The sequence below is a fragment of the Oncorhynchus clarkii genome, chromosome 9 (assembly GCF_045791955.1).
Source record: "Oncorhynchus clarkii lewisi isolate Uvic-CL-2024 chromosome 9, UVic_Ocla_1.0, whole genome shotgun sequence".
NCBI lineage: Eukaryota > Metazoa > Chordata > Actinopteri > Salmoniformes > Salmonidae > Oncorhynchus > Oncorhynchus clarkii.
In genome coordinates this window covers 53,979,990-54,040,937 of record NC_092155.1, presented here as the reverse complement: position 1 = coordinate 54,040,937, position 60,948 = coordinate 53,979,990, and the positions used below count along the sequence as shown (strand labels likewise).

The following is a 60,948-nucleotide window of genomic DNA, read 5'->3' as shown; positions in this document are numbered from 1 at the left end:
ACTTGCAGTTTCATTAAATAGCACCCGCAAAACACCAGTCTCAAAGTCAACAGTGAAGTGGCGACTCCGGGATGCTGGCATTCTAGTTAAAAAGGTTAAATACTTGTTTTGGTTTTTAATCTAACGATGACCTATTGTTGCTCTCTATTGATAGAGAAGATGGAGAGGAACTTAGCATGTGAACTTACTCTTATGTGCACCTTGGTGAATATATGGGTAAAATTCCAAATTATTTTGAAGAACAATACAGTATTTGTTTTGATTTAATTAAAGATATTTAATGATAATTCACAATAGACTAGCTTGGGAATAGGACACACAGCATTCTACAAGTAACAGAATGTCCTAACCATGAAAGGAACAATACAATGTTTAGTATAACCAGAAAAATGTCAACAAACCTTTAAAATACTAAATATCATTAATTAATTTAAATTAAATCCATTAATTGAACATTTCCCAATGTTTTCTGATTTTTGGGGGGAATTGAATTTAGTTCATATACTGATTTGTTAGTTACAGCATGTGAACACTATACAAACCATTTTCAAAACCTTATGCATATTCATCTTACAGGTCATGTGATTGCATTTGAACTGTATTTGAGTTCAAATTCAGAAGGTCTTTGGTGCTTGGCTGGCCTAGGTTGTTTTCACCTTCTCGGTCCTGGAACTGTGACACAAGATCTTCTTGGCATTGTGTCATTATTGATGGCCATTGTGAATGATACATGAGGCAGAATTTGAAATGGTTCCACCCCATTTTCTTGCAGAAAGCAAGAGTCTTATCTGGCTGGAAATGAATTGTTACGGACTATGGTTTACCACACTGTATTTTTAGAAGTGTGTTTAATTTGCACAGCAGCATGTACCAGCTGGAGAGAGTTGACGACAAATAGAATTAGAACGTACATACAGTGTCTATGGTTAACCCTTGATACTCCTAGACTGTACAGATGAGAGATCTATATGCTTTCAGAAACCTCCGGAACCAGAACCTAAAAATAGAAAACAATCAAATATTGAGACATGTGCTATGATTTGTTTCACACAGACTTTTACGCAACATCTAGGTATTTGCTAACACTAACTTTTGGACTGGTTTCTGCTTAAAGCCCCTCACATTTGCTGATGACCTTTTTTTAAAGGATGACTGTTCTGTTGTGTGTATCAGGGGTTGGCATAAGCGTTATGTTCAATTACATTACACTCAATCAATCAAACATTTATTTTAGGGTTGAAGATGGGTTGAAGATGTCAAAAGTTGGATATGAATTGAATCTGACCCACTGGAATGATGAATAAGGATGTAACTTACCCTGGGTCCATGATGAGTTGAATGGCTGGATGCCTCCAGAAGGACCTGTCAGTGTCAATGAACAGAATATTCAGTTACATTTATTGTCTTGGAGTTACAGTGGTGATGTTAGTACTGTTACCAACATAGACAATATCATGATATCTAAACTTCATGTCATTAAACAGTAATCTTACCAGTGCAGGTAACTCCTGCATCTTCATAGTGGACACAGTTATGGTTCCCCAGTCCACTGTGGGGACACTGCAGCAAAGAGTCTTCAGAGCCAGAACAAGCCAGGTCATCCAGAGAGATGGAGTCACTTCCTTCTCCAAACTCTGCAGATCTAAAGGCCTCTTGAGCTTCTCCACAGCCCAACTCTCTGCACACCACCTGGGCATCTCTCAGATCCCACCAATCATCACACACTGTACCCCACTGGCCAAAGTGGAACACCTCCACTCTACCAGAGCAGTTGTTGGTGCCGTTGACCAGACGCACTCTGGAAGTGCTATCTGTAAAATACAAGAAAAGCTGTGAAGATTAACAGATACTGGGATTGTTGTTGAGTTGAAAACTTTGTAGATGGAATATGAAGAGAATACATTACCGTAGGTCCATGTGGAGCTTTGCAGGATGTTCTCTGTGGGACCTGTAAAAAAGATACAGTATTCCTGAACTCCATGTATTACGTTTTCTGATTTATTCAAGTAAAAACTTTTATTTTATTTTTTATTTTACCCCCTTTTTCTCCCCATAGTAGTTACTATCTTGTCTCATCGCTACAACTCTCGTACAGGCTCTCATGTCAGACAAGGTCGAAAGCCACGCATCGGAGCATCCTCCGAAACACAACCCCACCAAGCCGCACTGCTGTGCACAGCACGCATCCAACCCGGAAGCCAGCCGCACCGATGTGTCAGAGGAAACACTGTGCACCTGGCGACCTGGTTAGCATGCACTGCGCCCGGCCCGCCACAGGTGCACGATGAGACAAGGACATCCCTACCGACCAAGCCCTCCCTAACCCGGACGACGCTAGGCCAATTGTGTGTCGCCCCACAGACCTCCCGGTCGCAGCCAGTTACGACAGAGCCTGGGCGCGAACCCAGGGACTCTGATGGCACAGCTGGCGCTGCAGTACAGTGCACTTAACCACTGCGCCACCCGGGAGGCCGACACTAGTACTGTTAACAACTTAGACAATATCATGATGTCTGAACTTCATTCCACCAAACATGTATCTTATCAGTGTAGGTCTTCATAGTGGGAACAGTTTTGGATCCCCAGTCCAATGTGGGGACACTGCAGCAAAGAGTCTTCAGAGCCAGAACAGGCATCTATCTGATCCCAGTCATCATCACACACTGTACCACATTTGCCAGAGTGGAACACCTTCACTCTAGCAGAGTAGTTGTTGGGGCCGTTGACTATATGCACTTCAAAGATGCCATCTTCATGGTAAAGGTAACACATATATTTACTTGTCTTTGACTATGTTTACATGCACACAATACTAAGATTAATATGATAGTTTGATTAAAATGTTTAGATGCTTTGCAAGAATGATCACCCTTACAATCTGGTTTATATGGACACATCTGACGGGACTTTGAAAAATGCAGAAATCGCCAATCAAAATAAAAGTTCCATCACAGTGACCATATTATTTTTGGGAAGCCTATTTGATCTGAGTTTGTACATATAAACTATTTCTAAGATGCATATTTTCATATTTTCCGAACTTACTTTACTCATGCCAAAGAGCGAGTCTGGCACTGCTCGTGATAGCACATGCACAGATTAAATAACCTGCAGGTACCCTGACAACCCTATTTTTCCCAACCTTTCTTACCTGCACAGATGACTCCTGCATCCTCATTATGGTCACAGTTGTGTACCCCTGGTTCACTTCCGATGCAGTCTTGTAATGATCTCTCTGTGCCCTCACACGATACATCATCCAGAGTGATGGGTCCTGAGCCCTGACCAAAACAGGCTCTACCTGGGGCTTCCTGGGCCATCCCACAGCTCAGTGCTTGACACACCACCTGGGCATCCTTCAGATCCCAGTCATCATCACACACTGTACCCCACTGGCCAGAGTGGAACACCTCCACTCTACCAGAGCAGTTGTTGGAGCCACCGGCCAAGCGAATTGAAGGTCCAGCTTTGATAGGTAAATAATCTGTTAACAAATTGATGCATCAGGCTGTGGAGATTATTGTGTAGTGTGCAGACAAATGAATGTACTCACTCTGGTGTGAACCTGCAATCCATAGGGAGGAACATGAAAAACAAAGAGTTGTTGCATATACTGTATGTTACCTTGAAAAGCGTTATTAATAAATAAAGCTAACTGTGCCTTAAATGAGCTGAAATTTGTAGTAGCTGTTTAGATAAAACTCAACCGAAGATTACAGTTTCGCCCATAAACTACTTTCAGGGTCAGGAACCATCTAACAGTAAAATACAGAACTTCCCCTTTAATCTCACCTGAGCAGACCACACTCGCATCCTCAGGATGCATGCAGTTATGCTGACCTATCGCCTCAGAGGGGCAGTCAAAGAGAGTGCCTTCTGTGCCAACACAGGCTATGTTGTCCAGCAGAATGGGAATGCCAACTCCCATACCAAACCAGGCCTGTCCGGGGGCATCCATAGCCCACCCACAGCTGAGCTGTCTGCAGACCACGTCAGCGTCGCTCACGTCCCAGTCATCATCACACACCGTACCCCACTGCCCCGCATAATACACTTCCACCCTCCCTGAACACTGATCAGGACCATCCACCAGCCGGATCAACGGGCCATCATCTGGGACCACTGGAGAGAAGAGTACATTATTTTAGGTAGTCTCAAGGCTTGGTTCCTCAGTGCAGTATATGTTTGCTTTGTAAGGACCATTCATATTGTCAATTTGAATATAGTTTTATGGAATTTATCTGACTGTTTCTATCTGGGTCCTCTTGTTCTTGAATTGAATGTGAGGAAAATATTAAATAATGAAAAGGTGCGTGAGATATTGTGAAAAACAGGTATTCAATTCTCCTTAATTAATCTCAACATTAACTATTTTATTCAATTGAGCTTACTGCATTTGTAGGCTTAGACTTACCCATCATGCAAGTTACACTGGCATCTTCATCATGGCCACAGTTATGGTTTCCTATCCCTCCTGAGTTGCATTCCAGTAAAGATCCCTCACTTCCCATGCATGCCACATCGTCCAATAGGATTGAGCCACTCCCCTCACCAAAGTAAGCCTGGTGAGGAGCCTCTGTGGCTGGTCCACAGCTCAGCTCCCTACATACAACTTGGGCATCTAGGAAACCCCAATTATCATCACAGACTGTCCCCCAACTCCCATCATGGTAGACCTCCACCCTTCCAGAGCAGTGATTGGGACCATCAACTATGCGCACTGTCAAGCCAGCTGTTAAAAGGAAGGGAAAGTGAGAAACACATTACGGCCATTAACGTTTTGTTTTTCAAATACGTATTATGACTCGTTCTGCAACTGAAACATAAAGTAAGGAATACTTTTTTTTTTACTCACAATGGGAGTCTGAAGGGGGTTGACCTGATAGATGGAGAGAGGGGGGGGGGGGGGGGGGGGGGGAGACAGCGACAGAGAGAAATGGTAGCATTAAACAAGCCCCTAGTTAAAGTTGGTAGTTTAGATGCATCTTTATAGCAAATTCAAGCACACTTATAGCAAATTCAACCACTCACCTGACTGACCCTCACATATCACTCCTGCATCCTCAAAGTGTCCACAGTTGTGTGATCCAAGTCCATCTGAGCTGCAGCTAAGCAGTGACTCTTCATTCCCAGAACATTCCACATCATCTAGCCAGATCTCCCCGTTACCCCCGCCAAAGTGGGCCTGGTCCAGGGCCTTCTGGGCTGCCCCACAGCCCAGTGCTCTACACACTACCTTGGCATCCAGCAGGTCCCAGTTGTCATCACACACTGTACCCCACTGGCCTGCATAGTACACCTCCACCCTGCCAGAGCAGTTGTATGGGCCATCCACTAAACGTACTCCTCCAGCACTGACTGAGGCAAATAGAAAATAATTGTTTCGTTAAGTCTCACGTTAAGGGCTCTATTCAATCTGTATCGCTGAAGCATTACAGATTGTGCACTAGAAATGTAAAGATAATTTCTGATTCAGCCGACATATGCAGCGTTTACAGTAAATGCAGTCTCAGCTAACGCGGAAACATTACCTTTAAATTTCAATCACGCTGTAATGCTGAACTACCGCAATACGGATTGAATAGAGCCCTATTTAGACACTTTGAGAATTTATATGATAGTCACACAAAGAGGTACTTTAACTACAGTGTATGACTGACATCATGTAATTAAAAATATTTATGGAGATTAAACTTGCCAACAAACTCAATAACAGAACTTATTAGAAGTCTATGGTCTCAGTGCTTCATTATTATACTTACGTCTGTCTAGAACTCGAGATGCTCCTTCATTGGAGCAAACAACTACATGAGAGGAACATAATGATAAAACATACAATAAGTTAAAGATGTTATATTTTATAGCCTTGTCAAAGGTTATGTGTGTGTGAGAGTTGATAGGAGGTGGACACGGATGTGTTTCAGTCCTTATTTGCTATTAGTTAACAGATTAATTGGAAAACAAATTAGACCAGGATATTAGTAGTCATATACTTCACAGTGCTGTTTCTGAACTTTCACAAATCAATATGGCATTTATACAACGAAAATGTTAGTGAGCAGAGTCATCATTGTGGATTTACTCAATAATATTAAATAAATAATGATTTGCAGAGAACCTTGCACAAAACTACTATATGAAATCCTAGAGCCCTGTGTTGTACACAAAATATGAATTGTGTTTTAAGCATTTTGTAAAACACACTACTTGGGACAACATGGGACAAACATTTTCACATATAGTTAACATAAATATTAATGTATGGTATTGTTAAAATACAATTTGCTCACCTGCAATCACAAATGCTAGGTACCACTTGCACTTGGGTGTAAGATTCATGATCAAAGTTGAGAATGTCATGTATGAGCCTTTTTATAGCCAGGTTTTGTTACCTTTTGTTGTGTGTCACCTGATTTCCTCAAAGAGGAAAACCGATATCTAACAAAAGGTGGCATTTATGTATCACTGAATACATATTACATAACACCAGTGAAGACTACTATTTGAAAAGAAACCACATAAAGGTATCTTTTCTGGGAATAAGAGTAACACACCATTTATCAAAACAGAATACAAGCTTTCTGTGCTGGTTGCTCTATTGATTTTAGGCTCTGATTAAAGGAGAGCTCAACAATGAGGGGACAGATTTTAACAGCTAAATGAAAGTTGTCGGGTTATTTAATAGCACGTGAGAATATCAGGCATGGGCTGACACCAGCTCCATGATAGAAAGTATTTTGAGAAAATAGAATGTATGTATTTGGGTAGTAGTTGTTTCAGAACCATATTAAAATGTTCCAGGTTTTCCTCTTCCCACTTTCAATTCCCTGGGGGGTAGGCCTGTTTCATGATAGGTAGTGGGATGGGGTCAATTTTAACAAGCTAACTTAGAAACAAAACTATTTTATGTAAATGAGAGACTAAAGCAGGAACAATGTGTGTGGATTTGGCCTAGAAGACATGACCACAATACTAGAAATCCCCTTTAGAGGTCATACAACTGCTAACGCTCTTACTATTGGTTTTCAAACAATATTTAGGCCTAATTATAATGAATGAATACAGTGCCTTGCGAAAGTATTCGGCCCCCTTGAACTTTGCGACCTTTTGCCACATTTCAGGCTTCAAACATAAAGATATAAAACTGTATTTTTTTGTGAAGAATCAACAACAAGTGGGACACAATCATGAAGTGGAACGACATTTATTGGATATTTCAAACTTTTTTAACAAATCAAAAACTGAAAAATTGGGCGTGCAAAATTATTCAGCCCCCTTAAGTTAATACTTTGTAGCGCCACCTTTTGCTGCGATTACAGCTGTAAGTCGCTTGGAGTATGCCTCTATCAGTTTTGCACATCGAGAGACTGACATTTTTTCTCATTCCTCCTTGCAAAACAGCTCGAGCTCAGTGAGGTTGGATGGAGAGCATTTGTGAACAGCAGTTTTCAGTTCTTTCCACAGATTCTCGATTGGATTCAGGTCTGGACTTTGACTTGGCCATTCTAACACCTGGATATGTTTATTTTTGAACCATTCCATTGTAGATTTTGCTTTATGTTTTGGATCATTGTCTTGTTGGAAGACAAATCTCCATCCCAGTCTCAGGTCTTTTGCAGACTCCATCAGGTTTTCTTCCAGAATGGTCCTGTATTTGGCTCCATCCATCTTCCCATCAATTTTAACCATCTTCCCTGTCCCTGCTGAAGAAAAGCAGGCCCAAACCATGATGCTGCCACCACCATGTTTGACAGTGGGGATGGTGTGTTCAGCTGTGTTGCTTTTACGCCAAACATAACGTTTTGCATTGTTGCCAAAAAGTTCAATTTTGGTTTCATCTGACCAGAGCACCTTCTTCCACATGTTTGGTGTGTCTCCCAGGTGGCTTGTGGCAAACTTTAAACAACACTTTTTATGGATATCTTTAAGAAATGGCTTTCTTCTTGCCACTCTTCCATAAAGGCCAGATTTGTGCAATATACGACTGATTGTTGTCCTATGGACAGAGTCTCCCACCTCAGCTGTAGATCTCTGCAGTTCATCCAGAGTGATCATGGGCCTCTTGGCTGCATCTCTGATCAGTCTTCTCCTTGTATGAGCTGAAAGTTTAGAGGGACGGCCAGGTCTTGGTAGATTTGCAGTGGTCTGATACTCCTTCCATTTCAATATTATCGCTTCCTTGGGATGTTTAAAGCTTGGGAAATCTTTTTGTATCCAAATCCGGCTTTAAACTTCTTCACAACAGTATCTCGGACCTGCCTGGTGTGTTCCTTGTTCTTCATGATGCTCTCTGAGCTTTTAACGGACCTCTGAGACTATCACAGTGCAGGTGCATTTATACGGAGACTTGATTACACACAGGTGGATTGTATTTATGATCATTAGTCATTTAGGTCAACATTGGATCATTCAGAGATCCTCACTGAACTTCTGGAGAGAGTTTGCTGCACTGAAAGTAAAGAGGCTGAATAATTTTGCACGCCCAATTTTTCAGTTTTTGATTTGTTAAAAAAGTTTGAAATATCCAATAAATGTCGTTCCACTTCATGATTGTGTCCCACTTGTTGTTGATTCTTCACAAAAAAATACAGTTTTATATCTTTATGTTTGAAGCCTGAAATGTGGCAAAAGGTCGCAAAGTTCAAGGGGGCCGAACACTTTCGCAAGGCACTGTATGCTTGTAAATCTCATATCTTGCACTTTTAAAGAGCATTGTCTTTGGGTTATGAGAGGCTCAATCAGTGTGAATGAATTTAGCATAATCCCCTCTGCATAATCTGTTTTTGAAGCAGGCATTGAATTTCAGAACACATGCTTCAGAAGAGGCACCCGTTCTCTCTCTCCCTCTGCTTTATCACAGACCACGTCGGAAATCTAGGTCAAAGTTCATTTGTACTTTTCTTGTGCTAACTTGCAGCGTATATGTTTGTTGTAGTAGTCTCTGAAAACACTAGATAAGCAGAAAGAAATGTATTCACCCACGGAGAAGTGAAGAAACAGCCACTGCCTGGCGTTTATTTTCCATCGCCTTGGAAATATTCAAACAATTTTTACGAAGTGCTCTCATACCCAAAGGGGTTCTTTGGGGCCACTTACAAGGTACTCATCATATCTTCAGACTCAAGGTAAATTGTGACGTGGAAACAACGTTGATTGAACCTGTTTTTGCTCAGTGGGATGTTTTTTCCCAAAATGTTATGTCTTATCATCCGTTGAATGATAATGGAAAGGACAAGTAATTAACATTTTGAAAATTAATAGATTTGGTAGATTTTTTTTCTCCATTATTTTGACCTCCCACATTACAATCTGAAGAAGTGTTAACTCTAACGTGCCTAGTTAATAAAGGTTCAATTAAAAAAAACAATAACATAGCCTATTAGCTAGAAAGGTAACTACAAACTAGGGCTGTGACATTATGGAATTTAGGGTAACGATTAGCGTTAATTGTCATGCAAATTGAGAAATGTATTATCATAATTGTACTTTTTGTTGATGCTTTTTGTTGTTGTTGCTTGCAATGCATCATAATGCACATTTGAAAGACATGAATAACACTACTGCACACCTAATGTATACAACACAGTTTTGGTGACAACCCTTTCACAAAAAACGAATGGTTTTGACCGCTTAGATATTTTTTAAATGGAGCTTCTTCTCCCAACCGTGCCGTTCTGCTCGTAAAATTATCAACAACTTTGCCCACTTCATGTATAAATAATAAACTGCTATTGGGGAAACCATATCTACTTGAATATAAAGTCTCCTGATAATAATGTATTAAGGAAATTATGATAATTATTATACGATAATTGTACCCTACTCTAAACACATGTTCGCCAATAGCAGCTGTTTAGCTGGTTAAAGGTTAGGGAGTGAACCAACTTGGATCTCAGAGCATTTCGTATTATTCTGTACTTATCTGAGACACTCCATTTAATATTATATTGTTATGTTTCGAATGGTATGTATTTATTTGTGGATGTCCGTCACCCATTTCGTATTGTATGTTACGAATTACAATTCGTGGTATATGATGTATAATAGCTAGGTGGCTAACGTTAGCAAAGCTAGGGGGTTACGGTTAAGTTTTGGAGTTATGTTAAGTTTAGGGGAAGGGTTAGCTAAAATGTTTAAGGTTAGGGGAAGGGTCAGCTAATATGCTCAGTATTTGCAAAGTATCTAAAAAGTAGTAAGTAGTTGGTAATTTGCTAAAATGCTAAAGCTGTCCGTGATGACATTCGAACTCGCAAAATCTGACCTCTGAAATAAAATGGAGGGCCCTCCCTTCAGCAAAATATATTTTATCAAAAACCCTCCATGAACACTTGAAAAAGTAACCTCCAATATACCCAAAATAATAATTAAAACAAAGTGGATAGCAGAGAACATGAGTTCCCTTTAACCTCATTTCTTGGACAGACCAGAGCCTTATTAATGCAGTTTTAGAAACTGTTATTTGTCTTGTAAGCGTTACATGGCAACGCAGGAATTTTGATAGCGCACAGGGCAGCGGGCCACAAGGTTGTGGGTTCGCAGACTACTGTGGACAGGAGTTGGAGTGGAAAGACCTCCTTTATAGTAAAAGTATTGCATTCATCTATCATCGTATTTGCAGGTTCGAGAAAAAATAGCCTTTTGTAACAATTCTAAGTAATTCTACATATTAGCAGAATATGCTTTAACACCGTTTTTTTTAATCATATTTTTCCAATGCCAAATCGGTGTCTTGTTTGCAATGAAACTGTCCCTGTTTGCAAATAATTCAATCTGAGACGCCATTAGGAATCTGAACATGGTAATTTCCAAAATTAGGGCTACTTTTCCACCCCAGACAGAGTAGGTCTACCGAAGCAGAACATCTTTACTGCTGGCTATTCTACTTACATGGTTTAAACAATGAGAGAAAATCTCAGGTGTTTCCCTAAAAACTGTCTGGGTTTAAAAATGTTCTATTGTACAGAAATTGAATAGCTTAATCAATTGATAGTGACATAATTAGATTACTTCCCAAGCAAAGTTAATTGTTTTGTCTCCTTGGCTATAGAAGGTTCTAACTCATCCTCTGAAAGTCAAAGAAATGACACAATGATATTCCCATATATGCATCGGAGTCACGTCTTTCCCGGGTATTTTATAGCTTGATTCTAGCATATAGCATTGCGAACTAAAGCGCTGTTATAGATCACTTTATATTATCGGATCAGTTTTATTTTCTTAAATCTTAAACTAAGGGGGTAGGCCTATGCTTTTTTGCCATGTTCTTTAATAAAAGATCTGCATATGGCATACCTTCTCAAACCCCATCAATTCGAGTCTTAGTTTTAATTTAACAGCCCTTCACTGACACAGAGTTTAAAGAGTGCATGGTGGGTGGAGGAATTGACAACAAATCTATGGATATAGCAGCCTATAGCCTAATTTCATCTGTCAAACAGGTACCTCTTATGTCTTGTCACGTTCTGACCTTAGTTATTTTGTTATGTCTTTGTTTTAGTATGGTCAGGGCGTGAGTTGGGTGCGTTGTCTATGTTCCTTTTTCTATGTTTTGGGATTTCTGTGTTTGGCCTGGTATGGTTCTCAATCAGAGGCAGCTGTCAATCATTGTTCCTGATTGAGAACCATACTTGGGTAGCCTGGTTTCACTTTTGAGTTGTGGGTGATTGTTTCTGTGTCTGTACCATACGGGACTGTTTCGATTTTCGTTTGTTCATTCACGTTGTTATTTTGTATTTTTTGTAGTGTTCAGTTTTATATATTAAAATGGACACTTACCACGCTGCACATTGGTCCGACATCTCTTACTCCTCGTCAGAGGAGGAAGACGAAAACCCTAACATGTCTAAAATAGGAAGAAATCGTCTCCAACACAAAGCCCTCTTGTTGTTAGATAAGTCTAATTAAAATGAAGACGGCTGAAAGGAATTATACCTACTGCTTCAAATTTCAGCTACACAATGTAAGTTACTCAAATTTGGCTTATTGTGAGGTCAATAACTCTGATAAATACATCATGGCAAGTAACAAGCTATCAAAGTTGACCTCCTGTCCTCATCTTCGCTCTCTCCTTCTCAAACTGAACAGAACATAGGCTATAGGCTAGTCTGCGCGCAAGATTGGACATGACCTAATCAACATCAACAAAAATCAGAAGAAGCTTTTGACTCTGCTCCTGAACTGATAAGGTAGGCATACACAGCACAGCCATTGTTTAGGCAGCACACAAAAGAGCAGGCTGGGGCTCAGGGTTGGAATATCCATTACAGTGTGTAATGCAGCCTAGTTCTTTATTTAATTTTTTATTTCACCTTTTTTTTTAACCAGGTAGACCAGTTGAGAACAAGTTTTCATTTACAACTGCGCCCTGTCCAAGATAAAGCAAAGCAGTGTGACAAAAACAACACAGAGTTACACATGGGATAAACAATTGTACAGTCAATAACACTATAGGAAAAATCTGTACAATCTGTACAGCTGCAGCGATCAGTAAGCTGCTCTGACAGCTGACGCTTAAAGTTAGTGAGGGAGATAGAAGTCTCCAACTTCAGTGATTTTTGCAATTCGTTCCAGTCATCGGCAGCAGAGAACTGGAAGGAAAGGTGGCCAAAGGAGGTGTTGGCTTTGGGGATAACCAGTGAAATATACCTGCTGGAGTGCGTGCTACGGGTGGGCATTGCTATGGTGACCAGTGAGCTGAGATAAGGCGGCGCTTTACCTAGCAAAGACTTATAGATGACCTGGAGCCAGTGGGTTTGGTGACAAACATGTTGCGAGGACCAGCCAACGAGAGATAGACTGCATCCAATTTGCTGAGTAGAGTGTTGGAGGCTATTTTGATGTAAATGACATCACCAAAGTCAAGGATCGATAGGATAGTCAGTTTTACGAGGGTATGTTTGGCAGCATGTGTGAAGGTTGTATTTACACCAACCCAGCAGCTATCTTAGAAATATAACTTTGCTCTGTGCTTCTCTGAGCATGCACTTCGTAGCAATGGATTATTTTATTGAGACCACACTAAATAGCATATAGGCGGACACTTGATATTGCACGTGTAACGGATGTGAAACGGCTAGCTTAGTTAGCGGTGGTGCGCGCTAAATAGCGTTTCAATCGGTGACGTCACTTGCTCTGAGACCTTGAAGTAGTAGTTCCCCTTGCCCTCACAACTTTTGTGGAGCGATGGGTAACAATGCTTCGTGGGTGACTGTTGTTGATGTGTGCAGAGGGTCCCTGGTTCACGCCTGGGTATGGGCGAGGGGACGGTCTAAAGTTATACTGTTACATTGATGCTGTTGACCCGGATCACTGGTTGCTGTGGAAAAAGGAGGAGGTCAAAAGGGGGGTGAATGTAACGGATGTGAAACGGCTAGTTTAGTTAGCGGTGCGCGCTAAATTGCGTTTCAATCGGTGACGTCACTTGCTCTGAGACCTTGAAGTAGTAGTTCCCCTTGCTCTGCAAGGGCCGCGGCTTTTGTGGAGTGATGGGTAACGATGCTTCGTGGGTGACAGTTGTTGATGTGTGCAGAGGGTCCCTGGTTCGAGCCCGGGTATGGGCGAGGGGACGGTCTAAAATTATACTGTTACACACGCCCAGCCGAGAATCATAGATGAGCGGCGGCATCAGGCATACATCGATATATAGCCTAATAAGAAATGAATTATAAAACACAGAGAAATATAGAAATGTAATCAATTACAAATTACATGGCTCTCCCCTGGACTAGATTAAAAAATATATATACTAAACCCTCCCCTTGACCAAAATTGGAATAAAATGACCCTCCCCCATTTTCCTCCAGGTAATCATTCTGCAAATGTCGATCCATGTGTTGGAAAAAATTAGTGTCCAAGTCAAGAAACCTTACGAGCAGCCAGCGTAAAAAAAAAAAAAGTTTTGTTTAACACTTTTTTGTTACTACATGATTCCATATGTGTTATTTCATAGTTGATGTCATCACTATTATTTTACAACGTAGAAAATATTAAAAATAAAGAAAAACCCTTGAGTAGGTGTGTCCAAACTTTTGACTGGTACTGTATATAAGTCTTTCTGACAGAATATTAAAAGGTGAAATAACGTTTTTGTTTTTTGTGTGACAGAATTACACTATCCAAAAAAACACTTTTCATAGAATGACCCATGTGTAAGCTACATTCTATCCCTCCCCCCCCCCCCCCCATACACACACACACACACTCACACACATACTTTTGGATTCAGGATAAGTTGAAAGTCATATCAACAAGTGTTATCAAAATGTTATGATTTTCTGTAAATGAGTAACAGAAAGGACCTGTACATAAGATCCTCAAGCTTAATCAGTAGCATGAATTTACTTGAACCGAGAATTGGTTCAATAGCACATTTTGCTTTCAGTGACCTCCCAGTTTCAGAAATGTCATTTCCTCTAGAATCTTCACATTTGTCGAACACATTGCTCTTGCCTCCCTCTGATTACACTGAATGAGATCATATCTATGCACAGTGCATATCATCACACAAAAGTCCATTATCTAGTCAAAACTTGTTTGACCATGTCCATTGTGGCTCTCACAAAGGTTGGTGTCGGGTAAAGGGAGGGACCCAACTTTGGTTCAAGTGTACAACATGACTACAACTACTGCTATTCGAATGCTACTCTCATCTTTTTTTAATCTAAGCATGAATTATTATCAATAATGTCTTCACCTACCAACATATCTGCCTAGCCAGCTTCATATCCTCTTCTGACGGCAAGTCTTGGAGTTGCAGTAACTCAACTCTTTATCATTGGCAGTCTGAAAATATGCAACCAATACACACACAAACTATGTTATACTTGGTTAGATACAGGTAATTGACAAAATAAGGGAAACACTTGAGTAAATACAAAAGTATGAAAGCAGGTGCTTCCACACAGGTGTGGTTCCTGAGTTAATTAAGCAATTAACATCCCATCATGCTTAGGGTCATGTATAAAACTGCTGAGCAGGCCATTATTTTGGCTACCATGGTTAAGCCGCCATAGGATGACAATGCCCTCATCCACAGGGCACGAGTGGTCACTGAATGGTTTGATGAGCATGAAAATTATTTAAATCATACGCCATACTGGTCTCAGTCACCATATTTCACCCACAATTTAACACCTATGGGAGATTCTAGAGTGGCGCAAGAGACATTGTTTTCCACCACCATCAACAAAACACCAAATTATGGAATTTCTCGTGGAAGAATGGTGTCGCATCGCTACCAGAGTTCCAGACACTTGTAGAATCTATGCCAAGGTGCACTGAAGCTGTTCTGGCTTGTGGTGGCCCAACGCCCTTATTAAGACACTTTATGTTGGTGTTTCCTTTATTTTGGAAGGTAACTGTATGTTTGAGACTATAGTCACATGAATTAATGCCTGTGTGTGTTGTGAGACGGGGTGGAAAGCAGTGGTCAATGAAAACACTTTCAAATACCGAAAGCAACCGTATTTGTTACGTTCTTTTTCCTCTACAGACAAACCATGATAGTCACTGTGGCAGCCCCACCCTGCTTCCCTCCATGTCCTGCTCTCCTCCTTCTGACCTGTCTCATGTGGGTGTTCCCAGCTCAGAGCCAGGCTGGCAACATCCTGGTGTACCCTGTGGATGGCAGCCATTGGCTCAACATGGACATCCTCCTGCGAGAGCTGGACCTGCGGGTCACACTTTAACAGTGGTCCGCTCATCCACCAGCTGGTACATCCCTGAACACGCCCGCCACTACTCCTCCATCACATTGCCCGTGCCCAGGGCCAGCAGTCTGGAGGACCCGCAGTACATGGCATCCTTCCTGAAGAGGAGCCTAGAGATATGGACACGAGAGCGCTCCATTTTGTCCTTCATCAAGCTAAAGAAAGAAAACATTCATTTGCTGGAGGCGGCCCATCGCTGCAGTGCTGAAATGGCCCGCTTAGCCATGGAGGACAAACAGTTAATGGAGAAGCTGAAGGCAGCCAATTTTGATTTAATATTGACAGATCCTGGAGTTGTATTGGGGAGTTACTTGGGTCTTCCTATTGTGCTCAATGTTCGTTGGATCACCAATGTAGAGGGACACTTTGCGATTGCACCTTCGCCCCTTTCTTACATACCAACTATTAGGTCACTGGTCACAAATAAAATTAATTTTGTCAACAAACTGAAAAACTTCTTGCATTATGGGATCTCTCTTTATATTGATTATGGCATAACAAGACCTCTATACCAGGGTCTGATCAACAAATTTATCGATCCAAACACCAATATCTATTCTCTCATTCAGGGGGCTGACCTATGGCTGAGAGTGGACGTTGTGTTCGAGTTTCCAAGCCCTACCATGCCCAGTGTGGTCTACATGGGGGGCTTCCAGTGTAAGCCCTCTAAGCCTTTGCCTGCGGAGTTAGAGGCATTTGTGCAGAGCTCGGGGGAACATGGGGTCGTGGTCATGTCTTTGGGGAGTCTGCTGGGTAGCCTCCTCCCGGAGATATCAGAGATAATTGCAGCTGCCTTCGCCCGCCTGCCTCAGAAGGTGGTGTGGAGACATACAGGAGAGAAGCCATCTACTCTAGGCAAAAACACACTGCTGGTGAACTGGCTGCCTCAGGACGACCTACTTGGCCATCCAAAAACAAGAGCCTTTGTGACACACGGGGGCACCAATGGGATCTATAAAGCCATCTACCATGGGGTTCCCATGTTAGGCCTTCCTCTCATCTTTGACCAGTTTGACAACATGCTTAGTCTAAAGGCCAGGGGTGTGGCTAAGATTCTCGAGGCGACGGACCTAGAGGTGGAACCTAGGCCCTGGACAAGAGTAAGCCCTAGAGAGAGAATATGCGCAGGATGTCAAAGCTTCCACCGCGATACACCTCTCAAACCAATGGACAACGCCATCTTCTGGCTAGAATTGGCTATGAGGCACAAGGGTGCAGCACACTTGGGCACAGAGTCCTACAAGATGCCCTGGTATGCTTACCATAATGGGGATGTACTGGTACTTCTCCTGACTGTTGTTGTCTCTGTCCTGCTACTAACCCTAATGACTTGCAGAGGTTCTAGGTAGGAAAGAAAAAGGAACAACTGCAGAACTACTATATTCTACTACAACACAAATGGGCATGAAACATCGTCAAAATAACAAATGTTTTCATTAGACTAGAGATGGTTTCAGTCATCCTCAATCATTCTATTTCTTGGAATAAAATAAAAACAGTAGTAAAGCAAATGTCAAATCAATGCAATCTGCTCAAAATGTCACATTGTTTACACAACATTTTTATTGACTTTTAAACAACTTATTTTTTTATTTGTGCAGACAAATGTACCAGCCACACATCAATGTAAATATTCACGTAAAACCACAATCTCTTTTTTGGTCAGTACAAATAAAATAATTACAAAATAACAACATACAACAAATATGGGCAAACAATGTGATGCATTTCTTGCTTTTATGTCCAAGATTTCTGAGTAGGGGATTTGACTATGTTTGTGTGCTACAAGGGAATATTTAGAACAGAGAAAAAATAAAGTGCTCCTTCCCATCTGCTGTATGGTATGTATTGACAATATCTCTCCAATTTATGACCAGTTCCATTTGCTTGCACTACACAAGAAAAATGCATTTTAAAAAGTTGCAAAGAATATAGCCTATTGAATTATCTGCAGAAAGGTTACAGAAGTTGTCTCATGTTTCTGGGGATCATAACTAGACATGCAATCTATTAAGGCTTAAAAACAATTAACATAGAACCTATATAATAGATACCAATTTGCAACTTTGTGTTATATTCCATTAGGGAAATATGAACAGCTGTATTGCATCGTAATACTTGCTTTAATGTGTGGTATGGCAAACTCCTCAATAACGTCAGTTGGCTGAGGGGACTCTTTAAAAAAAAAATCTATCTATAGATAATTGGGTAAGAATTCCTTTTAAATGTATTTTTCTCATCTAAAAGCAAGTAAATGTAAAATGTAGCAGTAAAACTGAAATAAAAGATGGCACATGACATATTGCAAAACAATGTGAATTTAATATCTGGTCTTCTTACTCAAAACAGAACCTGTCAGAACCTTTTATGTACCAAGATTAGATTTTAGTACCAAATATGACTAGCTCTTTTATTTAATACATGGAAAGGTAAAGGGAAATGTCACTGATCATTTTAACAAGAGTTAAAAGCAAGAGTGAATTTTGAAAGCAGTTGGCAAAATCCTTTAATCTTCCATAAAAGTTAATTGATCCAGGAAAAATCTAAGACTAAGTAGCAGCGCTAAAATGCTAATCTTGTCGGCTATAACATGAATTTACCAACACAAATCAAAACATATTAGGGGAATACAAATATAAGATACTGCACTCTGATGAACTATATTACCTTTTCATGTGGAATCGTATAGATATTGAACATCCGTTTAAAGTAACTGATGTACACATTATACACTGTTAAACAGAGGCAGACAACTGCTGTAGCCTACAGATGCAGTCAAATATATTCGCACTCTTGCATTTCACAATAGAGCGCAATGGAGTAGAATCTTCAGTTTGTTCTTTTCAAAACTGATTGAATGGAATTTTTACCCCATAGGCACCTGCAACTTACAACAGGTGAGTAAGTAAAATTATGCAGTAAATGAGAATCATGCCTCCAACCAAATGAATTAGACTATATTAATTAGTCCAGGCCATTTTTTACTTTGAAGGGAAAAATCTGAAAAAAATGTTTTGTTCTTCATGCCCATGTGCTGTTGTAAATCAAACAAATACACTTGTAAAATCCAAAATATTTTTTAATTTCAACTTATTTTAGAATAAATAGTGAATCAAGCAAGGGTGCCAATATATTTGACCACATCTGTATATGAGACTGAGGACATTCTTACAATGCAAACAAGTATGAAGTGAACCACTTTCCAACACATCACTGCTCTTGACCTTGCTGCATCTATGAAAGCCAACCTCACAACCTATAAAAAATGTTGCCTAGAAAACACCCTCATATGTCAAAGGTATAGCCAACTGTATTAAATATTTTATCAGATGGCAGTCTGATCAATGTTAATCGTCTGTGGATCTGACTCTGCCTGTACGTTCATCACACACGATATCTCAGACAGCACTGGGACGATTTTGACTAAACTTACTGATTGGTCCAAGGCGGTAAAACATGTTTAAAGTTGCCTTGCTTCCTAAAGCAAGTATCAGAGGCTCCTAACTTGGATAGCACTACACCATGCTACATTGTGTCAGATTGATTGTAGGATAATGAACTGTGGACAAAGATGTTTTGAAAATGTGGTCCAAAATAATCACCAACTACTCTGGTCTTGTACATTTGCATGAAACACAATATACCTAATTATACCGTTGTAGTAAAATCTATGATATTGATGAACTCAATCAAACAAAATGGTGCTCCCAGTGTACTTCCCCCAAATAAATGGTTGAAAGTACTAAATGCAGTGTGTAGAGCCTTTTCTCTTTACATGAAATTACAATTAAAAAGCAAAAACAAGGGGGGAACTTTGTATGTTGGTTGTAACTCTAATAAAACTATAATAAAACAATTGTTAAAGTTGTTTTAAAAACCCCAGGTGCTTTTGTTTTTGTTTTGGAAACAGAGCAGCGGAGCATTGTGGTACCTACTCTGCTGTTCTATCGTGCTTGCAATGATGTGAGATGATGTCAGAGGGAAAAAAACGGTGTTGTTTGAAGTGCTGTCTTTGTTGTTGTAATATCGCAAACAGACGTGGCAGTTTCACCACTAAAGATTCCAGCTTTAATGAATGCGTCTTTCTGATTAAATTCTAATATTGACAAGCAAATCAAGAAATAGAAGTCTGAGCCATGGGTGAATACACATATTCAAAAAGGACATTTGTATTTGAGATGAGGGTAGATACAGTATTTGGGGTCAAAATTATTTCAAAATGACTTGCTGTTTTTTTATACTTATTACTGCACTCTGTTGTTGAATTTTGTATTGCAATTTTCAAGCACATCTGAAACCACTCAGTACGCTTAATCTTTTCAATCCTTTTGAACCAAATCATCAAGAATGACCCACACAAGAATTGTTCATTTGACAACATACCAAAAATATTTTTAAATGATTTACTACCAAATAATTATAATGATGGCATGTCCCTGGCATACAATGATTTTGTCCCTGTCTGGCAGTAAACAAAATGCTAAATGTCCCAATAGGGACTTGTTTATAGCCATGTGTAGTAATAGTCTACTAGGGGACTTTTCAAGAACACTTTATGGCAAAGAGCTGTGTGATACCAAAAGAAAATGTTAAATCAGATTTTATAGTCAATTCACAAGTTACAATATAAAATATTAGCATTGTCCTTCCAGCAGAAAAAACTAAACCTTCAACATTCAAAACACTTATCTTATGTCTGTGTTCCATACATCTAACTCAACTTACTCTTGCTCACTTTAATTTCACATTCCCTTTATAGATGAAAGGGCAGGGCACCCAGCATTCTTCCTCATACTTCTTCCTGAATCAGAACGTACTTTATACTTTCCTTGCTTCTGTCCTCGCCGTTAAGTTATCTTATTTGGGACATGGGTGGCCCCCACTGCTAAAAGAAGCAGACATGCGCTTCTAAGAGGATGGAGTCCCTCTGCTCCCGTCGGGTGTGGCAGCAGCCCCGGCCCCAGCCCCACCTCCAGTGACCAGGTTCCGGAGCAGCTTGCGGCGGCCAGCCTGATAGTCCTCCTCATCCACATTGACCAGCAGTTTGATGGCCTCATGGCCCACTGCCTGTTTAAGTGAGTCTGTGATGAAGACGCCCTTCAGGGCCTCCAGCAGGGAGCCGTTGATATAATCCCGCCAGAAAGCATCTAGGTATGTGAGCTCCGAGAACTTGATGTCACAGATGATGGAGCCCAGGTCCCGGGACTTGAGAATAGTGTTTGCCTGGTTGAACCTCTCAAACTGCCTCTCCAGAGCCTCCTGCTTGTTGGAGAAGACGTTTCCCTGAAGCGCTGATTCATGCTGGCAGTACTCGGCGCGCACTCGTAGGCGGATGTCTGCAGGGGTGTGGGGTGAATAGGGAAGAGCAAGTGGAATGGTTATAGAGAGGAAGTGTGTGTCGTCTAATGCCATGGAAACAATACAGTCAAGGAATGACTTAATTCAGCAACTGTATAGTTTGGTCGCAGATAGCCAACTCTTTTGTAATTCCTTGTCATGAAAGAACTGTCAAAAAGTAAATACACACATGCAACCTCTGAAGGCATAAAGTTACTAAACAAAACAGTTTCTTTTGAATTCCCTTACCACAGGTTTGCTTCTCCCTGCAGTCTCCTGTGGTGTGGGCCCTCTTCCTTTTGCGGCTCGGTAATGGGGGGCCTGGCTTGGTGCGGGGGGGGCCCACCTGGGGCCCCGATGGAGAACAGCATATTACTGGTTGGGGGCCTGTTAGTGGAGTAGGGAAAAAAATGCTAAGATATTTAGAGATGTATTAATTTCACTATTTCCACCAACTTTATTACTCCCCCCACACACACACACATACTGTATGTAGATGTATACATGCAAAGTCACATATTCACCTGTCCTCCTGTGGGGTGTAGCCTCCCTGCTTTCTCCTCCTCTGGGGGACACATAACGCACTGACGTCTCTTCCAGGTACTTATCCACTGGGTCTGGGCACACTGAAAAGCAAAGCACAGCAACGCTTTTGGTTAGTGACTTAATATTTACATTTAATGCAAATGGTCAATTATTAACTAAGAAAACACAAAAAGTGTGTTTTCAAGAAGTTGGCGAAAAGGGGTAAAAAATGTTTGGCATAACATTTTGGAGACTAACAACATAACATTTTGGGGATCGGCAACCTACGTTTTCTGCCTTGACGCCAATAGATTTAGTTTGCTTTTTCATTTTCAATAGAATTTTAGTGGGCCTGAAAAAGGCAAAGGTTGAGAAGGAAACCACCACTCACCGGTCTGTCTCTTCCTGAGTGTGACGTAGGGCAGCAGGTCGTGCCGCGTGATGATACGGAGCAGCTGCAGGACGTGTCTGAAGTTGGTCTCATCACAGCGCCCCTGGCGCTCCAGAGCTAGCAAGAAGTCCCGGCCGCTCCTGATGCCTCCGCGCTCATACTCGTCGATGACGTCCACGAACAGGAAGGAGAGCACTCGCACGTCACGGTGCGTAAGCTGGGCTCCCACTATGTCAAACATGCGGTGCAGCGAGTACAAGCCGTAAGCGTTGTCTACGGCCTCCTCGGGCCAGGGTTCGAAGCGTCCCGACGAGGGCCTCCTGGAAATGGCAGAGTTAGTGCAGGAGGCCGAGGCACCCCTGTTCACTGCCACTCCGCTGGAGGTCCCCACTGATGAGGACCCCACACCACCCATCAGACCTCTGTGGGGGGCAAGGTGCCCCGCAGCACTACTCTGAGTAGAGTCCAGCTGGTTTGGGTGAATGTGAGGCCTACCGTGGTGAGCTGAAGAGTTCTGGGGGACAAGGAGGGGAGGGTTGACGTTTGCATTGGGGAGGGGATGCTGCTGTGAGGTCATCACTTTGTTAGGGGTGGAAGATGACAACGGGGATGCAGAAATCCCAACAACTTCTGTGTTGTCTGAATACTTAAACTGCTTTCCTATAAAAAAAAGAGGGACAAAACACTTCACACCTGGCAAAACAGTAAAAAACGGAACAGAAAGAGCATAAACTCAAACAAAGGTATTAATTTTAACATTAAATTAGGTTGATTATCTAAACTCATGTTTCAGCATCTAGATAGGTAGCTAAGCTCTCTCTATTGTGTAGCTTAACTAGTAACGTTAATGTTAGTGTCTACCATGCCTATAGCTAGCAAGCCAACCAAACTGAAAGTTACTAATGTAATGATAACAGTTATTTGAGCAAGGGAAACAAATATACACAACATGTCTGTCAGTCATGATATCAGTGGCGTAACTCTCTCACGAAGTTTACTAAACATCAACACGGAAAATAGGTAATGATGACTGGCTTTCTAGGCTAGCTCAATGCACCAAGCCAACAACGACGTAGCTACAGTAGATAGTTAAACAAGCAGAGGTCCAAGCTAGCTGGCTAGCTATATACAATAGCATAGCCAGTATATACAATAGCATAGCCAGTATATACAATAGCATAGCCTGTATATATATATATCTCATCTTTGGCATTAGTAGCTAACGTTAATCACAACAGTCAGGAAGCTAGGTAGGTCATTGTTGTTAACAACAAACATCTAACGTTACAGTCAGTACAGTAGCTACTAGCTAGTTAAGTTAGCTACATGACATTGTTAAATTTCGCTAATCCTAAATGACTAGCTAACGTTAGCTAAATAAACCACCCAGATAACTGGATAACCACCAAGCAGCTTGTTATTGTGGAAACGTAGCTAGTTAGCTAATTAGGAGCTCGTATGTAGCTAGCTAACAAACTAACGTCGTTACGTCAACTCGTTTCAATTTAAATTGACGAACGTTAGCTAGCTTGCTAAACGTTATTTAGTTACACAAAACAACAAAAACGTGGTCACAATAAATTAAACGACACCATCGGTAACTAGCTAAGATTCGTTTTTTTAAAGCCACTTAGCCACAGTAAGGACTGGTTTTCGTATGCTAGCTAGTTGGCTAACTTTAGCAATGTAGATAACTAGTGCTAACAATGTTTACCTTAGCTACGTTACCTTAAGTTAATAGCGTTAGCTACCTTGATTCAAAATAAATCAACTTGAAAGACCGTACCTACTTACTTAACGTTCTTGGTGGAATGCTAAGCTCCTTCAGGATCAGAAAACACAATTATGATGGATAATGTCACACTCTTTCCAGAGGCTACAATTAGCATGCCCATTGTCCTTTCTCAACTAAAATGAAAGAATATCCGGTACACAGTATGATTCACATCCAGGTTATTAATTCAGGCCCTGTTATAATACTTGTAAACTAGACAGTCTTTGCTTGTTAAGTGCATCCTTCCTTTCTCTCTCTCTTGAACTAATCTTTAATCTAAACATGAAATGGATCATCTGTTTATGACAAGAAAAACATAAACAGGAGTATGTTTTTGGGTTATGATAGGTGATATGCAGCTCATAACGGAGGCATTTACAAATTTGGCTTCAAGATGGGTAGCCTATAACATCAGAACATCGTCCTGATCTCACCTATCCTATACATTTAATTCAATATAGCCTACACAGTATTAACAGTATATATGATGTGGATTTTAATCTTTGTTTATACAGGTACAGGTAAGTAAATTAAGAAACAATTCATGTTTACAATGACAACTTGTCCGTCCAAACAAGAACCTATTTGAAAAAGTAAGTAACAGGCTGATGTAGAGAGAGCGTGAGCTGTATTTGGGCTGGATCCATGGATTCTGCGGTGCAGAGACGAGAGCTGTACTCCCTGCGCCACAAAAGCTTTAGGCCTAGGGGCGGAGGCAGAGCCTCTTTCCATTCACACCAAGTCCCAAATGGCAACAATTCCTTACAAAGGCCATCCCACAGCTACCACCAATGTAGCCTAATATGCACTATACTTTACTTGTGGTTAATATAAAATAATATAGACGCAGGCTACTGATTAAGGAGTGAATCCACACTGGAAGCTTTACTTCTTAACACACACTACAGTTGCCCTGTAGGACACCTCATCCAAATACCACACATGTCATAACAAAATCATCCACAACTCAGGCCAAAAGGCCAAATTATTTCATATTGCGCCGATACATTGGCAACATTTAGCACATTTAGTAAAATAGATCACAGTTTATTAAATATATTATATTTACCACAATGTCTTGGAAAACATCTGTCCCGTCTTCACACTCCTTATCCTTGGTTCTTCTGGGAATCAAAAAAAACAACAACATACAATTAAAATGAGCTTCTCAAATATATTTATTTTATGAATACTTTGTGCCCAGAAAGTCCTTGATATGCATCTCTAACTTTGGTCCTGGCAGTTCCAGCCAAGCAGTTACACACACGATTCAATCTCCAGGACTGGAGATTTTTATTTGTTATTTTTATTTATCCTTTATTTAACTGATGGAGACTCCAGTTCTACTGTATATGTATGTTTCAACTTACCTGGTTGCACACAGCTTCTACATATCGTACAAAGGCAAAGTGTTCACAGTTGAGTGAGAATAGTCGGTATGGGAATAATAAATGTTCATCAGAGCATCAAGCCTCTGATTTATCTTTTCCTGTGATGAGGGCTGGTGACCTCCCAAGAAGGAGGTCACCACACACAGGAAATCCTGCTTGCAGGCCATGGCGGATGGTACTCATCAGCCACCCCTCATCTAGGATCAAAGCAGTTTGGGAATAAAGATGCACTTGAGGGTCATAAAATAGTAATTACATAAAAATAGTTGTAAATTTGTTGACTCAAGACTTTATGGGTATCATTAACTCTAAATATCAACATAAGAACTCTGTAACACACCAATCTTGTATGAATGTATGAATGTTTTCACATTCATGCCTCACCTGTCACTGCAAAATGGATTATGTGTCCATCTTCATCATATACACCCAAATGTGAGTATCCAATAGGGTAAGAGAATTCGATCAAGTCTCCAAACTTGGTAGCTGACAAAATGTCATCAATATGTAGAGAACATACCATAAGTAATGCATTCAAAACTCCACCCTATGACAGTTTACCTATTCGGTTTAGCAGCAAATTTGACATTGTAGAAACAGGTGCAGGTTGGTAAAGGATTTCACTCAATTGTTCTTGCAATTTTCTAACATTCAATCAGTAGGTTTACTGTAGTCTAGTTATAGACTTGCAGTGCTTAACTTTTTTTTTTAAAGACACACCATACAGTGCCTTCAGAATGTATTCACACCCCTCGACTTTTTCCACATTTTGTTGGTGTTACAGCTTAAAATGAAATTGAGATGTTTTGTCACTGGCCAACACACAATACCCCATAATGTCAAAGTGGAATGATGTTTTTTGAAAATCTTACAAATTAATGAAAAGCTGGGGACTCCAGAGTGGCGCAGCGGTCTAAGGCGTCACTACAGACCCTGGTTTACTCCCGGGCTGTGTAACAACCAGCCATGATCGGGAGTCCCATTGGCCAAGCATCGTCCGGGTTAGGGGAGGGTTTGGCCGGGGGGGCTTTACTTGGCTCATCACGCTCTAGCGACTCCTTGTGACGGGCCGGGCACCTGCAGGTTGACCTCGGTTTGTCAGGTGAACGACACATTGGTGCGTCTGGCTTCCGGGTTAAGCGGGCGGGTGTTAAGAAGCGCGGTTTGGCGGGTCATGTTTCAGAGGACGCATGACTTGACCTTTGTCTCCCGAGCCCGTTGGGGAGTTAAAGAGATGAGACAAGATCGAAAAAGGGGGTAAAATAAAGCTGAAATGTCTTGAGTCAATAAGTATTCAGCCCCATTGTTCTGACATGCCTAAATAAGTTCAGGAGTAAAAATGTGCTTAGCAAGTCACATAATAAGTTGCATGGACTCTGTGTTTAATAATAGTGTTAAACATGATTTTTGAATGACTACCACATTTCAAACACAGATTCAACCACACAGAGCAGGGACATTTTCCAATTTGTCACAAAGAAGGGCACATATTGGTAGATAAAAGCATACATTGAATATCCTTTTGAGCAGGGTAAATTTATTAATTACACTTTGGATGGTGAATCAATACACCCATTCACAGGCGTCCTTCCTAATTCATTTGCCGGAGGGGAAGGAAACCGGTCAAGGATTTCACCATGAGGCCAATGTTGACTTTAAAACAGTTACATAGTTTAATGGCTGTGATAGGAGAAAACTTAGGATGGATCAACAACATTGTAATTACTCCACAATACTAACTTAATTGACAGAGTGAAGAGAAGGAAGCCTGTAGAGAATAAAAATATTCCAAAACATGCATCCGGTTTGCAATAAGCATGAAAGCAAAACTGCAAAAATGGTGTCAAAGTCATGAACACAAAGCATATGTTTGGAGCAAATTCAACACAACACATCACTGAGTACCACTCTTCCCATGTTCAAGCATTGTGGTGGCTGCATTTTGTTATGGGTATGCTTGTCATCGGCAAGGACTATGAAGTTTTTTTTATGATAAAAGGAAAAACAATAGAGTTAAGCACAGGAAAAATCCTAGTGGAAAACCTGGTTCAGTCTGCTTTCCAACAGACACTGGAAGACAAATTCACCTTTCAGCATGACAATAACTTAAAACATAAGACCAAATATACACTGGAGTTGCTTACCAATACGACATTGATTAGTTACAGGTGTTACAGTTACAGCCCTCCGGTGGCAGCTCCCCACACCAGGCTTCCTGTGCGTGTCCTCGGCCCAGTGCCAGCACCACGCATATCAGGCCTACAGTGCACCTCGCCTGTCCAGCGCTGCCAGAGCCTTCCTCCTCTACAGCGCTGTCGGAGTCTCCTGCATGTCCATCGCTGTCAGAGCCTTCCTCCTCTACAGCGCTGCCGGAGTCTTCCGCCTGTTCAGTGCTGCCAGAGCCTTCCTCCTCTCCAGCGCTGCCGGAGTCTCCCGCCTGTTTAGCGCTGCCAGAGCCTTCCTCCTCTACAGCGCTGCCGGAGTCTCCCGCCTGTTCAGCGCTGCCAGAGCTGCCAGTCTGTAAGGAGCAGCCAGAGCTGCCAGTCTGTAAAGAGCAGCCAGAACTGTCAGTCTGCAAGGAGCTGCCAGTCTGCAAGGAGCTGCCAGTCTGCAAGGAGCTGCCAGTCTGCAAGGTGCCGCCAGAGCTGCCAGTCTGCAAGGAGCCGCCAGAGCTGCCAGTCTGCAAGGAGCAGCCAGAGCTGCCAGTCTGCAAGGAGCCGCCAGAGCCGCCAGTCTGCAAGGAGCCGCCAGAGCCGCCAGTCTGCAAGGAGCCGCCAGAGCCGCCAGTCTGCAAGGATCTTCCAGATCCGCCAGTCAGCCAGGATCCGCCAGTCAGCCAGGATCCGCCAGTCAGCCAGGATCCGCCATTCAGCAAGGATCCGCCAGTCAGCCAGGATCTGCCGGAACCGCCAGTCAGCCAGGATCTGCCAGAACCACCAGCCAGCCAGGATCTGCCAGAGTCGTCAGTCAGCCAGGATCTGCCAGAGCCGCCAGTCAGCCAGGATCCGCCAGTCAGCCAGGATCTTCCAGATCCGCGAGTCAGCCAGGATCCGCCAGTCAGCAAGGATCCGCCAGTCAGCCAGGATCTGCCGGAACCGCCAGTCAGCCAGGATCTGCCAGAACCACCAGCCAGCCAGGATCTGCCAGAGCCATCTACCTGCCTGAGCTTCCTCTCAATCCCGAGCTTCCTCTCAGTCCTGAGCTTCCTCTCAGTCCCGAGCTTCCCCTCAGTCCCGAGCTTCCCCTCAGTCCCGAGCTACCCCTCAGACCAGAGCTACCTCAGTCCCGAGCTGTCCCTCAGTCCGGAGCTGCCCCTCAGACCAGTGGGACTCTTGGTTAGGGTTACTAAGCCAAGGTCGGCGGCGAGGGTTGCCAATCTAAGGACGCGATGCATGCGGACTAAGACTTTGTTGGAGTGGGGTCCACGTCCCGCGCCGGAGCCGCCACCGTGGACAGGCGCCCACCCGGACCCTCCCCTATGGGTTTAGAGCCGCCAGTCTGCAAGGAGCCGCCAGAGCAGGCAGTCTGCAAGGAGCAGGCCAGAGCCGCCAGTCAGCATGAAGCAGCCAGAGCCGCCAGTCAGCATGGAGCAGCCAGAGCCGCCAGTCAGCATGGAGCAGCCAGAGTCGTCAGTCAGCCAGGATCCGCCAGAGCCGCCAGTCAGCCAGGATCCGCCAGTCAGCCAGGATCCGCCATTCAGCCAGGATCCGCCAGTCATGTGTAGTTTCTTTATTAAAGAACCATGAATCAAAATAACCACGCTGCATTTTGGTCCCCCTCTCTTTCGCCGCAAGAAAACCGTAACAAATACACACACAATAATACACACACAAACAATTCCTTACCTGTGGCAGAAAGATAGGCTACAGTCACACAGTAAAGCTGACAGGTGTTTTCGCACGTTAAATAAAAATGCAAGTTGGGCAATGAATTTCACCACTGACTGTTGTAGAACGCAATATTTTCTTAGTATATGAGGCTATGGTAAAATATATTATAGCTCACCTGCTGCGTGTAGTCCATTATTGTTGACCATTACATCTTAGCAGATTTGGTGGCAGGGCGTGTTTTTTTTAGTTGAAGGGAAAGTCGTTTGTAAATTATGTCAGTGACTCATTAATGTTTGGCCAGTATTTGTATATTTGTCAGGCCTATTAAAAAGTAAGCCAGTCTGCAAGAATATTGAGAATATTCTAATAGGTGGGATAAAATAGTAAAATATTGATATACCTAGAAAAACATCTAATGACATTAATTTGTTGAAGAAATCACAAGATTTCATAAAAAGGTATGCAAAATGTATTCTAAATAATTTCCAAACACATCATAACATTTTTTTTAACAAAGTTTATGAGTGATCAATTCTTCTGAAGGTGACTAAAGCTTTCAACTGACAGTTTGTATTGTTCTTTTATATCCAAAACATAAGATCAGTTGTCAGATCAAAGGTCAGTTGAGATCAAACAAAAACAAACAAAGAAAATTATTTATTAATAATCATGGTTGACCTTAAAATGAGGGACAGGTTTTTTATCCTTAAAATTAATCACTAATCACATAATATAAATAATAATCTTCAGAAATGACTTTGTCAAGCAACAAAAATAACTAGGGCTATGATGGTGAAAACCTGGGAAAATGTAGGGGTTAAGTGGGTTAAACTCTTCCTTGAAGTCCCAGAGTACACATGGGAAAATGTCAAAAATGAATTTGCAAGTATGAATGTGCTCTATATTAAAGGGCACTTAATTTAACTGACTATTAAAATGCATTATTGGTGCTAAATTTTTACTTAAAATATCAAAGGGACGCAAAAGGGACTCATTTCGTGGAATGACCCGCCTAACATTTGACAAAAAACAAAGTCTTATCGAAATACATTGGATTGACTGATTGAAGTGATGAGGATGATGCATTTTTTCCCAATATACAATATCGCCCACCCCATGCATGCAAAACAGACTTCAGTTATGTTTTAGTTATCTATCTTTTACGCTACGTCAGACTATCAATTCATTGTTTTTGAACTGTGTAATAAAGTAATTTATTTTACATCTGAGTTGCATGTATTCCTCCCCAGCTGGTGCTTCTCATGCACTACTTTTTGTGGTTGCCAAACTGTACGGCCATCCTGTTGCTGACACAGCGAAAGGTGGCCAGCTCCACCTCCCAATAGTTGATTGGGTTATCAAAGAGACTGATCCCGTTGTAGTAAGTCTTCTTCACACCAAAACCCTCAGGGCAGAAGTCATTCATGTCAACCTGGCTGATGTTGTTGGAGTGAAGGTAGACCACCTGTTTAAAAAACATTACATATATCAACTGTTATCAACATAACATAACATATCAAGTGAAATCACCAATGCTGATGTTTAAAAAACATTACAGATATTAATTGTTATTAACATAAGTGAAATCACTAATGTTGATGTGATTGATGCTGCTTCACAACCCCCTCCACACTTTACCTGCAGCTACTTCATTCCAGCAAGGCCTCCAGGGACATTGGGGATCCGGTTGTTCTCAAGATGCAGCTCTCTCAGGTTTTTAGGTAATACAGGCTGCCGTGCTCAATGTGGTGAATGTGATTGTAGCCTAGACCCAACCTAACACCCACACCCACACCCACACCCACACACACACACACACACACACACACACACACACACACATTGAAATTGAGCGATTGATGAGACAATGAAGGGCAGACCAACTAGAGAAGGGGTCCCTAATTACATTCAGCCATGTGCCGATTTTTCCTTGACCGAATGGTCGGGCCACCGAAACATAGTTATTAATCATTTGTACACTGCAAATTGACCGCAACAATCCTAAACAGATATAGTATTTGACTAAAACAGAATAATTTCAAACATTGATGATTACATTGGGATACGATCACATATGCCTCTCCATTTTTGCGTGGGAATACTTGGAATCAGAATTCCCAAATTAAAATCCCTTTCAGCTAATTTCCTGGTGATTACTGTATTTTATGTCCAAGAATGAAAATTATATATAAAAAAATCTTTCAGATGCTCAAATCAAATCAAATCTCTGTACAGCACTTTGAGATATCAGCTGATGTACGAAGGGCTGTATAAATAAATTTGATTTGATTTGATTTCAGATGCTCACTTCTTATCTTCAAAGGAAAACATTTCTACATTAAAAAAAAAAAGAATATAAGTAACAACAGCATAATAGAAGAGTAATCAAGTTGCACAACAGAAACGGTCGGGTATCATCATGATACCCTCTATTGATACCCTCTATCATGATATCATGATACCCTCTATCATGATACCCTCACCCTCTATTGCAGGGTTCCCCAATAAGCGGCTCTCATGGCAAATTCGGCCAGCGGGTGATTTTATCCCCCCCCCCAAGTTTTCTGAGCAATGAAAAAAATATATAGATCTACAGCATTCATAAACTCCTCATAAATGCATAATGCGATGGACTTTTAGAAACTCTCAGACATTGAACACCCTCTTGTAAACTTACTTGTCCAGACGTACCTGTGCAAACCCTCATATTGCCTTAGGTCTTCTAGTTCAATGGCTTGAATTTGATTCTGATCCAAATGCAACTCATGTAGACCCTCGGGGAGATCTGTATGGTGAAGGAGAACAAGTGACCGATAGATTCAAAGGATTTTTTCAGTGGAAATGTGTGGGAAGTTGAAATGATAACGAACAGAACACTTAGCGGAACACTCCAAATATAATTATTGTAAAGGTTATGCCATGCTTTCTACCTTTAGGGATGCCTGTGAGTTTTGCCTCAGAAATACGAAGGAAGGTAAGTTTGAGACCATCAAAGGCTCCCAGCTCCAAACCACTGTTCTGAATAGGATTCCTCCCATCTCTTTAGGAGAAAATATGTGTTTAAGTCAATGCCAATACCTGCTCCAGTACTCAAGCGGCTAGATGTAGACTTCAAAGACCTTTAGATGTTAGATGTGTTTTGCTGTTCCCATATCTGGTGCTAACACATAATAAATATGGCCTAAGGTCCAACTTTAGCTTGTCATCTCACCAATGCAATTCATGCTGCCCAGGCCAGAGAAATCTCCAGCCGCCACCTTCTTGATATGGTTGTCATGGATACGGAGCTCCACCAGGGAGGAGGGCAGGTTCTTGGGCACGGCTGTCAACTGGTTGTGGGAGAAGTAGAGCTTTTGCATCCTTCTGAGGGGCATGAAGGCCCGCAGGTGCACCCTGGAGATCTTGTTATTCACCAACACCAGAGCCTGAGAAAAGAGGGATAGGTCATGAGGAGACCAGCCACCCTGACCCAAAATAAATATATACAAGCATTGTTTTCATTGTAATACTAAACCATGATATATTCAAACACAGATACGAATCAACCCATTACCATTACATAATAAGTTATGTACTATATATCGTAAACAATATATTATTTGAAGACATTAAAAGTGTTTATATTTTCAGTATGGACACTGAAAGGGGCTGAGTCACTGGCTGAGGGGCTGAGTCACTGGCTTTACTGGTGCTCTCTCATGCCGTCCCTGGAGGGGGTGCGTCACCTGAGTGGGTTGAGTCACTGATGTGGTCATCCTGTCTGGGTTGGCGCCCCCCCCTTGGGTTGTGCCGTGGCGGAGGTCTTTGTGGGCTATACTCAGCCTTGTCTCAGGATGGTAAGTTGGTGGTTGAAGATATCCCTCTAGTGGTGTGGGGGCTGTGCTTTGGCAAAGTGGGTGGGGTTATATCCTTCCTGTTTGGCCCTGTCCGGGGGTGTCCTCGGAGTGGGCCACAGTGTCTCCTGACCCCTCCTGTCTCAGCCTCCAGTATTTATGCTGCAGTAGTTTATGTGTCGGGGGGCTAGGGTCAGTTTGTTATATCTGGAGTACTTCTCCTGTCCTATTCGGTGTCCTGTGTGAATCTAAGTGTGCGTTCTCTAATTCTCTCCTTCTCTCTTTCTCTCTCTCGGAGGACCTGAGCCCTAGGACCATGCCCCAGGACTACCTGACATGATGACTCCTTGCTGTCCCCAGTCCACCTGGCTGTGCTGCTGCTCCAGTTTCAACTGTTCTGCCTTATTATTATTCGACCATGCTGGTCATTTATGAACATTTAAACATCTTGGCCATGTTCTGTTATAATCTCCACCCGGCACAGCCAGAAGAGGACTGGCCATCCCACATATGCTCTCTCTAATTCTCTCTTTCTTTCTCTCTCTCGGAGGACCTGAGCCCTAGGACCATGCCCCAGGAATACCTGACATGATGACTCCTTGCTGTCCCCAGTCCACCTGACTGTGCTGCTGCTCCAGTTTCAACTATTCTGCCTTATTATTATTCGACCATGCTGGTCATCTATGAACATTTGAACATCTTGACCATGTTTTGTTATAATCTCCACCCGGCACAGCCAGAAGAGGACTGGCCACCCCACATAGCCTGGTTCCTCTCTAGGTTTCTTCCTAGGTTTTGGCCTTTCTAGGGAGTTTTTCCTAGCCACCGTGCTTCTACACCTGCATTGCTTGCTGTTTGGGGTTTTAGGCTGGGTTTCTGTACAGCACTTTGAGATATCAGCTGATGTACGAAGGGCTATATAAATAAATTTGATTTGATTTGATTTTGAAAGGGGGCGCTACTATGAAAAAAGCAAAGACAGACAAGTGATGTATCCTTCTATTGAAATGCCAGAACTCTCTTCCACCATTTGTGTTATGACTGTTGGTGCTCACATAGAGGTTGCTGAGACCCTTGAAGTCATCCTCTCTTATCTCTGTGATCTGGTTGCTTTGAAGGTCCAGGAGCCTGGTCTCCGGGGGGACGTGTAACCTGCAGGTCAAACCACAAGAGATTAACTTACCTGCTTGACTTTACACACTTTTCCACATTCTGTCAGTTCACAATGATTACAATTCAGTTGTAATATAAACAATTGTTATTGTTGCTTTTTAAAAAGTGTTAAAACTATGAATCATGACAATATACCTCTTGGAAACACACAGTATGTTCTCACTCTTAAGGTTATGTCTGAATAATTCCACAAGTTAGAATTTATCATCATACTGTAATTTGATAAATGCTGAGTAATTCTCTGGGCTTTGGTTTGCATGCATATGTTGCACTTTGTTGTTGTTTGTGTGTGAGATGTCACCATATAATTAGGAAGACACCAGATACCCCAGACTCCACGTAGCACTAAAAAGTAACGTGCAGTTGTGCAGTGTGACTGCTGTCTACACATTGACAATTGTATGTTTAGTGTGAAGAATCATTTGAAGAGAATATAATATTGTGACTTTATATCTTTTAACTCACCCAAGTCAGAGCACTGCACAACCTTCTGGTTACACTGACAGCCGAATGGGCAAGTAGGCTGTTCTGGTTTGTAGTATTCTGGTTTGTAGTATTCCTCAACTGCTGAGCCCTCCTCTTCATCGTTCATCATCATCATCAGCCCCTCTACATCAATGCGCTTCCCAAAGTCTAAGAATCCCTCCTGCTCAAAGGGCAGTGCCACAGAGGGGGTGGGTGGAGGGGTGGCACACAGCAGGAGAACAACAACAGAGAAGGGAATCATGGCTAAGCCTTTTGTTGAAGAGAAATCACAAGAGGAAAACAAAAAAAGGAAAATGAACAGCAGTCAATAAAGAGCTGCAGTTATGAATCCGGCAACTATTTAACTCAATTCTTGTACCCTACAATTGGAGAGTTGCTCCTCAATGTAAAAAAATATATTATAAACTGGGTGGTGTGAGCCCTGAATGCTGATTGGCTGAAAGCCGTAGTATATCAGACCGCATACCACGGGTATGAAAAAAACAATTATTTTTACCCTTCTAATTATGTTGGTAACCAGTTTATAATAGCAAGAATGCACCTCTGGGGTAAGCAGTATATGACCAATATACAATGGCTAAGGGCTGTATCCAGGCACTCCGCGTTGCGTTGTCCCTAAAAACAGCCCTTAGCCGTGGTATATTGGCCATATACCACACCCCCTCAGGCCTTATTGCTTAATTAACTACCAGTTAGAAAATAAAACAATACTGAGGATCTCTAGGCTTGGATTTGTGTCCCCTGCTCTATGGTGTGATTAAAACACACACACTTAGGCAGTTGCTGGTTGTTTCATCCTTAGTGGATGCTGTATTTGCCCTTTAAGTGGTGAGACAATACAAAATGGTTTATTTTGGGCATATGTCTTCAATATAATTTGCTTAGCTCACCAGGAGTGGTGGGATTGTATTGTATATACTGTCGATATTGAATGAGAATAAGTTTAAAATAACAAAAATGTATCTCTCTCTGTTTGTCACACACACTCACACACACATACCAAACCTATAGCTAGCATTGTGTTACAGTTATGAGTAATCTCATAGTCAACATTGCCACTCCAGCAAAAGTCAGTCCAAAACAAATAGTAATCAGGGACAGAGAGTGAAATACACCCTGGCTTTCATGCATATGTTTGTTAAGCTTCAATCTCAAGATGTGATCTATCATAGATGTCATAGGCGTTCTCACTTAAAAGTCAGTCTTACTCTTCCCATCAATTTTGGGCTTGGCATAAGAGGCAGTACAATCATGGACCATGGATACTATGTGGTCTTTGGGTCTGTAACTACTACACTGTGTGCCATCTGTCAATATGTATTAGCAGCATTGCACTGCAAACTATCAATAGATGCCCTAAGGTAATTTGGAATAACCTCAGATGAGCCTTCAGTTCAAGGTTCTTTGTTGAAAATAAGAAGTTATTTTTTCATATGAGCAAAGAGTCTTTACTCTTTACTGTGGAACTGGAGTTTGACTTTTCTCTGCCTTTGCCAAGTGTTGTGAAAGGCCTGCTTCCTCCCTCTCTCAGGAGTCAAACTCTCACACCCATTACCACAGTAAGGCCCCAGAAGCCACATAACTGGCTTTTCTCAGGAAAGGTTTTATATAGACTAAGGGATGGATTCAATCCATTTCGTAGAAGTATTGTGGAAGAGCCACATTATAGCTCGATTGAAATTTTGTTCCCACATTCTTAGAAACTGCATTCACGGTAAAACATTGCATATGTTGGCTCATTCTAAAATGACCTTTACATTTTTATGTGGATCTTCTGCGATACTTCCGTGATACAGATTGTATCCACTCTTTCACAGTCACTTTTTTCCCAAAGCATATGCTGTTTCAGCATAGGGTCCAACCTGCACTGGAGTAGCCGTAACATTGTAAAAGTCAATTAGTATGATATGTTTAAATGTGTGGCTGTCCATCATCCATTTCATATTATATATTACGAATTTCAATTTGTAAATATGTTACGAATTCCAAATCTTACAATATGTTACGAATTTGCAAAATGTATGATATATTAAGAATTCCAATTGGCTGTGTCTAACATTAGCTACAGTAGCTGGCTCATGCTAACATTAGCAAGGTGGCTAACTTGAGCTAGGTTAGGATTTGGGTTAGGGGTTAGGTTTAGAGTTAAGTTTAGGGTTAACTTTAGGGTTAGGAGTTAGGTTAAAGGATTAAGGTTAGGGGAAGGGTTAGATAACATGCAAGTAGTTGCAAAGTATCTAAAAAAGTAGTAGGTATTGCAAAGTTGTTAATTAGCTAAAATGCCAAAGTTGTCCGTATTGAGATTCGAACACGCAACCTTTTTGTTTTTAAATGTTCACTTTATACACCTAGCCATCCACCCAAAACAGCTAGCCTACTTTTGTTTTTGCGTTAAGTAACCTTCTGTCTTACGTAACCAGACATTTACTTTGTTACGTCTAGTCTATGAGGCCAGGCTGGAGGGTCAAATTTCTAAATACAATGAATGAGATGGATGACAAACAAAAATCTCTTATTTTCTGTTAAATTAAATTCTTAGTCTATCATTTTGTAATAGATTTGTCTTCCTGCAGTGAGCACTTTAACTACAGTATGGGGTGGCTCAAAGTTTTGATTGTTTGTGAAATTATCCGTGTTTGTTCTGTCTCAAGGGAAATTGATCAACAGCTATAAAAGGAATATATAATTTGTAGGCTAGGTAGGATTGCGTCACACCCAGAATGCTAAAACAAATCATTTAAAGCTACATAGTCAATTTCAAATGTTATATATTACTTTAACAATCAAAAACATTTCAAATGCAGAATGTTCAACGAACTGTAATAAATCTGTAGCATATAGTGTCCTCTAACTGTAAATAATACTGAATATATGATCATCTTTAAGTCAAGAAGCTCAAATATATTTACTGTGACAGTCACGAGACAGCAAGACACTTACCGTAAAAAAATAAAAAAATGAAGTATGTGTAGAGGATTTTAAACATTTTAAATAAAGATCAATTAAACCTCAAACTGATATACAGGATAAGTGTTTTATTCCATGAGATGGTCCTTTATCTGTGAACCCATCTGCTAGCAGAGTCAGAGCTCTGCACAGTACCTGTTAAAAGCCACAGAAGGAGTTACCAAAAGTACACTGCTCCAAAAAATAAAGGGAACACTTAAACAACACAATGTATCTCCAAGTCAATCACACTTCTGTGAAATCAAACTGTCCACTTAGGAAGCAACACTGATTGACAATACATTTCACATGCTGTTGTGCAAATGGAATAGACAACAGGTGGAAATTATAGGCAATTAGCAAGACACCCCCAATAAAGGAGTGGTTCTGCAGGTGGTGACCACAGACCACTTCTCAGTTCCTATGCTTCCTGGCTGATGTTTTGGTCACTTTTGAATGCTGGCGGTGCTTTCACTCTAGTGGTAGCATGAGACAGAGTCTACAACCCACACAAGTGGCTCAGGTAGTGCAGCTCATTCAGGATGGCACATCAATGCGAGCTGTGGCAAGAAGGTTTGCTGTGTCTGTCAGCGTAGTGTCCAGAGCATGGAGGCACTACTAGGAGACAGGCCAGTACATCAGGAGATGTGGAGGAGGCCGTAGGAGGGCAACAACCCAGCAGCAGGACCGTTACCTCCGCCTTTGTGCAAGGAGGATGCAGGAGGAGCACTGCCAGAGCCCTGCAAAATGACCTCCAGCAGGCCACAAATGTGCATGTGTCTGCTCAAACGGTCAGAAACAGACTCCATGAGGGTGGTATGAGGGCCCGACGTCCACAGGTGGGGGTTGTGCTTACAGCCCAATACCGTGCAGGACGTTTGGCATTTGCCAGAGAACACCAAGATTGGCAAATTCACCACTGGCGCCCTGTGCTCTTCACAGATGAAAGCAGGTTCACACTGAGCACGTGGCAGATGTAACAGAGTCTGGAGACGCCGTGGAGAACGTTCTGCTGCCTGCAACATCCTCCAGCATGACCGGTTTGGCAGTGGGTCAGTCATGGTGTTGGGTGGCATTTCTTTGGGGCCATGTGCTCGCCTGACTGCCATTAGGTACCGAGATGAGATCCTCAGACCCCTTGTGAGACCATATGCTGGTGCGGTTGGCCCTGGGTTCCTCCTAATGCAAGACAATGCTAGACCTCATGTGGCTGGAGTGTGTCAGCAGTTCCTGCAAGAGGAAAGCATTGATGCTATGGACTGGCCCGCCCGTTCCCCAGACCTGAATCCAATTGAGCACATCTGGGACATCATGTCTCACTCCATCCACCAACGCCACGTTGCACCACAGACTGTCCAGGAGTTGGCGGATGCTTTAGTCCAGGTCTGGGAGGAGATCCCTCAGGAGACCATCCGCCACCTCATCAGGTGCATGCCCAGGCGTTGTAGGGAGGTCATACAGGCACGTGGAGGCCACACACACTACTGAGCCTCATTTTGACTTGTTTTAAGAACATTACATCAAGTTGGATCAGCCTGTAGTGTGGTTTTCCACTTTAATTTTGAGTGTGACTCCAAATCCAGACCTCCATGGGTTGATAAATTTGATTTTCATTGATCATTTGTGTGATTTTGTTGTCAGCACATTCAACTATGTAAAGAAAAAAGTATTTAATAAGAATATTTCATTCAGATCTAGGATGTTATTTTAGTGTTCCCTTTATTTTTTTAAACAGTGTATTTTAAGCCATAACCAAGAATTGGTCCAGTCCCCTTTTCATTGCCACTTTTGTGTGTGTGTGTGTGTGTGAGGGCGAGAGAGAGCGAGAGATTTTAAACTTCCTCATTAGGTTGAGAACTACAGTAAATACACCAATTACAATCCAACCACCTCTGGTGAGCTAAGAAAATTATGACATACAGTGAGTGCCTTGCGAAAGTATTCGCCCCCTTGAACTTTGCGACCTTTTGCCACATTTCAGGCTTCAAACATAAAGATATAAAACTGTATTTTTTTGTGAAGAATCAACAACAAGTGGGACACAATCATGAAGTGGAACGACATTTATTGAATATTTCAAACTTTTTTAACAAATCAAAAACTGAAAAATTGGGCGTGCAAAATTATTCAGCCCCCTTAAGTTAATACTTTGTAGCGCCACCTTTTGCTGCGATTACAGCTGTAAGTCGCTTGGGGTATGTCTCTATCAGTTTTGCACATCGAGAGACTGACATTTTTTCCCATTCCTCCTTGCAAAACAGCTCGAGCTCAGTGAGGTTGGATGGAGAGCATTTGTGAACAGCAGTTTTCAGTTCTTTCCACAGATTCTCGATTGGATTCAGGTCTGGACTTTGACTTGGCCATTCTAACACCTGGATATGTTGATTTTTGAACCATTCCATTGTAGATTTTGCTTTATGTTTTGGATCATTGTCTTGTTGGAAGACAAATCTCCGTCCCAGTCTCAGGTCTTTTGCAGACTCCATCAGGTTTTCTTCCAGAATGGTCCTGTATTTGGCTCCATCCATCTTCCCATCAATTTTAACCATCTTCCCTGTCCCTGCTGAAGAAAAGCAGGCCCAAACCATGATGCTGCCACCACCATGTTTGACAGTGGGGATTGTGTGTTCAGGGTGATGAGCTGTGTTGCTTTTACGCCAAACATAACGTTTTGCATTGTTGCCAAAAAGTTCAATTTTGGTTTCATCTGACCAGAGCACCTTCTTCCACATGTTTGGTGTGTCTCCCAGGTGGCTTGTGGCAAACTTTAAACAACACTTTTTATGGATATCTTTAAGAAATGGCTTTCTTCTTGCCACTCTTCCATAAAGGCCAGATTTGTGCAATATACAACTGATTGTTGTATAATCAGTCTCCCACCTCAGCTGTAGATCTCTGCAGTTCATCCAGAGTGATCATGGGCCTCTTGGCTGCATCTCTGATCAGTCTTCTCCTTGTATGAGCTGAAAGTTTAGAGGGACGGCCAGGTCTTGGTAGATTTGCAGTGGTCTCATACTTCTTCCATTTCAATATTATCGCTTGCACAGTGCTCCTTGGGATGTTTAAAGCTTGGGAAATATTTTTGTATCCAAATCCGGCTTTAAACTTCTTCACAACAGTATCTCGGACCTGCCTGGTGTGTTCCTTGTTCTTCATGATGCTCTCTGAGCTTTTAACGGACCTCTGAGACTATCACAGTGCAGGTGCATTTATACGGAGACTTGATTACACACAGGTGGATTGTATTTATCATCATTAGTCATTTAGGTCAACATTGGATCATTCAGAGATCCTCACTGAACTTCTGGAGAGAGTTTGCTGCACTGAAAGTAAAGGGGCTGAATAATTTTGCACGCCCAATTTTTCAGTTTTTGATTTGTTAAAAAGAATTGAAATATCCAATAAATGTCGTTCCACTTCATGATTGTGTCCCACTTGTTGTTGATTCTTCACAAAAAACTACAGTTTTATATCTTTATGTTTGAAGCCTGAAATGTGGCAAAAGGTCGCAAAGTTCAAGGGGGCCGAATACTTTCGCAAGGCACTGTATGCCCAAAATAATCAATTTTGTACTATCCAACCACTTAAATACAGTATCAACTAAGGATAAAACAACCAGCAACTGCCTCTACCCAGTGCTGCTCATGTAGATTGTTTGAGCTACTAAGACCTACTCAGGCTATTTCAAGTAACCATAGACAATGAACAGCAATTATTTTCCATGTTTTATTTTCAAAATGTTTCATTACACAAGTTGGTCACAAAGTTGAAACAGTTGTTCATCAATTCATAAAAAAAACAACAGTGAGTCTAGAGTAGGGGGCACTACTATCAAGTAGCTACCTGGATCACCCTGGGTAACTGCACATTCTGTTTCTTTTGATACATACTACTATCAAGCAAGATTAAAGTCACAAGTTAAACTTAACACTGCCTTACAGAGTGACTCTGTGAAACAGGTCAAAGACAAACACATAATCTGTCTGTTTACTTGTGATAATTAAGCCCACTGACAAAGGGCTGGTTGCATTAACATTGCCCTGGACTTATGGTAAGACTTTTATGGTAAGAGGATAGAAGTCTAAGTTCACCTGTTGCATACAGTGTGGGTATCATAAGTCTGACTAACCTAATCACAACGCATCAGAGAAGACAATCAGAGACAGAGTCAGAGGGAATTATGTAATGAGGCACTAGGTCAAACCCAGGACAAACTGACAGGGGGTTGGAGAGAGGGGTGAAAGAGGAGGCAGGAGGGGAGGAAGAGGGATACTAGTAATCTTCATGGTGGTAATCTTCCTCGTGACTCTGTGGCCGTAGTATGATGCTGTGGTAGGTCTTGATGCAGGAGAGGGCAGTGGGTGGGATGAGGCGCCGGTCAATCAAGTTGTACTCCAGGTGAACGGAGACTAGGGGCGAGTCGTCGCTCAGGCGCGTGTCACACAGAGAGTTCAGAGGAACGTACCTGCAGGGAGGAGAGAAAAACAGACAGACAGCTGGGCACTCAGTGACCACTGATAGAAAGACAGAATATTCAGACAAGACAGAAGGACCTTGACCCGATCAAAGAAAATAGCAGAGAGAAAACAAAAATTACACAGTGAGATTCACAATAGATTTGGATGTGCCATTATGGTTAGAGACTGCATGTGGCTAACTGGCTATCTGTCTCTATTTCGAAAAAGAGTACAGTACTGTGCTCTTCTCAAAGTTGGTTTGTCTCCCAGTGGGAGGAAGAGGACAGAGAGAGGAACTTAATTACGTTAGATAGCGTTGTAGCTGAGTTACCAGATAACTTCACAGTTGAGTTACCTGATAACATTGTGGTTGAGTTACCAGATAACATTGTGGTTGAGTAATTTGTTAACGCTGTGGTTGAGTTACCTGATAACATTGTGGTTGAGGCGGAGGAGCTGCAGGCTCTTGAGCTTCAGCAGCCCCCTGGGGATGGAGCGAAGCTGGTTGTGGTCCAGCAGGAGTTCAGTCAGAGTGTTGTACAGACCCAGGAAGGACACATTATCAATGCCGTTGTTGGCCAGCCTGTTGTGGGACAGGTGCAGGAGGTCCAGTCCCGGTTTCATGTGGCCAAACACGTAGCCAGGGATCCGCTCAATCTGGTTGTGGTGCAGGTGGAGCTGCTTAAGGCCCACAGGGAGGAAGGAGGGAACATGCACCAGCTTATTGTGCGACAGATCCAACGACTCCAACTTTCTGAAATGGTAGGGAAAATACAGGGAGATCTTTTGCTCAATATGTGAAAAGCTTGAAGACATGAAGAGATAGAAGGTAATGAATGTACTGCATTATGTCTCCAATTGACAGAGATTTTAAATTTGAGATCTATATTACTAGTCCACCTTTCCTTTAGAAGGCTGGTTCAATGTTTCCCAATCATTCACCAGAGGGTTCCATCATATCCATCACATCTATGCCACGATTTTGTAGTTTCAAACCACTAAGATCCAGCAGTCCCTCCCTTTGGTTCTGGAGAGAGTCAAGCCCAATCATAAAGCTGGACTGAGTCTGCTGTTCCGCTGTGTAGCCAGCCACATCAGCACGTCCCAAAACAATCTCCCGCTGCTTTCCCCTCCTCTTTTCCCCCCCTTTCTTCAAATATGCAATTCAAATTGTGCCCTGCAAATATATTTTCCACTCATTATTGCCACTCAAACTGGGAGACTAACACATGCACTGAGTGTCAGATGAATTACATAATTTCACATTTTGCTTCAGAATCCTGTATGCAATCATGTTTATATTCATACATTTTACTACATCGTTTGTCAAAAAATTATATTCAATACATTCATAAAGTAAATACAGAGGATCTGAAATACTGTATGTTTGCATTAATAGTCCCTTCAAGGTGGCGATCAAAACCAGAGTAGCAGTAATCAGTAATCATTGCACTGAACAACCTCCTAAATGCTGCAAAAGTAAGAATGGAGAGAGGTTGGGTTGTTGGGACTTACAACAGGTGTATCCAGGCCCTTGGGGTTATGCGGTCCTCCCGGATCTTGTTATAACTGAGGTCCAGAAACCTGAGGTTGACAGTCTTGTTAAGGATCCTCTCATGCACCTCTTCTATTCTGTTATCTGACAGGTGAAGTGTCTAGAAATACAAGTCGCAAAACACCTTTAGTATCCGTGTTTTTAGGGGGTTCAGGGGGACCTACCGTGTTGTTAAGGGGGTGAGGGGGACCTACCGTGTTGTTGAGGGGGTGAGGGGGACCTACTGTGTTGTTAAGGGGGTGAGGGGGACCTAACCAGTCTACACACTACAGATCGGAGTTTGTGGTATGTATGGACCTAGCTTGCAATTACAAAAAACTATGCATGTTTAGTAAAACATCAGAAACCTCTGTCATGTTACTACATTATTGACGAGTCTGTGGACTATACCAAGACGTATTTATTTTTTATTATATACTGTATATTTTGACTTTATTCAGACAGTGGGGAAATTAGGTGGGGAAGGCTGGACGCACGGGTTGAACTCTGGTCTCCAGTGGGGAGTTGTATACGTGTCACGAGTCCGACCGAGGGTGTTTCCCTTTCCCGGGCAGGTGGCGCTCGGCGGTCGTCGTCACCGGCCTATTAGCTGCCACTGATTGTTTTTCCTTCCCCTCCTTGTATGTTGAGTGGTAGCACCTGTGAATGTTTAATTAGTTTGTCTTTATTAGACAGCCGGCCCGCCTGGTTGTTGTGCGGGATTATTTCTATGTAAACCTTCGGCTCTGTGGTATAGGCACGTTGTTTCCCATTTGTACATTTTGATTCCCTGTGTTTTGGGAACGTAACGTTTTTGTGAGCACCCTGTGGTGCATTGGTGCGATTAAAAGACGCGCAGCATTGAACTCTCTGTCTCCTGCATTTGACTCCACACCCACGACACCCGGAGCATTACAATACGTGACATGTGCCGGGGAGTGTGACCACTACGTCATGGCTCTGCACCCAATAAGCATTTCAAATAAGGGAAAATAATTTAGCTTGATTGACCCAAATGTCTCAGAAAGTCATGCCTCCCCAAGCTAAACTCCTCTGTTGAATTGAGGCTACTTACTGCATGTCATTGGCTCCTGCATGCTCACTAAAGTGGCATCACAGGCACCTTGTCCAATCACTGACCTGCAGGGTCGTAGGAAGCCCAGAGGGGATGGCCCGTAACTTGTTGTCCTCCAGTCGCAGATAGATGAGTTTCTTCAGGGGCCGGAAGGTCAAAGGTGACACATTCCCATCATGGAAGTGGTTATCCTCAAGCTCCAGTGTCAGCAGTTTGGACAAACCTGAGGAGAGACACGTTTTCAAATCGCAACACGACAATATCAACATGTCAATAATATCTGATGTAGTTATTTGACTTGTTTTCCAGATATTTGTTGCCAAATGGGCTATGCCAACAATGCTAAAGTACTATTCTGCACATCCTATCAGAACAAATATTTGTACACTCATTCACATACCTTTAAAGCTACTAGGTGTGAGACCCAAGATCTTGTTGTCATTGATCTTCAGCTCCACCAGGGATGGCGGTAGAAACGAGGGGACTTTGGTCAGATTGTTGCCATCTAAATTCAGCCTCCTCAGCTTGGTCAGGGTCTGAAACAAGCCAAAAATCCACCCACCTTAGAACAGAAGGCGTGCTAGAACAGAAGGCGTGCAGTGATGTAACCAGTGTCCCTATCTCTCTATTATGGCCAAGCACAAGAACTGCAATTTTACCTTACGCTTCTACTTTGCTGTTTAAGAGATATACCATCAATGTGTGTTTCATTTGGTACACGGCCTTATACCAGTGTAACTACCAGCTGAATAACCTACATAATTACTATACTCTATAATAGGCTTGTAGGCTATGTACATAATTGTGTTTTTCAATGACGCAGGAATAATAATTTAATTTCTCCAGCGATGGCTGTTCTCAGTGGGGATTTTATTGAATTCCACCCCGTCTTATTTATGAAGTTTCTCATAATGTGCTTTGTTATTTAGTCTTTGTCAACTCTGAGATGTACTGCAAGCAGAGTAGTTGATAAACACTAATGTTCTCTCAAGGGAGTTTTTAGCACTGTGAGTTCTTGGCATCAAGGGACTATGACAACTGAGTGGGAACAGGTGAATGTTAGGACACCTTACCAAAAATTATTGTTCCGTTTTTAGTTGTGGCTTGTCTGTTGACCGACGATATTCCCCGATTTATTTCAACAGCTAAGTGAGATTCAACCTGATGGCGCCAGATTCAACTTCTGCTCTTATGCGCTACCTGGGAGACAGCAGCAGTCCTTGCAGTCCAACTACAAGATGAATCGTCTTGTTGAAATATTAGGCGCTACCTATAACTTAAATGACTATAACATGCACATACTTGTACTATTCTATAACAGGGTTTCCCGAACTTGGTCCTGAGGGCTACCCCTGAGTGCAAGTTTTGTTTTTTTGCCCTAGCACTACACAGCTGATTCAAATAACCAACTCATCATCAAGCTTTGATTATTTGAATCAGCTTTGTAATGCTAGAGCAAAAAACAAAACGTGCACCCAGGGGAGGGATCCAGGACCGAGTCTTGGAAACCCTGTTCTATAACACTAAACTGTGACATATATTCCATGTTAATATTATTTCAGAACAGACCGAGAGGAATCCAGGCAATGCAGCATGAGAATGGTCAATAGAGCCCTTAGTAACATAAGGCTGAGATGTGTAGGTGGGTCTGGGAGCGCAGTAGAGGTCCAACTGGAACCAAAGACAAATATGTTGAGAAGAAATATGCTCCAAGACTCACCCGGAACAGGTCAGGGCTGATGGAGGAGTCGTCCAGCTTGTTCTTGCTCAGGTCCAGCCACTCCAGGTTGGGCAGCCCAGCCAGTGCCTGGTGAGGGATCTTACTGATCTTATTGTCTGATAAGAGAATAGAACACAAACTGACCCAGTCACCTCAAACAGAAAAACCTGGGCCCTCATGCTATTGGACCTGCATTAGTGTTTATGCAGTATCTTTGTGTACAAACTATGTTTATATGCAACTGTGTATGCACCGCAAACCACATTTGATTGTATCGAAGCCATTATAGACAATGATAAATCCTTTGCCTTCACAAAATTCAAACTGATTAAACATTGATTGACTATGCCAATTGTCCCTGTAAGTAACATGTGAGATCTCTGTATATCCTTACCTGCCAGATAGAGGGTCTTGACCCCCTGATCTGAGAGGATGGGGATGTGGGCCATGCCAGTGCTGCCACAGGTGATCAGAGACTCCACGAGCAGGCAGCCAGCAGGGAGAGACTCCATGATACTGTGTCTCCTGGGGAACGTGACCACAGGATGTCCTGGCCCCGGCGCCCTCACCACGGGTTTCCTAATGGTGGTCGTAGCCAGTCGGTCAGTCACCATGGTGACTGGTCTCCCTGTCGGTGCCACAACCGGGTGCCTGTTGGCCCTCATGGTGGGCTTTCCCATGGCCCTGATGATGTAATCGTCATCGTCGTCATCATCATCATGCTCACTGTGGTCGTGGTCATCGTGATCGTCATCATCATCATCGTAAGGAAGGTATGGAAGGCTGACTTTGGTTATCTTCGGGTCACGCCTCTTGGCCACAGGGACATCAGCCCTCCTAACCTCTGTCTTCACTGCCACTTCCTGTTTCTTCACTGCTTCTTCTTGCTTCTTCTGGGTGGCCACGGGTTTTACAACATAGACATCACACACAAAATATATATATTTAAAATGATTCTGCATTTGGTGACTCATTGTCCTCACAAATATCCCTGTCAGCCAATTCTCAGTCATAAACGCAGGTTAGTATTTTTCATCATGAATCTTGTCTTGGAGGCAGCTCTGCAAAGTGGTCGCTAGCTGGCACAGCCAAAGTCATAAAATATGATTTTAAACCTAACCCTAACCTTAACCAGACCGCTAACCCTAAGTCCCGAAATCGCCCACTTCTGCCTCCAGGATAAGAATGACAATAAACGCCAACCTGCGTCATAAACAAGATTTAAAGCATTGTTAGTTCATTTGCCCTCTTTATATTCCCATGGGCCCCCACCACTTTCGCTGGAGTACCAGGCTGCTCCTCCTTCTGACTTCCTGCTCTCCTTTGTAAACTCTTCTTCCACTTTGGGATCCCCTCTTTGTCCTCTGCATTAGGGGAGGGCTTCTTGGCTTTGGGAGCCACTGTCTGCTGGTTGTTTGAACCTGAGGGAAAGGGCAATATATGTTAAATTCACATTTATACAGTACATGTACACATGTACAGTACCAGTCAAAAGTTGATACACCTACTCATTCCATGGCTTTTCTTTATTTTTTACTATTTTCTACATTGTAGAATAATAGTGGACATCAAAACTATGAAATAACACATATGGAATCATGTAGTAACCAATAAAGTACTAAACAAATCAAAATATATTTTATATTTGAGATTCTTCAAAGTAGTCACCCTTTGCCACAATCGCTGTCGTGGTGGAAATGACCGGACCAAGGTGCAGCATGGTGAGCGTACATTTCTTTTATTGATAAATGTCGCCAACAAAACAAAGGAAACGACCATGAAGCTTACTTAGGCTATAATGCCACTAACAAAGACAAATACCCACAAATACAAAAGGAAAAAAAGGCTGCCTAAGTATGATTCCCAATCAGAGACAACGATAGACAGCTGTCCCTGATTGAGAACCATACCCGGCCAAAACACAGAAACAAAGAACAGAGTTTCCCACCCGAGTCACACCCTGACCAACCAAACATAGAGAATAAAAATATCTCTACGGTCAGGGCATGACAGCCTTGATGACAGCTTTGCACACTTGGCATTCTCTCAACCAGCTTTACTTGGAATGTTTTTCCAATAGTCTTAAAGGAGTTCCCACATATGCTGAGCACTTGTTGGCTGATTTTCCTTCACTCTGCGGTCCAACTCATCCCAAACCATCTCAATTGGGTTGAGGACAGATGATTGTGGAGGCCAGGTCATCTGATGCAGCACTCCATCACTCTCCTTCTTTGTCAAATAGCCCAGTTTCATCATAGCGCTCAATGGTTTTTGCAACTCCACTTGAAGAAACTTTAAAAGTTCTTGAAATTTTCCGCATTGACTGACCTTCATGTCTGAAAGTAATGATGGACTGTCGTTACTCTTTGCATATTTGAGCTTCTTGCCATAATATGGACTTTTTGTAACGGCTGTTGGAAGGAGTGGAGGACCAAGTTGCAGCGTGGTACGTGTTAATCTTTATTATTGGAACTGAACACTGATTAGCCAAAATACCAAAGAGAATGAACACAAATCAAAACAGTTCTGTCTGGTGCAGAAAGACACAAAACAGAAAACAACTACCCACAAAACCCATGTGGGAAAAAGCTACCTAAGTATGGTTCTCAATCAGAGACAACGATAGACAACTGCCTCTGATTGAGAACCACAGGCCAAACAACAAAGAAATACAAAAATAGAAAATGAACATAGAATGCCCTAGTCACACCCTGGCCTAACCAAAATAGAGAATAAACACCTCTCTATGGCCAGGGTGTGACACTTTTACCAAATAGGGCTATCTTCTGTATACCAACCCTACCTTGTCACAACACAACTGATTGGGTCAAACGCATTAAGAAGGAAAGAAATTCCACAAATGAACTTTTAACAAGGCACACCTGATAATTGAAATGCATTCCAGGTGACTATCTCATGAAGCTGCTTGAGACCATGTCAAGAGTGTGCAAAGCTGTCATCAAGGCAAAGCGTAGATATTTTGAAGAATCTCGAGTATAAAATATATATTGATATAACACTTTTTTGGTTACGACATGACTTCATATGTGTTATTTTATAGTTTTGATGTCTTCACTATTATTCTACAATGTAGAAAATAGCAAAAATAAAGAAAAACCCTTAAATGAGTATGTGTATCCAAACTTTTGGATGGTACTGTATGTATGTTCAATTCCATGCCCTGGTCAATTTGTACACTTTATGGCAGCATGGACCATATCAACTAGAAGCTGCCATGAAATCTAATAACCACAAATAAGAGTATAATCATTCAATAACAATCTACAACTTGAATGATGAACAATAGGAGTGAAGGCAGACGTACAAACTGGCCGCTGTGTAAATGCAGCTGCAGCTTACCGGCACAGGGAAAAGGGTGACAGCTGACAGTTCCCATCTGACACTGGCACACAAGGCAGGGCTGAGGCGACCACATAGCCCCGTCAAACAGGGACATCCCATTCACCGAGCACTGCCCGCTGCGGCCTGCAATAGACAGACAGACATACACACACGCACAGAGCATTACTCACCTGCACGACACATAATCCACAGGTAAAGTACACATGAAACTGATATACAAGCCCCACACTCCAATTCAGTCTTAGAAAACTGAATGCAGTTCTTTGTGAAGCATTGTGGACCACCCTTGAATTGGGTAAATGCTATAATCACAAAAACTAGAAGCACTGTGCACATTTCCTCCATCTAACATTCCACCACCCTTTTCCAAAATCATGTTGAAAACTTACCGGGGAAAACAGCATCATTAGTATCATTCGGTTCAGATGAGTCAGTTGCTACCAGGGGTTTGGACTTCTTGAGTTTCTCTGCTCTCCTGCTGGACTTCCCACTGATTAGTGAGACTGCTGCGCATAGGCAGAGACATAGGAGCGCTAATCTGTTCATGGTCAGCTCTGGACTCTCCTGGTCAGTCTTCCTTTGGACAGTAACCCTTTCAAACTGAGTGTGAGGAATCTCAACTCCTGAAGGACCTTTATATACTCTCACCAACAACAAATATTTTTTGGCCACACACCCCAAAAAAAACCAAAGGTGAGAGGAGAGAGGAGTGGAGAGAGGAAGCAGAGGAGTGGGTGAAAAAATAAAAGGAAAACATTTTCAGGACAAAGACCCTCTTTCATTCCTTTTCAAGAACCACCTCTTTCCTCTCCGCCCCTAGCACCTTGTATACCTAACAAACCAATAGAGGAGGTCCAGTCAGAGACGGCTTATCAAATTACTGTGATGTCAACCAGCGGAGTGCTTTCTGACAGCCCAAACAGACATTCCCATTCCCATTGGCCACAGGCCAGAGGAGGTACAGTATGGCCATGAAAGAAGAAAAAAAGTATCTCTCAAAGCCCAGCTGGAATGAAAGGCTGCTTTGAGTCCAACACCCCCACAACCCAGCCCCACCACCAACCACTACCAGCCAAAAGGACAGGGAGACACAGAGACCACACTCCTGAGAAATTCTTGGAGTTTTTTTCCTCTGGTTTGTGACCCTGCTTGACTGCACAGTTTCCCCCCTGTAATGTCCCCAGGGCCTTGCCTCTCCTCTGTTTACACACAATGCGTGTAACTAAGACAACCACAATGTATGTCGACAATGTCAATTCATGTTTCCCGATATAGTAAGTTTAATATACATGAACACTTAACCTTATCTCTGGGAGTGGGATATGGTTGCAGCAACACTTACTGCATTCTGGGCCACATCTATCACTGGCCCCCTACCACTATTTCTCCCAGTATGACCCCTGGTTGTATTTCATGTCTAATTTCTTAAACATTTTTCAAAACCCCATCCAAATTGTCCAACTCCTACTCGATTGTGGTGTCCACATCCTGTTAGTGAGATTTAAAAAGGTGTGCATGACACCAACCACTCAGAGAGAGTAAATACCAAACACTCCTACATCATCCTGCTTTTAGAAACAGACACCTGCTGACCTGCTGCCTGGCCAACCAGAAACAAAACAGACTGAGCATGCAATCCTAATGAGTAATCTGAGCATACGCCATAGATACTTATAGGATCAGATTTACTCAACGATTGCACTAGTTCAAAGTTTGCTAATGGGCCTGTATTCATAAAGAATCTTAGGAGTGCTGATCTAGGACCAAGTCTCCCCTTTCGAAAAGGCTAAACTGATCCTAGATCAGCGATATTACTCTGAGACGGTTTATGAATATGTGCCCCAAAATTTACTGGTAAAGGTCAATAAAAGATTGTGAAAATTAACAACCTTACTGCAAGCATAGAAAACAAAGGTGCAAACTTTGCACTGGCGCAAATTCTTAATAAATCTGTCCTTGTGCCTTTCAATGCACTGCATGGTCTGAGAATTCAGAAATCTTGAATATTTTCACAATGCCTTTTTACTAAGAAGGTGATTGGCTAAGAGGCTGACCTCAATATACCCTTGACAGCAAAACACAGGTTATTTGAGTCCATGTGAGAATCAAGTCTGGTTTGCAACACAATTAATTTACTATTGTTTTTTTGTTTTTTTAGAACGTTTGTCGAAATATACATTGTGCTTTAATAAGTACCTAAACCTATGTGCAGTATCTGTTGCAACAATAAGGAAATGACATGATTCCAGACACAAAATAACATGTGGCTAAGTAAAGTGCTCAAAGTAACTGAATTCATCCATCCCCATTATAAGTCCTGACAAACCTCAGGTTATTCTAGAGAGTAGTGTGGTGTGAGAGGAAGTTACATTTGCCACCCACCTTTCAAAATAGTATTTTTACTCAAGGCCTGGTATAGCACTTTCAGAAATGAAAGAAACCTGAAACCTCACTACATGCAAAGAAATGATGTTCACATCAGACATGGAGTACCAGTCAAAAGTTTGGACACACCTACTCATTTAAGTTTTTTTTTTTTTTTTGGTAAACTATTTTCTACATTGTAGAATAGTGAAGAGATCAAAACTATGAAATAACACATGGAATCATGTAGTAACCAAAAAAGTGTTAAACATATGAAAATATATTTGGCATTCTTCAAAGGAGCCATCCTTTGCCTTGATGACGGCTTTGAACACTGTTGGCATTCTCTCAACCAGTTTCATGAGGTAGTCACCTGGAATGCATTTCAATTAACAGGTGTGCCTTGTTAAAAGATAATTTGTGGAATTTCTTTCCTTCTTAATGCGTTTGACCCAATCAGTTGTGTTGTGACAAGGTAGGGTAGGTATACAGAAGATAGCCCTATTTGGTAAAAGTCCATATTATGGCAAGAACAGCTCAAATAAGCAAAGAGAAACGACAGTCCATCATTACTTTAAGACATGAAGGTCAGTCAAGGTGGAACATTTCAAGAACTTTTAAAGGTTCTTTAAGTGCAGTCACAAAACCCATCAAGAGCTACTGTATGATGAAACTGGGCTTTCATGAGGACCGCCACAGGAAAGGAAGACCCAGAGTTACCTCTGCTGCAGAGAATACGTTCATTAGAGTTACCAGCCTCAGAAATTGCATCCCAAATAAATGCTTCACAGAGTTCAAGTAACATACATATCTCAACATCAACTGTTCAGAGGAGGCTGCGTGAATTAGGCCTTCATGGTCGATTGTTGCAAAGAAACCACTACTAAAGGACACCAATAAGAAGAAGAGACTTTCTTGGGCCAAGAAACACGAGCAATGTACATTAAACCGGTAGAAATCTGTTTTTTGGTCTGACGAGTCCAAATTTGAGATTTTTATTTCCAACCCCCGTTTCTTTGTGGGACGCGGAGTAGGTGAACGGATTATCTCCGCATGTGGAGTTCCCACCGTGAAGCACGGAGGAGGAGGTGTGATGTGTGGGGGTGCTTTGCTGGTGACACTGTCTGTGATTTATTTAGAATTCAAGGCACACTTAACCAGCATGGCTACCAAAGTATTCTGCAGCGATATGCCATCCCATCTGGTTTGCGCTTAGTGGTACTATCATTTGTTTTCAACAGGACAATGACCCAACACACCTCCAGGCTGTATAAGGGCTATTTGACCAAGAAGGAGAGCGATGGAGTGTTGCATCAGATGACCTGGTCTCCACAATCACCCGACCTCAACCCAATTGAGTTGGACTGCAGAGTGAAGGAAAAGCAGCAAGTGCTCAGCATACAAGTGCTCAGCATATGTGGGAACTCCTTCAAGACGGTTGGAAAACCATTCAAGGTGAAGCTGGTTGAGAGAATGCCAAGAGCGTGCAAAGCTGTTATCATTTTAATATGTTTAACAGTTTTTTCATTACTACATGATTCCATATGTGTCATTTCATAGTTTTGATGTCTTCACTATTATTCTACAATGTAGAAAATTGTAAAAAAAATAAAGAAAACCTACCCTGGAATGAGTAGGTGTGTCCAAACTTTGACTGGTACTGTATATTCACACTTCATGAAATGAAACAACTAACTGACAGAGTTTGCCTCAGTGCAGATTGTGGTCACCTATCACCATAAAAATTTGATGATTATTTATGGTCTGTATATTTTAGGTCTGCATAAGAGATTTGACCTGGGGCCTGTAATACAGCTGGCAGACAATGGCAGGGACTGTCTTTGTTTCCAGCAGTACAGTAGATGAAGAGGAAAGATTTATCACCGTGCCATATCCCCAAAACATATTCTCTCTCTCGCTCTCTCTCTTTCTCTCTCTTTGACAGCTGAGATGTTGGTGCACACTATTTCCAATCAAGGACACAAACCATCCAAAATAGCTTTACTGTATCTATGTATCTATTGTCATAATGACTTCCCGTGCCCATTTCACCCACCGATTGGCAGGGCATTCTCTTCCTCTTCCTTTGCTGATTTCAGAAGTTCGCTGTACAAAGTATTTGTAGCTAAAAATATTATACATCCATAGGCCTATCAAGAATATAGAGAACGTGCAGACCAATACACTCCAGCGTTCATGTGATTGCCTTTGAATAATCCTTAAAAACTACAAAATATGAAGAGTTTAAACAATTAAAATTAAATGTACATTTGATGCTTCTGTTTTGACTTTGGGGACATTAATACAGCTCATGATAGGCAGGGCTTCACTATTGCAGCCTTCCACTTAGGCCCAACTGTAGTTTAAACCCCCTCTTAACATCATAAAGACTATTTGTACTGTGTACACTTCATACACAGTGTTCACTATTATCTCCATAGTCAAATGAAAGATAAAGGTGCAAGTACAACACATAATAAGACACTGATTGGAACTAATTTCTCTCCCCACAGACCAGTGTGGAGAGGCCACCAAATCCCCAACAAAAACCCAAATCTTGTATTTGAAAGATACTTATTTAGCTAAGAAATTGAGCTTATGTCAAAAACAACCACATTGGCATAAAACAAACAAGTGTACTGATTTGACATCCTTAAAAAAAAGGTGTTCCTACTTGGTATCATTTTCGCTCTAGGTCTAGCTTGGAGACAATACATGTCACCAATTAGCTGCTGCGGCCTAGGCTCTCTTATTGTTGGACCATCTCTGTTCTTCATCTATTTATAGTTATCGTTCTCTCTCTTGTGATGAGAACAGTGGGATGATGCAGAGAGGGGGTTCAGAAGTTTTTTTAACACCACATGACCCTAACAATAAAGGCTGGGGCAGGTGTTGCTTCTATCCTTTGTCGAGAGGACAGTTAGAATCGATTAGGAGTCTTCATCTGATGTACTAAGTAGGAAGGAGGGTCATGATCTCAAACTTCCCTCATTGGTGTACCTGGGTGTACTGTGACTGGACGAGCCAAAAACAAGGCACTGTTATGAAATCACATGCCTTTTCTTTGGGGTTTGTTGGCTCAGGTTGTGGAGGGGGTAGCCTAGCCGTTAAGAGCATTGGGCCAGTCACTGAAAGGTCGTGGTTCGAATCACCCGAGCCGACTAGGTGAAAAATCGGTCGATGTGCCCTTGAGCAAGGCACTTAACCCTTATTGCTTATGTAAGTTGCTCTGGATAAGAACGTCTGCAAAATGTATGTGAAAATAACATCCTGTCATGACTGTGGTGTTATGTTTAACAAATTTCACACAATGGCTTTATGCTCCAGTTCACATTGTATTGACTGTGCACACTCTCTGGACACAAGCCAAAGGTGAATAGAGGTTAACGGTCCCTGAGGAAAGCCATCTCTAGCTGCTTGACTGAAATAGACATTGATGACATTAAGAAGCCCTAATCCGCTTCCAAGAGCTGTGAGAAGCGAGAAATGGGTTTACCAATCAACCTCGATTTGAGATATATTTCACAAGAGCTACCGGGTTGTAAATTATGATTTCAGTATCCCCAAGGTACCTTTGATTGGTAGTCACATTTCGAAATGTTCCCACATTAGCGTTGACTGGTCAAAGGTAAATGCAGTAATATTGAGTGTCAAGCAGGGTTGGGGAGTAACAGATTACAAGTAAGGGATTACAAAAAAATTGGTAACTGAAATCCGTTAAATTACCAGCAAAAATATCATAATCGAATTACAGATACTTTTGAAAACTAGATGATTCAATTGGGGATCACTTTCAAATTCAGAAAGGATGTTTGCGAGAATTTTTTTTATTGACACTTCTCTGTTTTCTCAATGACATTCAAATCAGCATTGAAAAAAGGCACACATTTAAGTTTGTTCCACCTGAGCGAGTCCGACCACAAGTCAGAGACCACTATGACAACACAAAATGTGTTTGAACGATCGAGGGAAAAGAGCAGGAATAGGCTTTTGTAGGATACAGTCCAAGCAATGTCTTCCAATGGTGCGACTGCTGTCGGCATCCAAAGATTATACAACTTGAATAAACGCTTGGAGGCAGTGGCAGATTTTGGTATGGGCGACATCGGTAGCTGCCCAGGGCAGCATCTTGCCAGGGGTGGGTGGCATGGGGCGCCAGAACACATTTTTTGGAATGGTGACATTTACGCGCTTGGTTTTCTTTTGCTCATTGCACATCATGTCAATGATATAATGTCACCGTGTGGGACTGTGGGTCAATTAACCTTGGTCGGAGTAGGCGGCCTGATTCTAGTTTGTGAGCTAGGCAGGCTACTGCCTGGGAAGGTCTCCCACTCAGAAGTACAAGATGGGAAGGAGGGAGGGAGAGGTTGACCTCAGGTCTCCCCACTGGAAGCCCGAGGTAGGTGGAGCGAAGAAATCTATCAAATAGCACACCTCTAACTTTGTTCAGTACTAATGCAATTAGTAAAATCTGTCACACTATGAAATGCTACAAAATAAACCACAATTCATTCATAATATTGTGAATATACAGTTGAACTTTGTTGCATTTCTGGTTTGTGCGAAATATTTAAGAATAATATAAAACCAGTCTGCACACCATCAAGGTGAATTGGTTTAGTCTTGACTCTTGGTTGACAGTGTTGGGGGATGGGTAATGTATGCTTGAGTGCCAAATCAACACAAATGGATAAGAAAAGGTCTAAGCCATCAGGAGGTCCAAAAAGGGACCTCGAGTCACACCACCAGCTACCTTGGCCACCAAATACAGAATGAACTCATTGATTTGTTGAGCAGCAAGGTCATTTCAATAATGGCGAGTGACATCAAACTGGCGAGAAATTGCCAAGAATCTGAAGATCCCGTACAACGCTGTGCACTACTCCCTTCACAGAACAGTGCAAACTGGCTCCAACCAAAATCTGGCCTTCTAGGCTGAGTTGCAAATAAAAAGCCATATCTCAGACTGGCCAATAAAAAGAAAAGATTAAGATGGGCAAAAGAACACAGACACTGGACAGAGGAACATTGCCTAGAAGGCCAGCATCCCGGAATCACCTCTTCACTGTTGACGTTGAGACTGGTGTTTTGCGGGTACTATTTAATGAAGCTGCCAGTTGAGGACTTGTGTGGCATCTGTTTCTCAAACTAGACACTAATGTACTTGTCCTCTTGCTCAGTTGTGCACCAGGGCCTCCCCCTCCTCTTTCTATTCTGGTTAGAACCAGTTTGCACTGTTCTGTGAAGGGAGTAGTACACAGCGTTGTACGAGATCTTCAGTTTCTTGGCAATTTCCCATATGGAATAGCCTTCATTTCTCAGAACAAGAATAGACTAACGAGTTTCAGAAGAAAGTTCTTTGTTTCTGGCCATTTTGAGTCTGTAATCGAACCCACAAAATGCTCAACTAGTCCAAAGAAGGCCAGTGTTATTGCTTATTTAAGCAGGACAACAGTTTTCAGCTGTGGTAACATAATTGCAAAAGGGTTTTCTAATGATCAATTAGCCTTTTAAAATTATAAAGTGTGATGGTTGAGTGATGGTTGCTGATAGTGGGCCTCTGTATGCCTATGTAGATATTCCATAAAAAATCTGCCATTTCCAGCTACAATAGTCATTTACAACAATGTCTCCACTGTATTTTTGATCAATTTGATGATATTTTAATGGGCAAAAAAAATGTGATTTTCTTTAAAAAACAAGGACATTTCTAAGTAACCCCAAACTTTTGAACGGTAGTGTATATCCATTAATTCTTGAAGTGCCTCATGAGCTTAGTTCAACTGCTACACTCCAAGAGAACCCAAAACATAAGCTTGATTTTCTCCAATGTTTGTAAACATTATAAATGTAAACAAACACTGTATAGCCTCATAACATGGTTAAAACAATCATTTTGATATCATGGATGGTCAGTCCTTTAATCCATAGCTCTGTCTATTCATCTGAAAGTGATTACATTTCTCCAGATCCATCCCTCAGCTTTTTATCAAAACAAAGGCGGTGTGACAGTTTTGTTATTGTTTCATCTGTGGATTTGCCCTTTAAACAGCTGCATATTAACAAGATAGCAAAGTGTCACCAACGTAAAGGTAAACAATAGGCCAAAAGTAAATTCAGCATATGGCAATCATTTTTTCACATGGAAATAGCACTTTTCAGTAGTATTCAAAGCATGCCATTCATTTTTTCAACTCGAATCAATGAGCCCAATCAGTCCTCCATGACATCAAAAATCATAAACAACAGAGTAGGGCTGGCTAATAAATCCTTAGTTTTGGGGTTATGCTCAGGTAAAACAATATGGCTAATCTATACTTCCATATTTCCACATCCTATTCTTGAAAATCAAGGCATATACATTTTTATTGGAATGACTGGAATTCTGATGTAAAGACAAAATGTTATTGTATTATTATTATATGTAGTAGAAAGAGATGGGTTAGAAGAAGCCTACATAACCAACCCATAAAGTAAAATCCATATATGGCCAGCTATGTAAACCTGCAATAGATGTCATTCAATTGGTGACATACATTTTGGTCTTCTTCCAATGCCTCTTAAGGGGAAGTAATCTAAAAGTAACTGAATGTTATCAGACTGTTACTGAGTTTGGGTAATCCAAAAGTTACGTTACTGATTACAATTTTAGACAGGTAACTAGTAACTGTAACGGATTACATTTAGAAAGTAACCTACCCAACCCTGGTGTCAAAGACCCAACTAAACATGGTCATGCAATAGGAAAAGCACACAATGTGAAAGTGTCATTCAACACTCCTTTTATAGAGAGTAATTGAGAAGTACCAGCAGAGCTTTTCTGAATGTCTTGACCATTATTGTCCAATTTAGAAAAGGACATTGTCATTCTAACATAATTGTTAGCAGAGTTCAGTGTATGAATAAATGATCTAACCACAAATCAAATCAAATCAAATTTTATTTGTCACATACACATGGTTAGCAGATGTTAATGCGAGTGTAGTGAAATGCTTGTGCTTCTAGTTCCGACAATGCAGTAATAACCAACAAGTAATCTAACTAACAATTCCAAAACTACTGTCTTATACACAGTGTAAGGGGATAAAGAATATGTACATAAAGATATATGGATGAGTGATGGTACAGAGCAGCATAGGCAAGATACAGTAGATGGTATTGAGTACAGTATATACATATGAGATGAGTATGTAAACAAAGTGGCATAGTTAAAGTGGCTAGTGATACATGTATTACATAAGGATGCAGTAGATGATATAGAGTACAGTATATACGTATACATATGAGATGAATAATGTAGGGTATGTAAACATTATATTAGGTAGCATTGTTTAAAGTGGCTAGTGATATATTTTACATAATTTCCCATCAATTCCCATTATTAAAGTGGCTGGAGTTGAGTGGCTAGTCATGATGGTGCGTTGCACAAGAGTTTGAAGTCAATGGAAATTTAACATTGTATCTTTTGAATAAGCAACTTACAAGTACCAAGATTCACCAAGGTTAAACACAAAGTTAGTCATGTTCTAATGAGCCCAGATATTCTGAAAAAGTTAATTCAATTTGAATTACCCCTGTGCTAGCACAACAGAAAGCATGTTGTCATGTCAATATGATCATTTGAGCTCATCATTATCTTCTCTGAGGACCCCGGAGAACGTGCTGTGTGTTCACATGGGATTTCTGGCATTTCTCTGCCCGACAACAATAAAACAAAGGACAGTTAGGAGGAAGAAGATTGTCGACAGCTTTTCAAACAAATGGCTGTCAGTGGAGTCGGTGCCAGAGCCCCCCATCGCCACCCGACAAGAATAGTAGGTGAAGAAAGCAGCGTGACATTTCAGTCAGACTGCACCAGGGGTAGGTGGCTGTGCTCGACAGGTTTTGGGCTGAGTTCAAGGAGAGGGAGAAGGTGCTGGGGTACTAATGGAATGCATTACACACTGCGAGGGCTAGGGGCTGACTGCGGATCAAGGTGAAGAGAGACAAGAAAATTAGGAAATGACCACCAATGGCCTCCAGTGTGGTCCATCAATGAGTGGTTTGTCAAATAATAAATGACAAGAGGCCAACCAACCTGCATAATTTAGGCAAATAAAGTAGGTTAAAATGAGTTCTAAAGCACTATAACTGCATTTGCTCCACTATTCCCTTCAGGTTGAGAACTTAACAGAAGAGCAGAACAATGGTGAGCCTTGCTTTTTGTACACAATAATCCCATGACATTCTTCTTTACCTTTGCACCATTCATATCTATGTAGAAACACTAGTAATACCCATAAGCGCCATTAAATCTGCTTCTCACCACTATGTTCTCACAGAGTTCAAGGCAGCCTTTGACATTGCATGTCAGGATGCGGAGGACGGCTGCATCAGCACAAAGGAGTTCGGGAAGGTGATGAGGACGCTGGAGCAGATCAACCCAACCCCTGAGGAGCTGCAGACGAGGTGGATGAGGATGGTGCGTCACCATGGCTGCAAACTTATTAACACTCAATACTACACACACAATATTACTGTACATCCCTTATACTAGCATGCTAACAGATACCCATAAACCTCTGCATTGGCTTGCAAAACTACCTCTAACTTCCTTCATACTGGACACAGAGACATAAAGATGGTATCCACTAGTTCATCTGACTCTGGGGAAGTAGAGAAGAGGCCTCATTGCCAAATTTCTGAAGTATACCTTTAACCTCAGGCAAAATCATTAGGTCAAGTAGCCTGAGGGGGTGGTTCATACATAGTTTTCAGACTGGTCTGAAATGTTACTTTGGAACTCACATTACTATGTTTCAACATTAAGACACCATGTTACAGCTGCTGTGTGTGTGTGTGTGTGTGTGTGTGTGTGTGTGTGTGTGTGTGTGTGTGTGTGTGTGTGTGTGTGTGTGTGTGTGTGTGTGTGTGTGTGTGTGTTTACAGGGAGCGGGACAGTAGGCTTTGATGAGTTCCTAGTCATGATGGTGTGTTGCATGAATGAGGAAAGCAAAGGGAAACCGGAGGAAGAGTTGGCTGAACTTTTCCGCATGTTTG

At 41.9% G+C, this 60,948-nt stretch overlaps 3 protein-coding genes and 3 pseudogenes across 6 annotated transcripts; 2 read left to right on the top strand and 4 right to left on the bottom strand.

Annotated features, from left to right (window-relative positions):
* Nucleotides 1-252: 252 nt before the first annotated feature.
* On the bottom strand, nt 253-9,031 carry LOC139416549 (scavenger receptor cysteine-rich domain-containing protein DMBT1-like). Its single transcript, XM_071165297.1, has 11 exons — nt 8,983-9,031; nt 5,763-5,804; nt 5,032-5,358; nt 4,856-4,879; nt 4,415-4,732; nt 3,793-4,122; nt 3,152-3,484; nt 1,907-1,948; nt 1,494-1,811; nt 1,318-1,362; nt 253-997 (listed from the first exon to the last, which is right to left on the bottom strand). The coding sequence occupies exons 1-11, from the start codon at nt 9,023-9,025 to the stop codon at nt 975-977; spliced, it is 1,845 nt and encodes a 614-aa protein (XP_071021398.1). The 5' UTR covers nt 9,026-9,031; the 3' UTR covers nt 253-974.
* An 11-nt stretch (nt 9,032-9,042) lies between these two features.
* On the top strand, nt 9,043-17,333 carry LOC139416550 (UDP-glucuronosyltransferase 2A1 pseudogene; annotated as a pseudogene).
* Nucleotides 17,248-23,887, bottom strand: LOC139416551 (death effector domain containing). 4 transcript variants are annotated; one of them, XM_071165299.1, is made up of 5 exons: nt 23,755-23,887; nt 21,961-22,620; nt 21,569-21,670; nt 21,294-21,431; nt 17,248-21,043 (listed from the first exon to the last, which is right to left on the bottom strand). In XM_071165299.1, the coding sequence occupies exons 2-5, from the start codon at nt 22,535-22,537 to the stop codon at nt 20,616-20,618; spliced, it is 1,245 nt and encodes a 414-aa protein (XP_071021400.1). In that variant the 5' UTR covers nt 22,538-22,620; nt 23,755-23,887; the 3' UTR covers nt 17,248-20,615. The 4 variants fall into 4 exon arrangements, with proteins under 4 accessions (XP_071021400.1, XP_071021403.1, XP_071021401.1 ...); XM_071165302.1 differs by having other exon boundaries at nt 21,961-22,474; nt 23,755-23,883; XM_071165300.1 differs by having other exon boundaries at nt 23,747-23,880.
* Nucleotides 23,888-30,222: 6,335 nt separating this feature from the next.
* Nucleotides 30,223-34,688, bottom strand: LOC139416548 (biglycan-like; annotated as a pseudogene).
* Nucleotides 34,689-41,108: 6,420 nt separating this feature from the next.
* LOC139416546 (extracellular matrix protein 2-like) lies at nt 41,109-50,166 on the bottom strand. The gene is made up of 10 exons (XM_071165296.1): nt 49,932-50,166; nt 49,540-49,665; nt 47,452-47,600; nt 46,574-47,072; nt 46,180-46,295; nt 44,860-44,995; nt 44,525-44,682; nt 43,366-43,505; nt 42,278-42,604; nt 41,109-41,858 (listed from the first exon to the last, which is right to left on the bottom strand). The coding sequence occupies exons 1-10, from the start codon at nt 50,086-50,088 to the stop codon at nt 41,666-41,668; spliced, it is 2,001 nt and encodes a 666-aa protein (XP_071021397.1). The 5' UTR covers nt 50,089-50,166; the 3' UTR covers nt 41,109-41,665.
* A 6,088-nt stretch (nt 50,167-56,254) lies between these two features.
* Nucleotides 56,255-60,948, top strand: part of LOC139417571 (troponin C, slow skeletal and cardiac muscles-like) — a 5,389-nt pseudogene continuing 695 nt past the window's right edge.

Bases quoted from the DNA above. Each gene is read 5' to 3' on its own strand.
- LOC139416549 (XM_071165297.1), bottom strand. From the start codon at position 9,025: ATGGAAAATAAACGCCAGGCAGTGGCTGTTTCTTCACTTCTCC. The intron at 4,880-5,031 runs GTGAGTGGTTGA...TCCATCTATCAG, and splicing joins GATATGTGAGGGTCAGTCAG to GTCAACCCCCTTCAGACTCC. The intron at 4,733-4,855 runs GTGAGTAAAAAA...TCCTTTTAACAG, and splicing joins ACCCCCTTCAGACTCCCATT to CTGGCTTGACAGTGCGCATA.
- LOC139416551 (XM_071165299.1), bottom strand. From the start codon at position 22,537: ATGACCTCACAGCAGCATCCCCTCCCCAATGCAAACGTCAACCCTCCC. The intron at 21,671-21,960 runs GTGAGTGGTGGT...TTTGCTTTTCAG, and splicing joins ACTCAGGAAGAGACAGACCG to TGTGCCCAGACCCAGTGGAT. The intron at 21,044-21,293 runs GTAAGGGAATTC...ACACCCCTGCAG, and splicing joins CAGGGAGAAGCAAACCTGTG to ACATCCGCCTACGAGTGCGC.
- LOC139416546 (XM_071165296.1), bottom strand. From the start codon at position 50,088: ATGAACAGATTAGCGCTCCTATGTCTCTGCCTATGCGCAGCAGTCTCA. The intron at 49,666-49,931 runs GTAAGTTTTCAA...TGTCTATTGCAG, and splicing joins TAATGATGCTGTTTTCCCCG to GCCGCAGCGGGCAGTGCTCG. The intron at 41,859-42,277 runs GTAACTCAACCA...TCCTCCCTGCAG, and splicing joins CTCAACCACAATGTTATCAG to GTACGTTCCTCTGAACTCTC.